This window comes from Ziziphus jujuba, chromosome 3, assembly GCF_031755915.1.
Source record: "Ziziphus jujuba cultivar Dongzao chromosome 3, ASM3175591v1".
NCBI classification, from domain to species: domain Eukaryota; kingdom Viridiplantae; phylum Streptophyta; class Magnoliopsida; order Rosales; family Rhamnaceae; genus Ziziphus; species Ziziphus jujuba.
The window spans coordinates 17,872,980-17,943,208 of NC_083381.1; the positions used below are offsets into that span (position 1 = coordinate 17,872,980).

Sequence of the window (70,229 nt, forward strand, 5' to 3'; positions counted from 1 at the left end):
TCGGGCTCCTACGTCGCTTCCTCGACTAAGTGGTTCCTTACCAACCAATCCATGCCCAAACTTACTTCAAGTCCGAATAGATCCAACAGGATCAGATCCGCTTCCATCACTTGATCTTCGATGCAGAAGAAACATTCCTTGATTAACTGGCTAGGCCACAAGGATTCTCCTACAGGAGTGGCTATTTCTAGCAGACATTCTAAAGGAGTAGGGGTCATACCGACCCGAACGACAGACTCTCTTGAGATGAACGAATGTGTTGCTCCCGGGTCTATAAGTACACATGTGTCATTACCAAAAATAGTCAAAGTACCTGTGAAATCGTCGGGCGTAGTCCTGGCTCCCTGCTGCGTCATAGCAAACACCCGGCCTTGACTTGTCTGCTGGGGTCTCCTTCCTCTACCTCGACTCGATCCTGCAGATGGCTGGACTGATCCCGAAGAAACTCCTACTGGCTGACTCCCCTAGGAACTCTGTCCTGGAAATACTCCCGTATGCTGTGTCCGTCGACCTGCTCCTAGCACACTGCCGCTACCATAAGGGCAATCCCTCCTTATGTGGCCTGGCTGCCCACACCGAAAGCATAAACCATCCATCTGACACTGCCCAGAATGATTCCCCCTACAAAGTGGACAAATCCGCGGAGAACCAATGCGTGACTGCTGGTACGAGCTTGTATCCACACTGATCGAATGGCGAGCTGGCTGGGGCATACGATAACTATCTCTCCTCTGGAATCTGCCTCGTGGGCTTAACCCATCATTGTCTGAGCCTGAACTATGGCTTCTTTTAGTTGCCCCCTGTTGAGGTACTCCGCTATACGAACCTTCGAAAGATCTGCGCCTTGAGGGTCTGCGTATCTCCTCCTGTCTCTCTAGTTCGAGCGCTGCATCCCTGGCGGACTGATAGGTGGGATGTACTGATCCAGAAAGGGTGTAGCCGATGCTCTCTTTCAATCCATCTATGAACCTCATCTTCTTCGTGTGATCGTCAGGAATCAGGTGCATGCAGAATTCTGATAGTTCCCGGAATCTCCTCTCGTACTCGGTCACTGTCATGTTCCCCTGTCGCAGTTCCTCGAACTCTCTCCTTCTTGCCTCACGATAGGCAGGAGGACAAAACTCAGTAGAGAAGGCAATCTTGAACTGATCCCACGTATGCCTTCTGCGGGTCTTCTCCATCTGCCACCACTTCCGGGCGTCTCCCTCTAACATGAACCCAGAAATCCTCACCATATCTTCATCGGGGCACTGCATCCCCTCTTCCAAGATTTTCTCCATGCTGGATAGCCACTTCAAGGCTGCTGCTGGGCCTTGGCTCCCATCGAACTCCACGGCTCCTAAACGTCGAGCTTGATCCACAGATCGATTACTAGAGCTTGAACCCCCTAAGGCTCTAGTTAGTTGAGAGACCAGATTTCTAAGGCTAGAACGACTTCCGGAACTCTCAGCAGAGCGTTCCCGAGTCCTACGTGTGTCCCGCCGACTCATCGTAGTAGATTCTGAGGAAACAAACATGAGTTTAGAAACAGGGAAACAGGGACACTTAAGCACGATTACGAAAGGAAGGAATTTACGGATGGGCTGTACAGCAATGCACAGTCCCTTAGGATTACAAGAACCTATGCTCTGATACCAACTGTCAGGACCCGTCCAGAATTCCTTCCCCGGAACCCTAGACAGCCCTGATCCCAGGGAAACCCTACCGGACCCTCCAAAGGAAAATCCGACAGAGCCTCCCCTAAGGGATTTACTTACCACAAATTACCTGCACTGAAAACACACTTCTAAAAAAACATCCCCTTATTCCTCCCACAAACTACAAACTGATTCCACAAATTCCAGCACTTCTCAAAGCAACAACAGTCCAGTGCATAAATAAAACAGAAGTATTCCAATAGTATACAGAGCTTTAAGAAGTGCTAAACAACAAAAATACAACAAGGCTGAAAAGAAATAATACACTGAAATGAAAGAGTACAAAGAAACTCCTCGAAACACAACAGCAGCGGAAAACTTGGTTCGCTCCGGAAGAACGTCTACCACCACTTGCACCTAAGGGAACGGAATTTAAGAGTGTGAGATGCTAATCATCTCCGTGAGTAACCCGAACTACTGAACACCTTTTGATAATAATAATAAAATAATAATAATTAAGGAGTGGAACAAATACCAACAATTAATAATAATTAATAATAACCTTTGGAAAATAATGATTTCCCTCAAAACTCTCACCAATCGCTCCGTTTGAAATGTTCCCTTTTTAAAACCTTTTCGCAAAACCCAATGTGCATACCTCCCAAAAACCAAGGGATTAAATAATTTAACAACAACGATTAAATAAATACATACCCCAAATATATAATAAAAATATAATAAATTATAATAAATAAATTTTGAACACCTTTGGGGTTTAAACCATTATTTGCAATTACACCGACAATTACACCTGACGCACCACACCATATACCGGTGATGCCCTCCGATACCCAGCGTCCCGAGCACCGACTGGCGGGAGGTTAAAGAGAGAAACCTGCAGTGGTCACTTCGGCGTCCCGACAGTACCAACTGCTAAAAACCATCACCCGGCCAAGGAGGGGGGCGGCTATGCGCAACAATAACCTTGCCTGCCCACGGTCCAATGGCAACTCACGGGTGAAGTAATAACCGCACGCTAAACCATATAATAACCGCGTGCTAAACCACGTGTCCATACACCATACACCAGAACACCAATACTGTATGAGTGCGTCTAAAAATAAACATAAACAACCAACCGTACCGTTTTTCCAAAAACCACCGTGGGAAGTATACCAAAATTTCACAAAACACCATCCCACATATTTTATCCAATAACCCGGTACGAAACAGCGATAATCAACAAACCACAATTTTCTCGAAATACGAAATGCAACCATAAAAATACCACGGGCATATTTTATAAAATATAACCAAATATTTTCGTAAAATATTTAACCCAATTATGCCCGAGAAATCACATTTGAAACCACGTAAAATTAATACCGAAACATACCTTGCTCATGCATAACAAATAATTTAAATTAAACCGCATTAAAATCATAATTAAACCACACCACATGAGCATAATTAAATACTAAATTAAATACCAATTAAATTTAATTAATTGCCCAAAATAATTTTTGAAGGTGGGTCACTCACCTGGAGAGCGCAAATCAACTAAGATCCTCCTCGGGATCCACTCCACTACTCGCGCGTGCACCTAAACAACCACAGTGCACAAACCAAAAATATTAATATTTTATTCGGGTAATTCCCAAATGGATACCCGGGGAGCGAACACCAAGCGACATCTAAGGGTTACGAGTTATATACCGAATCGAAGCTCTCGTGATGAGGATCACGGATTCGGTCTTACTTTCCGATGATCGTACCCGACGGGGTCGGAATCTCGCCGGAAAGCTTTTCGAGTTTCGGCTCCGCAATTCTCCCAAACCGTCGCGAATTGGTGGAAACGGAAGTCGGATTTGGGTTCAGGAGGTCGAACACTGCGGACTGGAGCTGGCCGGAATTTTCGGGTACTCGCCGGAACAGTAACTTCCGGCGGGCCGCCACGTCACCGGCAACCGTCACCGGAACAGTGTTTTCCGACGGTGGCCGTTTGCTGTGAAATTTTGCAGATTTGTAGATCGTGAGGAGAGCAATCCAACGGGACCGACGGTGAGCAAAACGGAGGTCGGACGGCGGAGAAATCACCGTTTGAAGATTTTCGACCCCTCGCCGGAAAACGCTCCGATCCCGGCGCGTCGGTGGTCCGATGGCCGTGATTTTTGGTGGGTAGGCCGGACTTGAGGAGAGGATCAAGGCTGTCAGGCGCGTGTGGCCGGAAAATGGCCGGAACAGTGCCGATTCGCGGTGGCCGGCGGTGGAGGGGAAAAATCGCCGCCAAACTTCGGACGTCCGATCCGGGCGCGTCCGGTGGCCGTTCGCCGTGAAATTTGGAGGTTTTGCCGGAAATGAGGTGGGCAAGCTTTCTGTCCGGCGCGTGTACAGTAACTCGGCCGGAACAGTGGCAAAATCCGGTGGCCGGCGGTGGTTCTCTCTCTCTCTTTCTCTCTCCTCTCTCTCTTTCTCTCTCTTCTCTCTCTTTCTCTCTCTTCCCCGAGAGTTTTTCAAAATTAAAACCCTGCATGACACTGTTCATGCCACGTGGACCACTCAGAAGCTGACACGTGGCATTTCACTGTTCACCGACCAAAAAAAAAAACATTAAAATAATACGGTATCCGGTAAACTTCAAACGTCCATAACTTTTTAACCGGATGTCCGTTTTGAGCGTGCCGCTAGTCTGTGAACTCGTATCGACAAGCACTTCACAACCATGCATGAGTCAAAGCTCAATTCCCCATAAAAAAAAAGTCAACTCCGGCACCCCTTGGACAGTTTGGACCGCAACTTGTTTCGTCCATAACTTTCAAACCGTAGCTCCGTTTTCGACGTGCTACCAGTCTACGAACTCGTGGCATCGTGCACTTCGCCACGGTACCCTAGTCAACTCGAAATTCCCATCGAGTCAAAAAGTCAACTTTTGACCCCTTCGGTCAACGGTCAACAGTCAACCTCGGTCAACGTGCACGGATTCCGGTGCGATTTGGGACGGGGTGTTACAGCCTTCCCCCCTTACAAAAATTTCGTCCTCGAAATTTCTGCGCGTCACTAGAACAGATAAGGGTTCTGATCACGCACTTGCGCTTCGGGCTCCTACGTCGCTTCCTCGACTAAGTGGTTCCTTACCAACCAATCCATGCCCAAACTTACTTCAAGTCCGAATAGATCCAACAGGATCAGATCCGCTTCCATCACTTGATCTTCGATGCAGAAGAAACATTCCTTGATTAACTGGCTAGGCCACAAGGATTCTCCTACAGGAGTGGCTATTTCTAGCAGACATTCTAAAGGAGTAGGGGTCATACCGACCCGAACGACAGACTCTCTTGAGATGAACGAATGTGTTGCTCCCGGGTCTATAAGTACACATGTGTCATTACCAAAAATAGTCAAAGTACCTGTGAAATCGTCGGGCGTAGTCCTGGCTCCCTGCTGCGTCATAGCAAACACCCGGCCTTGACTTGTCTGCTGGGGTCTCCTTCCTCTACCTCGACTCGATCCTGCAGATGGCTGGACTGATCCCGAAGAAACTCCTACTGGCTGACTCCCCTAGGAACTCTGTCCTGGAAATACTCCCGTATGCTGTGTCCGTCGACCTGCTCCTAGCACACTGCCGCTACCATAAGGGCAATCCCTCCTTATGTGGCCTGGCTGCCCACACCGAAAGCATAAACCATCCATCTGACACTGCCCAGAATGATTCCCCCTACAAAGTGGACAAATCCGCGGAGAACCAATGCGTGACTGCTGGTACGAGCTTGTATCCACACTGATCGAATGGCGAGCTGGCTGGGGCATACGATAACTATCTCTCCTCTGGAATCTGCCTCGTGGGCTTAACCCATCATTGTCTGAGCCTGAACTATGGCTTCTTTTAGTTGCCCCCTGTTGAGGTACTCCGCTATACGAACCTTCGAAAGATCTGCGCCTTGAGGGTCTGCGTATCTCCTCCTGTCTCTCTAGTTCGAGCGCTGCATCCCTGGCGGACTGATAGGTGGGATGTACTGATCCAGAAAGGGTGTAGCCGATGCTCTCTTTCAATCCATCTATGAACCTCATCTTCTTCGTGTGATCGTCAGGAATCAGGTGCATGCAGAATTCTGATAGTTCCCGGAATCTCCTCTCGTACTCGGTCACTGTCATGTTCCCCTGTCGCAGTTCCTCGAACTCTCTCCTTCTTGCCTCACGATAGGCAGGAGGACAAAACTCAGTAGAGAAGGCAATCTTGAACTGATCCCACGTATGCCTTCTGCGGGTCTTCTCCATCTGCCACCACTTCCGGGCGTCTCCCTCTAACATGAACCCAGAAATCCTCACCATATCTTCATCGGGGCACTGCATCCCCTCTTCCAAGATTTTCTCCATGCTGGATAGCCACTTCAAGGCTGCTGCTGGGCCTTGGCTCCCATCGAACTCCACGGCTCCTAAACGTCGAGCTTGATCCACAGATCGATTACTAGAGCTTGAACCCCCTAAGGCTCTAGTTAGTTGAGAGACCAGATTTCTAAGGCTAGAACGACTTCCGGAACTCTCAGCAGAGCGTTCCCGAGTCCTACGTGTGTCCCGCCGACTCATCGTAGTAGATTCTGAGGAAACAAACATGAGTTTAGAAACAGGGAAACAGGGACACTTAAGCACGATTACGAAAGGAAGGAATTTACGGATGGGCTGTACAGCAATGCACAGTCCCTTAGGATTACAAGAACCTATGCTCTGATACCAACTGTCAGGACCCGTCCAGAATTCCTTCCCCGGAACCCTAGACAGCCCTGATCCCAGGGAAACCCTACCGGACCCTCCAAAGGAAAATCCGACAGAGCCTCCCCTAAGGGATTTACTTACCACAAATTACCTGCACTGAAAACACACTTCTAAAAAAACATCCCCTTATTCCTCCCACAAACTACAAACTGATTCCACAAATTCCAGCACTTCTCAAAGCAACAACAGTCCAGTGCATAAATAAAACAGAAGTATTCCAATAGTATACAGAGCTTTAAGAAGTGCTAAACAACAAAAATACAACAAGGCTGAAAAGAAATAATACACTGAAATGAAAGAGTACAAAGAAACTCCTCGAAACACAACAGCAGCGGAAAACTTGGTTCGCTCCGGAAGAACGTCTACCACCACTTGCACCTAAGGGAACGGAATTTAAGAGTGTGAGATGCTAATCATCTCCGTGAGTAACCCGAACTACTGAACACCTTTTGATAATAATAATAAAATAATAATAATTAAGGAGTGGAACAAATACCAACAATTAATAATAATTAATAATAACCTTTGGAAAATAATGATTTCCCTCAAAACTCTCACCAATCGCTCCGTTTGAAATGTTCCCTTTTTAAAACCTTTTCGCAAAACCCAATGTGCATACCTCCCAAAAACCAAGGGATTAAATAATTTAACAACAACGATTAAATAAATACATACCCCAAATATATAATAAAAATATAATAAATTATAATAAATAAATTTTGAACACCTTTGGGGTTTAAACCATTATTTGCAATTACACCGACAATTACACCTGACGCACCACACCATATACCGGTGATGCCCTCCGATACCCAGCGTCCCGAGCACCGACTGGCGGGAGGTTAAAGAGAGAAACCTGCAGTGGTCACTTCGGCGTCCCGACAGTACCAACTGCTAAAAACCATCACCCGGCCAAGGAGGGGGGCGGCTATGCGCAACAATAACCTTGCCTGCCCACGGTCCAATGGCAACTCACGGGTGAAGTAATAACCGCACGCTAAACCATATAATAACCGCGTGCTAAACCACGTGTCCATACACCATACACCAGAACACCAATACTGTATGAGTGCGTCTAAAAATAAACATAAACAACCAACCGTACCGTTTTTCCAAAAACCACCGTGGGAAGTATACCAAAATTTCACAAAACACCATCCCACATATTTTATCCAATAACCCGGTACGAAACAGCGATAATCAACAAACCACAATTTTCTCGAAATACGAAATGCAACCATAAAAATACCACGGGCATATTTTATAAAATATAACCAAATATTTTCGTAAAATATTTAACCCAATTATGCCCGAGAAATCACATTTGAAACCACGTAAAATTAATACCGAAACATACCTTGCTCATGCATAACAAATAATTTAAATTAAACCGCATTAAAATCATAATTAAACCACACCACATGAGCATAATTAAATACTAAATTAAATACCAATTAAATTTAATTAATTGCCCAAAATAATTTTTGAAGGTGGGTCACTCACCTGGAGAGCGCAAATCAACTAAGATCCTCCTCGGGATCCACTCCACTACTCGCGCGTGCACCTAAACAACCACAGTGCACAAACCAAAAATATTAATATTTTATTCGGGTAATTCCCAAATGGATACCCGGGGAGCGAACACCAAGCGACATCTAAGGGTTACGAGTTATATACCGAATCGAAGCTCTCGTGATGAGGATCACGGATTCGGTCTTACTTTCCGATGATCGTACCCGACGGGGTCGGAATCTCGCCGGAAAGCTTTTCGAGTTTCGGCTCCGCAATTCTCCCAAACCGTCGCGAATTGGTGGAAACGGAAGTCGGATTTGGGTTCAGGAGGTCGAACACTGCGGACTGGAGCTGGCCGGAATTTTCGGGTACTCGCCGGAACAGTAACTTCCGGCGGGCCGCCACGTCACCGGCAACCGTCACCGGAACAGTGTTTTCCGACGGTGGCCGTTTGCTGTGAAATTTTGCAGATTTGTAGATCGTGAGGAGAGCAATCCAACGGGACCGACGGTGAGCAAAACGGAGGTCGGACGGCGGAGAAATCACCGTTTGAAGATTTTCGACCCCTCGCCGGAAAACGCTCCGATCCCGGCGCGTCGGTGGTCCGATGGCCGTGATTTTTGGTGGGTAGGCCGGACTTGAGGAGAGGATCAAGGCTGTCAGGCGCGTGTGGCCGGAAAATGGCCGGAACAGTGCCGATTCGCGGTGGCCGGCGGTGGAGGGGAAAAATCGCCGCCAAACTTCGGACGTCCGATCCGGGCGCGTCCGGTGGCCGTTCGCCGTGAAATTTGGAGGTTTTGCCGGAAATGAGGTGGGCAAGCTTTCTGTCCGGCGCGTGTACAGTAACTCGGCCGGAACAGTGGCAAAATCCGGTGGCCGGCGGTGGTTCTCTCTCTCTCTTTCTCTCTCCTCTCTCTCTTTCTCTCTCTTCTCTCTCTTTCTCTCTCTTCCCCGAGAGTTTTTCAAAATTAAAACCCTGCATGACACTGTTCATGCCACGTGGACCACTCAGAAGCTGACACGTGGCATTTCACTGTTCACCGACCAAAAAAAAAACATTAAAATAATACGGTATCCGGTAAACTTCAAACGTCCATAACTTTTTAACCGGATGTCCGTTTTGAGCGTGCCGCTAGTCTGTGAACTCGTATCGACAAGCACTTCACAACCATGCATGAGTCAAAGCTCAATTCCCCATAAAAAAAAAGTCAACTCCGGCACCCCTTGGACAGTTTGGACCGCAACTTGTTTCGTCCATAACTTTCAAACCGTAGCTCCGTTTTCGACGTGCTACCAGTCTACGAACTCGTGGCATCGTGCACTTCGCCACGGTACCCTAGTCAACTCGAAATTCCCATCGAGTCAAAAAGTCAACTTTTGACCCCTTCGGTCAACGGTCAACAGTCAACCTCGGTCAACGTGCACGGATTCCGGTGCGATTTGGGACGGGGTGTTACAGCCTTCCCCCCTTACAAAAATTTCGTCCTCGAAATTTCCGCGCGTCACTAGAACAGATAAGGGTTCTGATCACGCACTTGCGCTTCGGGCTCCTACGTCGCTTCCTCGACTAAGTGGTTCCTTACCAACCAATCCATGCCCAAACTTACTTCAAGTCCGAATAGATCCAACAGGATCAGATCCGCTTCCATCACTTGATCTTCGATGCAGAAGAAACATTCCTTGATTAACTGGCTAGGCCACAAGGATTCTCCTACAGGAGTGGCTATTTCTAGCAGACATTCTAAAGGAGTAGGGGTCATACCGACCCGAACGACAGACTCTCTTAAGATGAACGAATGTGTTGCTCCCGGGTCTATAAGTACACATGTGTCATTACCAAAAATAGTCAAAGTACCTGTGAAATCGTCGGGCGTAGTCCTGGCTCCCTGCTGCGTCATAGCAAACACCCGGCCTTGACTTGTCTGCTGGGGTCTCCTTCCTCTACCTCGACTCGATCCTGCAGATGGCTGGACTGATCCCGAAGAAACTCCTACTGGCTGACTCCCCTGGGAACTCTGTCCTGGAAATACTCCCGTATGCTGTGTCCGTCGACCTGCTCCTAGCACACTGCCGCTACCATAAGGGCAATCCCTCCTTATGTGGCCTGGCTGCCCACACCGAAAGCATAAACCATCCATCTGACACTGCCCAGAATGATTCCCCCTACAAAGTGGACAAATCCGCGGAGAACCAATGCGTGACTGCTGGTACGAGCTTGTATCCACACTGATCGAATGGCGAGCTGGCTGGGGCATACGATAACTATCTCTCCTCTGGAATCTGCCTCGTGGGCTTAACCCATCATTGTCTGAGCCTGAACTATGGCTTCTTTTAGTTGCCCCCTGTTGAGGTACTCCGCTATACGAACCTTCGAAAGATCTGTGCCTTGAGGGTCTGCGTATCTCCTCCTGTCTCTCTAGTTCGAGCGCTGCATCCCTGGCGGACTGATAGGTGGGATGTACTGATCCAGAAAGGGTGTAGCCGATGCTCTCTTTCAATCCATCTATGAACCTCATCTTCTTCGTGTGATCGTCAGGAATCAGGTGCATGCAGAATTCTGATAGTTCCCGGAATCTCCTCTCGTACTCGGTCACTGTCATGTTCCCCTGTCGCAGTTCCTCGAACTCTCTCCTTCTTGCCTCACGATAGGCAGGAGGACAAAACTCAGTAGAGAAGGCAATCTTGAACTGATCCCACGTATGCCTTCTGCGGGTCTTCTCCATCTGCCACCACTTCCGGGCGTCTCCCTCTAACATGAACCCAGAAATCCTCACCATATCTTCATCGGGGCACTGCATCCCCTCTTCCAAGATTTTCTCCATGCTGGATAGCCACTTCAAGGCTGCTGCTGGGCCTTGGCTCCCATCGAACTCCACGGCTCCTAAACGTCGAGCTTGATCCACAGATCGATTACTAGAGCTTGAACCCCCTAAGGCTCTAGTTAGTTGAGAGACCAGATTTCTAAGGCTAGAACGACTTCCGGAACTCTCAGCAGAGCGTTCCCGAGTCCTACGTGTGTCCCGCCGACTCATCGTAGTAGATTCTGAGGAAACAAACATGAGTTTAGAAACAGGGAAACAGGGACACTTAAGCACGATTACGAAAGGAAGGAATTTACGGATGGGCTGTACAGCAATGCACAGTCCCTTAGGATTACAAGAACCTATGCTCTGATACCAACTGTCAGGACCCGTCCAGAATTCCTTCCCCGGAACCCTAGACAGCCCTGATCCCAGGGAAACCCTACCGGACCCTCCAAAGGAAAATCCGACAGAGCCTCCCCTAAGGGATTTACTTACCACAAATTACCTGCACTGAAAACACACTTCTAAAAAAACATCCCCTTATTCCTCCCACAAACTACAAACTGATTCCACAAATTCCAGCACTTCTCAAAGCAACAACAGTCCAGTGCATAAATAAAACAGAAGTATTCCAATAGTATACAGAGCTTTAAGAAGTGCTAAACAACAAAAATACAACAAGGCTGAAAAGAAATAATACACTGAAATGAAAGAGTACAAAGAAACTCCTCGAAACACAACAGCAGCGGAAAACTTGGTTCGCTCCGGAAGAACGTCTACCACCACTTGCACCTAAGGGAACGGAATTTAAGAGTGTGAGATGCTAATCATCTCCGTGAGTAACCCGAACTACTGAACACCTTTTGATAATAATAATAAAATAATAATAATTAAGGAGTGGAACAAATACCAACAATTAATAATAATTAATAATAACCTTTGGAAAATAATGATTTCCCTCAAAACTCTCACCAATCGCTCCGTTTGAAATGTTCCCTTTTTAAAACCTTTTCGCAAAACCCAATGTGCATACCTCCCAAAAACCAAGGGATTAAATAATTTAACAACAACGATTAAATAAATACATACCCCAAATATATAATAAAAATATAATAAATTATAATAAATAAATTTTGAACACCTTTGGGGTTTAAACCATTATTTGCAATTACACCGACAATTACACCTGACGCACCACACCATATACCGGTGATGCCCTCCGATACCCAGCGTCCCGAGCACCGACTGGCGGGAGGTTAAAGAGAGAAACCTGCAGTGGTCACTTCGGCGTCCCGACAGTACCAACTGCTAAAAACCATCACCCGGCCAAGGAGGGGGGCGGCTATGCGCAACAATAACCTTGCCTGCCCACGGTCCAATGGCAACTCACGGGTGAAGTAATAACCGCACGCTAAACCATATAATAACCGCGTGCTAAACCACGTGTCCATACACCATACACCAGAACACCAATACTGTATGAGTGCGTCTAAAAATAAACATAAACAACCAACCGTACCGTTTTTCCAAAAACCACCGTGGGAAGTATACCAAAATTTCACAAAACACCATCCCACATATTTTATCCAATAACCCGGTACGAAACAGCGATAATCAACAAACCACAATTTTCTCGAAATACGAAATGCAACCATAAAAATACCACGGGCATATTTTATAAAATATAACCAAATATTTTCGTAAAATATTTAACCCAATTATGCCCGAGAAATCACATTTGAAACCACGTAAAATTAATACCGAAACATACCTTGCTCATGCATAACAAATAATTTAAATTAAACCGCATTAAAATCATAATTAAACCACACCACATGAGCATAATTAAATACTAAATTAAATACCAATTAAATTTAATTAATTGCCCAAAATAATTTTTGAAGGTGGGTCACTCACCTGGAGAGCGCAAATCAACTAAGATCCTCCTCGGGATCCACTCCACTACTCGCGCGTGCACCTAAACAACCACAGTGCACAAACCAAAAATATTAATATTTTATTCGGGTAATTCCCAAATGGATACCCGGGGAGCGAACACCAAGCGACATCTAAGGGTTACGAGTTATATACCGAATCGAAGCTCTCGTGATGAGGATCACGGATTCGGTCTTACTTTCCGATGATCGTACCCGACGGGGTCGGAATCTCGCCGGAAAGCTTTTCGAGTTTCGGCTCCGCAATTCTCCCAAACCGTCGCGAATTGGTGGAAACGGAAGTCGGATTTGGGTTCAGGAGGTCGAACACTGCGGACTGGAGCTGGCCGGAATTTTCGGGTACTCGCCGGAACAGTAACTTCCGGCGGGCCGCCACGTCACCGGCAACCGTCACCGGAACAGTGTTTTCCGACGGTGGCCGTTTGCTGTGAAATTTTGCAGATTTGTAGATCGTGAGGAGAGCAATCCAACGGGACCGACGGTGAGCAAAACGGAGGTCGGACGGCGGAGAAATCACCGTTTGAAGATTTTCGACCCCTCGCCGGAAAACGCTCCGATCCCGGCGCGTCGGTGGTCCGATGGCCGTGATTTTTGGTGGGTAGGCCGGACTTGAGGAGAGGATCAAGGCTGTCAGGCGCGTGTGGCCGGAAAATGGCCGGAACAGTGCCGATTCGCGGTGGCCGGCGGTGGAGGGGAAAAATCGCCGCCAAACTTCGGACGTCCGATCCGGGCGCGTCCGGTGGCCGTTCGCCGTGAAATTTGGAGGTTTTGCCGGAAATGAGGTGGGCAAGCTTTCTGTCCGGCGCGTGTACAGTAACTCGGCCGGAACAGTGGCAAAATCCGGTGGCCGGCGGTGGTTCTCTCTCTCTCTTTCTCTCTCCTCTCTCTCTTTCTCTCTCTTCTCTCTCTTTCTCTCTCTTCCCCGAGAGTTTTTCAAAATTAAAACCCTGCATGACACTGTTCATGCCACGTGGACCACTCAGAAGCTGACACGTGGCATTTCACTGTTCACCGACCAAAAAAAAAACATTAAAATAATACGGTATCCGGTAAACTTCAAACGTCCATAACTTTTTAACCGGATGTCCGTTTTGAGCGTGCCGCTAGTCTGTGAACTCGTATCGACAAGCACTTCACAACCATGCATGAGTCAAAGCTCAATTCCCCATAAAAAAAAAGTCAACTCCGGCACCCCTTGGACAGTTTGGACCGCAACTTGTTTCGTCCATAACTTTCAAACCGTAGCTCCGTTTTCGACGTGCTACCAGTCTACGAACTCGTGGCATCGTGCACTTCGCCACGGTACCCTAGTCAACTCGAAATTCCCATCGAGTCAAAAAGTCAACTTTTGACCCCTTCGGTCAACGGTCAACAGTCAACCTCGGTCAACGTGCACGGATTCCGGTGCGATTTGGGACGGGGTGTTACAGCCTTCCCCCCTTACAAAAATTTCGTCCTCGAAATTTCCGCGCGTCACTAGAACAGATAAGGGTTCTGATCACGCACTTGCGCTTCGGGCTCCTACGTCGCTTCCTCGACTAAGTGGTTCCTTACCAACCAATCCATGCCCAAACTTACTTCAAGTCCGAATAGATCCAACAGGATCAGATCCGCTTCCATCACTTGATCTTCGATGCAGAAGAAACATTCCTTGATTAACTGGCTAGGCCACAAGGATTCTCCTACAGGAGTGGCTATTTCTAGCAGACATTCTAAAGGAGTAGGGGTCATACCGACCCGAACGACAGACTCTCTTAAGATGAACGAATGTGTTGCTCCCGGGTCTATAAGTACACATGTGTCATTACCAAAAATAGTCAAAGTACCTGTGAAATCGTCGGGCGTAGTCCTGGCTCCCTGCTGCGTCATAGCAAACACCCGGCCTTGACTTGTCTGCTGGGGTCTCCTTCCTCTACCTCGACTCGATCCTGCAGATGGCTGGACTGATCCCGAAGAAACTCCTACTGGCTGACTCCCCTGGGAACTCTGTCCTGGAAATACTCCCGTATGCTGTGTCCGTCGACCTGCTCCTAGCACACTGCCGCTACCATAAGGGCAATCCCTCCTTATGTGGCCTGGCTGCCCACACCGAAAGCATAAACCATCCATCTGACACTGCCCAGAATGATTCCCCCTACAAAGTGGACAAATCCGCGGAGAACCAATGCGTGACTGCTGGTACGAGCTTGTATCCACACTGATCGAATGGCGAGCTGGCTGGGGCATACGATAACTATCTCTCCTCTGGAATCTGCCTCGTGGGCTTAACCCATCATTGTCTGAGCCTGAACTATGGCTTCTTTTAGTTGCCCCCTGTTGAGGTACTCCGCTATACGAACCTTCGAAAGATCTGTGCCTTGAGGGTCTGCGTATCTCCTCCTGTCTCTCTAGTTCGAGCGCTGCATCCCTGGCGGACTGATAGGTGGGATGTACTGATCCAGAAAGGGTGTAGCCGATGCTCTCTTTCAATCCATCTATGAACCTCATCTTCTTCGTGTGATCGTCAGGAATCAGGTGCATGCAGAATTCTGATAGTTCCCGGAATCTCCTCTCGTACTCGGTCACTGTCATGTTCCCCTGTCGCAGTTCCTCGAACTCTCTCCTTCTTGCCTCACGATAGGCAGGAGGACAAAACTCAGTAGAGAAGGCAATCTTGAACTGATCCCACGTATGCCTTCTGCGGGTCTTCTCCATCTGCCACCACTTCCGGGCGTCTCCCTCTAACATGAACCCAGAAATCCTCACCATATCTTCATCGGGGCACTGCATCCCCTCTTCCAAGATTTTCTCCATGCTGGATAGCCACTTCAAGGCTGCTGCTGGGCCTTGGCTCCCATCGAACTCCACGGCTCCTAAACGTCGAGCTTGATCCACAGATCGATTACTAGAGCTTGAACCCCCTAAGGCTCTAGTTAGTTGAGAGACCAGATTTCTAAGGCTAGAACGACTTCCGGAACTCTCAGCAGAGCGTTCCCGAGTCCTACGTGTGTCCCGCCGACTCATCGTAGTAGATTCTGAGGAAACAAACATGAGTTTAGAAACAGGGAAACAGGGACACTTAAGCACGATTACGAAAGGAAGGAATTTACGGATGGGCTGTACAGCAATGCACAGTCCCTTAGGATTACAAGAACCTATGCTCTGATACCAACTGTCAGGACCCGTCCAGAATTCCTTCCCCGGAACCCTAGACAGCCCTGATCCCAGGGAAACCCTACCGGACCCTCCAAAGGAAAATCCGACAGAGCCTCCCCTAAGGGATTTACTTACCACAAATTACCTGCACTGAAAACACACTTCTAAAAAAACATCCCCTTATTCCTCCCACAAACTACAAACTGATTCCACAAATTCCAGCACTTCTCAAAGCAACAACAGTCCAGTGCATAAATAAAACAGAAGTATTCCAATAGTATACAGAGCTTTAAGAAGTGCTAAACAACAAAAATACAACAAGGCTGAAAAGAAATAATACACTGAAATGAAAGAGTACAAAGAAACTCCTCGAAACACAACAGCAGCGGAAAACTTGGTTCGCTCCGGAAGAACGTCTACCACCACTTGCACCTAAGGGAACGGAATTTAAGAGTGTGAGATGCTAATCATCTCCGTGAGTAACCCGAACTACTGAACACCTTTTGATAATAATAATAAAATAATAATAATTAAGGAGTGGAACAAATACCAACAATTAATAATAATTAATAATAACCTTTGGAAAATAATGATTTCCCTCAAAACTCTCACCAATCGCTCCGTTTGAAATGTTCCCTTTTTAAAACCTTTTCGCAAAACCCAATGTGCATACCTCCCAAAAACCAAGGGATTAAATAATTTAACAACAACGATTAAATAAATACATACCCCAAATATATAATAAAAATATAATAAATTATAATAAATAAATTTTGAACACCTTTGGGGTTTAAACCATTATTTGCAATTACACCGACAATTACACCTGACGCACCACACCATATACCGGTGATGCCCTCCGATACCCAGCGTCCCGAGCACCGACTGGCGGGAGGTTAAAGAGAGAAACCTGCAGTGGTCACTTCGGCGTCCCGACAGTACCAACTGCTAAAAACCATCACCCGGCCAAGGAGGGGGGCGGCTATGCGCAACAATAACCTTGCCTGCCCACGGTCCAATGGCAACTCACGGGTGAAGTAATAACCGCACGCTAAACCATATAATAACCGCGTGCTAAACCACGTGTCCATACACCATACACCAGAACACCAATACTGTATGAGTGCGTCTAAAAATAAACATAAACAACCAACCGTACCGTTTTTCCAAAAACCACCGTGGGAAGTATACCAAAATTTCACAAAACACCATCCCACATATTTTATCCAATAACCCGGTACGAAACAGCGATAATCAACAAACCACAATTTTCTCGAAATACGAAATGCAACCATAAAAATACCACGGGCATATTTTATAAAATATAACCAAATATTTTCGTAAAATATTTAACCCAATTATGCCCGAGAAATCACATTTGAAACCACGTAAAATTAATACCGAAACATACCTTGCTCATGCATAACAAATAATTTAAATTAAACCGCATTAAAATCATAATTAAACCACACCACATGAGCATAATTAAATACTAAATTAAATACCAATTAAATTTAATTAATTGCCCAAAATAATTTTTGAAGGTGGGTCACTCACCTGGAGAGCGCAAATCAACTAAGATCCTCCTCGGGATCCACTCCACTACTCGCGCGTGCACCTAAACAACCACAGTGCACAAACCAAAAATATTAATATTTTATTCGGGTAATTCCCAAATGGATACCCGGGGAGCGAACACCAAGCGACATCTAAGGGTTACGAGTTATATACCGAATCGAAGCTCTCGTGATGAGGATCACGGATTCGGTCTTACTTTCCGATGATCGTACCCGACGGGGTCGGAATCTCGCCGGAAAGCTTTTCGAGTTTCGGCTCCGCAATTCTCCCAAACCGTCGCGAATTGGTGGAAACGGAAGTCGGATTTGGGTTCAGGAGGTCGAACACTGCGGACTGGAGCTGGCCGGAATTTTCGGGTACTCGCCGGAACAGTAACTTCCGGCGGGCCGCCACGTCACCGGCAACCGTCACCGGAACAGTGTTTTCCGACGGTGGCCGTTTGCTGTGAAATTTTGCAGATTTGTAGATCGTGAGGAGAGCAATCCAACGGGACCGACGGTGAGCAAAACGGAGGTCGGACGGCGGAGAAATCACCGTTTGAAGATTTTCGACCCCTCGCCGGAAAACGCTCCGATCCCGGCGCGTCGGTGGTCCGATGGCCGTGATTTTTGGTGGGTAGGCCGGACTTGAGGAGAGGATCAAGGCTGTCAGGCGCGTGTGGCCGGAAAATGGCCGGAACAGTGCCGATTCGCGGTGGCCGGCGGTGGAGGGGAAAAATCGCCGCCAAACTTCGGACGTCCGATCCGGGCGCGTCCGGTGGCCGTTCGCCGTGAAATTTGGAGGTTTTGCCGGAAATGAGGTGGGCAAGCTTTCTGTCCGGCGCGTGTACAGTAACTCGGCCGGAACAGTGGCAAAATCCGGTGGCCGGCGGTGGTTCTCTCTCTCTCTTTCTCTCTCCTCTCTCTCTTTCTCTCTCTTCTCTCTCTTTCTCTCTCTTCCCCGAGAGTTTTTCAAAATTAAAACCCTGCATGACACTGTTCATGCCACGTGGACCACTCAGAAGCTGACACGTGGCATTTCACTGTTCACCGACCAAAAAAAAAAACATTAAAATAATACGGTATCCGGTAAACTTCAAACGTCCATAACTTTTTAACCGGATGTCCGTTTTGAGCGTGCCGCTAGTCTGTGAACTCGTATCGACAAGCACTTCACAACCATGCATGAGTCAAAGCTCAATTCCCCATAAAAAAAAAGTCAACTCCGGCACCCCTTGGACAGTTTGGACCGCAACTTGTTTCGTCCATAACTTTCAAACCGTAGCTCCGTTTTCGACGTGCTACCAGTCTACGAACTCGTGGCATCGTGCACTTCGCCACGGTACCCTAGTCAACTCGAAATTCCCATCGAGTCAAAAAGTCAACTTTTGACCCCTTCGATCAACGGTCAACAGTCAACCTCGGTCAACGTGCACGGATTCCGGTGCGATTTGGGACGGGGTGTTACAATTAGCTTATTTAATTAATTAATTATCAAATTGACTATTAAAATTATAAAAATATTGAATGGATATTATATTTTTCTTAATCAATCGATTGATAATAAGCATTAATAGTTAAAATTGTACTATTATTAATAAAAATGCAAAAAAAATCCATATAAAATAGAATTATTTATTAGTTAAAATATATAGAATAATTATTATAATTACGTTATATTTTATAAATGTTATTTCAATACTCTAAAGAATTTCTAGGTGATTGAAAAATGTATGTATCTTCCTCATTCTAATTTTAAAATATAAAATATAAGAAATAATTATTAAAAGATATATCTCCTTGATAATTTTACATATAATTATTAAAATATCATCAATATAAATATTTGAGAGTTAAGTTTCCATCAATATCATTGATACTGAAATTTTAAATTTTGATTTATAGAAAATATATTTCCTGTATATCTTCTAATTTTTGTTCATGTCTAAATTTATCTACTTTATATTATTTATACAAATATTAAATTATTATTGAAAAATAATAATAACATGAAGGTAAACTTATAACTTACAATATTAGTTTTCTCTAAGAATATGAAAGACAAACTTGTCTAATGTAGTTTTGGATATTATTTATTAAATATGAATTTTTTTTTTATTTTTATTTGCCTAATTATTAGAAGACAATTAAAAGGTAAAAAACTATCAATAATATTAATTTGGAAAAATTTTTTATTAAACATCAATAATATTTATAAAAATTTTTGATAAAAAAATTTAACAAAAAAAATACATATATTTAAATTTTTTTTATGGAAATTTCATGATAATTTTAGAAATTTTCATGAAAATTATGGATTTTTAAACAAAATTTTAAAGACTTTGATGTGAATATCATGATAAAAATTTTCATAGAAATTATAAAGAAATATAAAAAATTTTAATGAATATTATGAAAATTATATCTGTTTCTATTTGAAAAATAAATTTATTTTTGATATGTTTAAAAAATAAAATTTTGGCAGAAAATTTTGATATTTTAATTCGTGCTTATAAGTCCTAACTTTTCTATTTCTTACTAAATATAACAAAAGAAAAATTGATTCATAGCAAACTAATTCCTAAAAGATGAAATTTGGCAAATCAATTTTCTTCTAAACTTTAAACATTTTTTAAATGGTCCTAATCCTAAGTCTATTTTTTATAATAATTTTCGTCGACATATTTTCCTCCTATGGTGTTTTTTATAATAATTTTCATTGACATATTTTCCCCCTATGATGTGATTAAGAAATAAGATGAATTATTATTGTAATTAAGCATATTTTCGTGTAACCATGGTAACTGATGGTTTAGCTAATGTTAGCTATAGTTTGAATTGGGTTTCCATTTATAATTATTTGATGTAATTCCTAAAGAGTTTGCTCACTTGATAGGTTTAGACCATATGGGAACGCTGTCTTTTCGTGACGTTTTGATATTATCTGCTTGTTTCTTTTCCCATTTAATATATGAATATATGTTTTTTCCTTTTGCACCGGCCAAGAAAAATTCCGTACACGCAAAATTTATTAGATAATCAAAGGCAATTCTAATGAGTTTAATCTATTTCAAGTTCATGATCAGGATCCCAACTATTTGCTAAAAATGGATACCGACAACCAAGTTGGAGTAGTCAAAAATAACTTAATAAATAACTTAGGTTGTTCAATTAATTATAAAAAAAAATAAAAAATACAAAGGTTTACCACCATCTAATTTTAAAAAGTTATGCAATTTACTTTCTACTTGAAATCCACCAAATTAGGCTTCTAATTTTGAATTTTTTGCATATTGATTCAATTGGATATCATATTTAGCATGCGATCACTAACTTCTATCTATCGCACGTGTCTGGCCTGCCTCTATTTTACCTCTAAAACTTTTTTTTTTCTTTATTAAATAAACATTTAAAAGAAGGCATCTTCAATCTCTTCCATGGCATCCAAGGCCCTAAAAGGCAGAACTCTCTCCCTGATAGACTAAGACTCAGTCCCCATCGCCAAGCTCTCTCAGTTCAAAATGTAGGTGAGGCAATTATTTTTCCAAAATAGACTTTGAAGATTGAATTCCAACCATTTTTATACACACCTTAAAGGAACGCAGGACAGGAGTGACTTCATGCCATAAAACTTCTCTAAAATGCCATCGTAAACATGTGCAATTCATTTAAAGTTTTTTTTGACTTTGTACTTTTTGTTTGGTTCAACTGTCAATCAGTTGCATGCCTTCTAGCTCTTAGCTGAGGAAACTAACTGAGAAGGGAACACTACAGAGAAACCCCCATTTTTTTACATTTTTTTACAATTTCTTAAACATCCACATTGCTGACAATAACAAAATTGCTCTGATTTAAATAATAATAATAAAAAGTGCAAATCTTCTAAGGGCAAGAGTGTATTGGAGATATCATCTTCTTCTTCACGTACACTCCACCCTCTTTTTTGACTGAGCAAATTTACCCATCACTTCCCTTTTGCCTCAACCACCGCGTTTCACATTAAATGCCAGCCTCAATAATTTTGCGTGCGAAAGCACTCGATGCAGACCCTTATTGTCACCAATAATTGTTGACAAGGTATGTCAAAATTGAGGGCTTGATAAATTTTCTGCATGAAATCAAAAAGTGAGTGCTAATACAGTGGATTTTCAAACATAGGAGTAAAGTGCAATAAATCTAAAATAAAATTATAGACTAATGTTCCTGAACAAATAAATCTAAAATAGTATCTATGAAATATCAATGATTACAATAAAACATTAAGAATAATAATTAGAAAAAAAAGGTTGCTCATTTAGTTATCCAGAAATATATATTTAATATTTAAATTTTAAAAATTCTAAAAGTCTTAGAAAAATGATGGTAAATATTGTTTTACAATAGTGCTTATTATATTTATTTCATATATTAATTGTAAATTTACTATTTAAATATTACTTTGTATAGTGATGCATGATTATCAATTATTTTTAGTATTTCTAAAATGCTTTAGTCTTGAAATCTACAACGTTAACAAAGTATTTGCAGATTTCATAATATCTCTTTTGAGTCAGCATGCCCATGTTGACATTTCCTTCAGTATTTATACAACATGTTACCTTTCAGCATTTCGTGGACGTTGATATTTCTATTGCTGCTGCTGAATACGTGGATATGTACGTAACCACACAACTTTTCCAATGATGTAACTACAAAGCTATCCGATCAATTAAGTGGGTTTTCGTGTTGTACGATCACCTCAATATATGGACTATTGAACACCACTCATCTATCCGATCATTTTCAAACTCTCTCTTATTTTCTAAATCTATCTATGCCTTTAAAATTTGATATTAATAGATATATTAAAAATTTAAAATATAAAATTTCGATAAAAATTTATAAAAAATAATAAAATTTTAGTTAAAAAATTATTTTTTTAATTAAAATTTTAAAATTAATTTGTTTAATTAATTAAATATTAATTATATATATTTTAAAAATCTTAAATATATATTATATTTTATAAATATTATTTTAATATTATAAAGAGTTTTTACATAGTTAAAATTATTTGTATTTTTTTCATTTTTATTTTAAAATATGAAATATAAAAAATCATTATTAAAAAATATATTTTTTTAATAATTTTGCATATAATTATTAATATGTCATCGATACGAATATCTAATAGTTAATTTTGTAGAAAATATATTCTCCACATATTTTTTAATTTTTATCTATGTTTTAATTTTTATCTATTTTATAATATGTGTATAAATATTAAATTTATCAATGAAAAAAAAAATAATGGACAGGTAAACTTGTAACTTATAACACTAATTTTCTATAAGAATATGATAAAAAAACTTGTTTAATGTAATTTTGGACATTAATTGTTAAATATGAAATTTTATTTTATTTGTTTAATTATTGAAAGATCAATTAAAAGGTACAAAAAAAAAATCAATAATGTTATTTGATTAAAAAAAAAAGTTTACAAAAAAACCACAAATATTTCTAAAATTTCTATGAAAATTTCATAAAAATTTGAAAAATATTCATGGAAATTAAGAATTTTTTAACGAATTTGTAAAGGATTTATTATGGATATTATAATGGAAATTTCTATAAAACTTTTGAATAAATATGAAAATTTTTGACAAATATTATGAAAATTATATCCTATTTCAACTTCAGAGCTAAACTATCTTTCTATATGTTTAAAAAATAAAAATTTGTTGAAAATTACATGAAAAATTTTGATATTTTAAACTATGATCCCAACCTACCGTAATAAATTCTTTTTAGCCTACTTAATTAAGTACCCAACTCTCCGAAATATGAAAAGGAAAGATAATATTTGATCAAATACGAAACTAGCTAAGGAAATATAATATATTGATCAAATACAAAACTAACTAATTTAGAAAAAAGAAGAATAAATACAAAACTAATTAAGATATATATATACATACATATATATATATATATATATACATATGTTACTGTTATCAATTTGCCAAAAAATTTTGAGCAATATCATTTTGTTTATTGAATATATAGATATAATGATGTGCATAAATATTTACAATTTTCTCAGAGCAAAATAATAATAATAATAATAATAAATAAATAAATATTTACAATTTTCAAATGTCTATCCATCTTTGAATGTATCAAATAAAAAATTAAGATGATTTGTAAAATATTTTGGTACATTAAATGTTCTTTATGTATATAGTCATGCTCATGTCTACAATTTTATTTTTATTTTTATTTTTATTTTTTTTTCTTTTTTGATAAACGCTCATATTAAATTGATCTGTTTTAGCATTAAGGTCACTTTTCATATATAGAATGATTATTTCCGATAAAATAAGAATATCTATTTATAGGTATTAAAAAGGTGAAAAGAAATATTTATTGTTATTGATATATTTGATTATTATCTTAAATTAAGTTTAACATTTAGTCTTTATAATGATTTTTTTTCTTTCAAAAATAGCAAGTTTGATAAAAATTAATTAAAAGTAAAATTTTATAGTTATTTATGTACTTTTAGTCTATGATAATCAATATTTATTTTTTTGGTAATAGATAATCAATATTTATTTGAATATGTTTTAAACATAATAAAAATATTTGTCCTTCGAATCAAAGAATAATAATTCTGAATTTTTTGAAAGGATCAACTATTCGTTAAAGAAAAAAGTTATTTATCATCACTAGTGAACGATCACTAATAAAACTTATATGTCAAATAGCAATCTAAATTATTATTATTAGAGAGTTCACTTTTTATAATTTTAGTATTAAAAATAATAAAATTAAATGATTTTATTAAAATTAATCACATAAGCTAATGATAAATTATAAGACTTTTCCTTGAAACGAGAAAATAAATATTTTTATAGAATAAATATTTTTAAAATTTAAAAACTACCAAATATAATAATAATTAATCATAAAAAATAACTATTTTATTCTTACATTTACAACAACTAAATATGTCCTAAGTTTACTTTTATTAGTCATTAAATTACTTAAAAACTTAGAACTTGAAAATCAGTTAATGATCTAAGATAAATTTAATGAATATGAACCATTAATGCTTTTTAAAATCTTACCATTTAAAAAAAGAAAAAATCAAAAACTGACAAAAATCTGATAGAAAACTCTAAGGTAAAGCCATCAAATTAAATAGGAGCTGGGTTATATGTACAATTATGTTGTTTTAATTGCATTTTTATATGTGGTAATTAATTAATAATGTCTTTGATTTGTCATAAAATATCCATTTAGGGTAGGTATTGCATATAAATAAAGGCCCGGTCCCTACCTGTTCACCGGTCCCTACCTGTTCAAGAAAAAGATAAGAAAGCAAGTCCTCTTCCCTCGGCCAAAGAAAAATTGTCCACCTTTTTTTTTCTTTTTTTTTTTTGTTTTTTTTTTTAAAATCAAAAGTTGATATTTAAAATTATATTTATTAATTATCGAATTTCAATTAAATTTATTTTTTTAAATAGAATTTTAATATGCCATTAAATTGAATGAGTATGTCATTAAACCTTATATGATCATTTTTTAAACTTTAAATCTTAATCTCTGATATAATTCAATAACTATGACAAATAAATTTTAATTTAATAAAATAAAATATATCTTACGTGAAACTAAGTGAGATATATACTTATGCAGATTTATGCAGATAATGTATATAAGAGTTGCTTTTAGTCCGAAGTGAAACCTAGCAAAAAGCAAAAGCAAAGAGGCAATTTCACTTTATTTAAGTTTATGAAATAGAAGTGAGTACAAACCAATCTAAACTGACCAAATTTATCTAACCATTTTGGTTTCAATTTGATTTGGCTCAACTTTTTATTTATGACTTAATTCATTTTGATTTGGTTAATTTTTACTAACTTAACTAAACAATATATATATATATATATATATATAATTTTTTAAATATTTTATTACAATTAATTATATTTTTATATTTTTAAAATATTTAGTTTAAAATTAACAACATTAAATTCAAATTACTAAAAATTAGATAGCATATTTTTTAAAAATAAATATTTTAATTAAAAAATAATAAAATAATATTACATTGTGCTAAAGTCTAAACCAACCAAATCAAACCAAATCAATCATTTAATCAAACTAAATCGATTTGGTATGGTTTCTCCCTATAGTTGGTTCAACTTGATTTAAAAAAAAAAAAAAAAATCACAAACAAAAAATTGGCTGAACCGAGCTGTTGCCTGCACATATTATGAGGTGGACAATATTATTTATTTATGGGTCAACTATGATTTTAGTGTCTCAATTTTGTGGCTAGTTTAAATTGGTACTCTATTTTCAAGTGTTTCAATTGCCTCTATTTTAGTTTTGGTTTCAATATGGGAACTATACTTTCAATTTTTTTCAATTAAAGCAATTAATTTTTATCTTTCATTCCAAATGTGGGCTATAACAAAATTAAATTATCAAAATCTTAAACCTGAGGCAAAACAAAGGCTCCAAAAATACAATTAAACCAACAAAAGTAAAAGAAAATAAATGAGGTAAATTATAGTATAATGGTTACTTATGAAATACTAAATTGAAATCTAAATAAATATAATCTACTTAAGAATTTAGAAAATAAGATAAGAAATGAGACCTACTACAGGCTATATGAAAGTTAACTATATAAGCGTCCACAATGAAATCAAAATTAAAATTAAGGGTTTTAATTTAAAAAAAAAAAAAGGGTTAAAACTAAAGAAACCAAAACTAAAATAGACAACTGAAAATAAAAATTAAAAGTTGAGGTACCAATTTGAAACTAGCTAGAAGCAAATTAGAGACACTAATTTTTTTTTTTTTTGGGTGAATAGCATCAAAATTATGGTTAACCCTTTATTTTTTTAAGGGTTTTTTGCTCCTTTGAACTTTTAATGGTTTTTAAAATTTTTCTTTTTATACTTCGTGTTTCGCATTTATTGCTCTGCTTGGCAGGATATTTTTTTACTTAAAACCTCTATTGGAAGGTTAAAAGTTCTTTTATAAAAAAATAAAAGTGTTTGCTAAAAGTAAAGAAGTACTTATTGATAAAAAAAAAAAGAAGAAGCTTTTTAAAGCTATTTTAGAGAAGTCCAAATTTTGAGCTTCTCTAAAAAAACTCTTTTCTTTTACCTTATATGGAAATTTAATATAGTTTTTTTTATTTACAACCAAACATTTATTAGTTTTTTAATAAAAGTTCTTTTTCAAAAAAACTTATTATACAAATCTCTACACATTAAAACTCTACTTTTTTTATCTGTTAAGACATTAACTCAATATATTTTTATCTATTAAATATCAGATGATGTGCATGTGATCCACTTTTTTTATGATTTAAAGGGGTATAATCGGTAACCATGAAAAAAAAGAAAAAAAGAAAAAACAATTTTCTATCCATGAAATGAGAGCGAACTTGTGTATGATCCGGCAAACCTTGATGCTAGCAGTGGACCATTCAATCACCAAGGCTCACCGATGAAATCACGGCCAGACCACGCCTCTTCATGTGGTAGAGTCGCTGCCTTCTTCTGGGTTCCGCGTCCAAGCATGTATCAAGTCTCATCCCAATATCTACATACCCCCTCCAAGGATGAAGAGGGATTCCGAGCCAGAGGCTGTGATTAAAGAGCTTTTGAAGAACAAAGATGGATAGATTTTCCACTTTTATATTAATTTTTTTGGATAGATTTTCCCATTTTTATATTAAATTTTTGTTTTGTTTTGTTTTTTTGTTGTTTTGTTTTGTTTTGTTTTTTATTTTTTTTCTTTTCTTCTAAATTTGATAGATTTGGGTCTGTGAAAGACTGAAGGTGTGGGATTAAGATTTATGGTTTTTTTTTTTTAATACTTTTGGGCTATTTATGTAACAGCCAAGACCACCAGCATGCGATATTGTTCTTTTTGGGTCTGGAAAATTTTCTTACAATCGAGCCTTCAAGATTTTAAAAAACCTCGTAAGAGAAGAGTATTGATACCCACTTTCAAGGTTTTAAAAGGCCTCGTAAAGGAAAGATCAAGATTTTAAAAGGTTTCATAAGGGAAAGATATCCATACCCACTTATAAGGAGTGTTTCGTTCTCCTTTCCAACCAATGTGGAACTTCACAATCTTTCTTCTTTAGGGCCCAGCGTCCTCGTTGGCTCATCGATCCGGGTACTGGCTCTGATACCAACTGTAATAGCCTAGACCATCGCAGGAGTGTTTCGTTCTCCTTTCCAACCGATGTGGAACTTCACAATCCTCCTTTTTTAGGGCAACTGTAACAGCCTAGACCATCCGCTTGCGATATTGTCCTCTTTGGGTTTGAAAAATCCTCTTATAACTCAGTTCTTAAGGTTTTAAAAGGCCTCGTAAGGAAAAGGTATCCACACCCACTTATAAGAAGTGTTTCCTTTCTATTTCCAACTGATGTGAGACTTCAAAGTTTAGGATTTTGAATATGGAAGCTTTTTTTCTTGTGTTCTGGGTGGTGATAAAATTTTGTGTTTTGGGGATTAATTTGTGTGAATTTCTCATAATGTGAGTGTAGGATTTGTTTGTGTTTTTCGTTTCAAATATGCTCTTTAGATAAAAACACTTACTTGAATATGAAAATATGATTTTGGCTCATGTGTGTTAGGAATTGTAGCAGGAATTTAATTTGTAAAATTGAAGATTTGCCTTTTAACTTTTCAATCAAATAGCTTTGATGCTGGTAATGGTATTGTTTTCATTTTTGTGGTTCAAAAAGGTGGAAGACAATTCTAGTCTAAGAAGGGAAATTTGTAGAGCTAAAGATGGGCCACAGGGATTCAAAGTTGCTATTTGGGTTGCTAGCAGAGGCATTAACCACCCTCTTGCAATACTAATGAAAATCAATCCACTGGGAATTTTCTGCAAAAATTGTAACCCACATTTGAAAATCAAGAAGATAAAAGAAGAAGAAGATAGAGGAAACACCCATTGTACCCTTGAAATTATAAAAAAAAGACTGGTCATGTGGAATGCACATGCTATTTAACAGCAAAAACCAACAGTGTTAAAGCTTTGGATTGGAGTTATCAAAAGTTGTTAAGTTTAAACATGAAATATAAGATGGAATTTGTAAATCTACAAAAAATTTAAGAGGTATAATGTTAAAAATCCATTTTTAGTAAGATAAAATCTAATCACCGTAGATAAATATCACTCAAACACCACCTAACATAGGATTAAGATCTTATGCATGGAGGGCATAGATAGTAATACTTAACCACTAAAATTATTTCACTTTGTTTTTAATAGAATAAGTGGAAAGTATAAAAATCACCAATATTGTTAAACATTAATTTATTATACCAAAAAATGATAAATTTACGGTTAAATTAGATTTCCAAAATTTTGTAAACCAATTTGGTAGGGTAGCGTAACTCTTGCTAATTTGTCATATCGGACTTTAATTTGTTCAGCGTTATATCTAGATAGACTATGACAAGTTTGCATCAGCTACATTCGTAAATTATTTTATTATATTTATTTTTGTAATAAAGTTGTCTCCACCGACAATTCTATTTTAGTTTCATTCCAAAATTGCAAATGGGCAATCTATATGCTTTTATTTTTGCAGTTCCACAAATATAATCTAATTTAAATTAAGGTGTCGGTGACGCTTAAATTTCTATTTTTTTCTAATTAAAAACCTGTTAAGTACCTAATCAATCCATACTTAGGGACCTAAGTAGTCTTAGAGCATCTTCAATTGTACTTTGTCCATTTAAAATTGGTTTGCCACATCAGCTAAATATATAAGGTTTTAAAAAAATCTTTTCCAATAATTCTGTGCGTTAGTTCTGTTAAACTGATATGGGGACAAAAGAAATAGAAATTGTAAATGATACTATCTACTTTTAGAAGTTTTGTTAGACATGCTAAGTCAGCATTTTATTTATTTTTATTGATTTTTGATAAAAGAAAAAAAACTCTTCTGTGAGTTTTTGATTTTTTTTAATTAGATATAATTTTAAAATACAAAATTACACATTAGCATTTTAGGACATTTTAAACAGAACCCATTAAAAATAAATTGTCTAAAATATTATTTATTAAATAGAAAAAATGCAATATAAGAATGAACACTTTTCAAAATCAATACCACATAAATTAAAATAAAAACAGTCATTGGAGATGCCCTTATATAGTTGTATATCCATCAAAACTGATAAACATCCAAATTATAAATTTTCCTTATCGTCTGCAATTTCTTAGGTAAAACTAGCTAGTGAATATATATATATATATATATAGAAACTTATCTTATATCCTCGTCTATTTTACAGTCATTGCTCAAGGATGAAATATTAGCTTTTACCATTAGATTGTATAATAAGATATTAAAAAAAAATACAATTTTGAAGAAAAAATGTATTATTTTTTAAAAGATATATATCAAGATGTGCTCTAATAGGATGTAGATTTTTTATTTCATTTGTTTTGTCCATATTCTATTCTACTAATAATACAATATCATTTCATTTATAAGAAAAAATAACAAAGAGAAAACAAAAAAAATAAATAAGTAGATAAAGAATAATTGTTTTTTAAATAAGATAAGATTATATTAAGCCAACAGGAATTAACTAGTAAAAATTGAACAAAATATCCCCATATGAGATAAAATAACACAACATAATTATAATTTTATGTATAAGCATCTTTATGGGGACAGACAATAATAAAAATCACTATTTTCTCAAATATTTATTTGAGTTCAAAATTTTCAGACATAACGATGAAAAAAAAGGAATAGGAAAAAACTGCATGGATGTAGTTGCCGGTTGGCCTCAATCTTAATAACTTTATTTTTTATTTTTTATTTCACCAATTATTATATATTTTAAATAAAGAAGAGAGGATTTTTGTTAGAGCTAGTTGAAATTAAAATCTAAAAGTACTCCAAATGATTTCATCGTTGAGTCAACCCAACAAATACCACTTCATTTTTATTTGGTAGGCCATTTTAATGGGTAATTTTCTTGGTGTCAAATAAAAGTTATTGAAAGAACTTGGCAGCGAAATTTATAGCTATAAGAGAACAGTTGGAGTTGTTTTTTTGTTTTTTTGTTTCTTTTGTTCTGTTTTTTTTTTTTTTTCTGTATTATATGATTTGATGGGATGTTTATAAAAAAAAAATATTAAATCAAGAATCAATTTTTTGAGATTTATTTTTTAAATAATTAATTGTTTTAGAATTTTTTTATAGTGTTTGATTAATTATAGAAGAAGATAGTATTTATGTATTAAATAAAATTATATTTAAAAAATATTTAAAATTAATTTTATAGAAAATTTTAGAATGATATTTTTTTAAGAAAATCTATTTTTTCTATCAGTTTTTCATATTATGAGATTTATTTTCTATTGAAATTTGTAAATTTTTTTTTAAAAAAATTATTTAAGTAAAAAAAAATTTAACTTTTCTAAAAAATTTTAAATTTCTACTAACTTTACCATTATCCAAATACTCAATTAAAAAAAAAAAATTTATCCAGAACTAATAGAAATTAGACTCTGATGGTATTATCTTCAGTGGTTTGGCCGCTGAACCAAATCTACAAATACCACCTCATTTTAGCTTGGTATGCCATTTTTAAGGGTAGATTTCCCTTTAATTTACTTGGTGCCCAATAAAAATTATTCATAGAATTTGGCAGTGATAAGTTTTAGCTATAAGAGAACAGTTGGATTTTATTTTATTTTTTAATCAAAAGTTAAGAATTATTACACAAAGAGGTCAACCCTTTTTTTTTTTTTTTTGTTTTTTTGGCTAGAAGTTAAGATTTATTACGGAAAAGGAGACGTTTGGGAAACTTGCCTACTTCCTGTCTTTTCATGAAGAGAACTGTCTACATTATATGACATACATAGGACATATGATAAAATTATGAAATCAATCGGTTGGCTAATAATTTTCTCTTTTTAATTTAATTTAATTTTTTTATTTTGTAGCCTTCTATTCTGTTTGTTTGGACGAAAAGCTGACTCCACTGTTTATTTCTCAAGTCTTCTATTGTTATATTTTCTCATCTGTGCCAAAAATCATGTTTTCAAATATTTATTATATATTTATTACAATTTGTTGAACATTTAAGCTTTCTGCACTATTTTTCTTTATAAGTGGTCCCACACGTTCGCTCCATTCCTAAGATAGGGCCCGTATTGAAACTGGACGCATGTTCAGAATATTTCCAAGTGTTTTCCCACGGTGAGGTTTCCATAGGACGGCTCTGCATTTTTATTTAAAATTACTGAAAGCCCCTTTTGTTTTTGTTATACCTTTTTCATTCTGAATTCTTTGTCCAATTTTTTAGATAATCTATAAAAAAAAAAGTATTAAATTAAATTAAATATATATATTTATATAAATATCTTGTTTTTAACATGAAAAATGTTGAAATCAAGATTAAAAAACCACCCGACTATTATGCTTATTGCTATATATACCAATAGACTCTTTAGGCGTGGGCCATAATATTCTATTTAAAAAAAAAAAAATGCGGGGAAACAGGTTCCCAACTTTTACTATTAGTAGATTTGGATAATAATTTATTATTAGCTATTTAAATTGTCATTTCAATATATATTAATGATTATTTATCAACAGTGATAAACATATTTTTCATGTGTATATATATATATATAATTGGCAACCCTCCCTTTTTTCGACTGGTAAGGAATTACAATCAAAATTTTCAAAATTCACCCATGAAATTATTACTCTTTTAACATATCACAATTTCTTCTTTGGCCAGTGCTTGTATTTTTATGAATTATTCATACTTGTACAACATATATGGTCATGCCACTTCAAAGAAAGACGAAACAAAAAATTAAAACTTCAGAAGGAAATATATATATATATATATATGTACATATACATTCTCTTTTTTCTGCTGGTAAGAATTACAATCAAAATTTTCAAAATAAAGCCATTGAAATTATTACTCTTTTAACATATCGCAATTTTTTCTCTGGACAATGCTTGTAGTTTTATGAATCATTCATACTTTTACAGCGTATGTATTTATGAAACAGACGACTTCAAAGAAAGAGGAAACAGAAAACCAAAAAATTCAGAAGAAAAAAAAAAAATATCCTCCCTTTGTTTAGACCGGTAAGAATTACAATCAAAATTTTCAAAATTCACCCAATTAAATTATTACTCTTTTAACATATCACAATTTTTTTCTCTGGACAATGCTTGTATTTTTATGAATTATTCACACTTGTACAGCATATATAGTTATGAAACAGACGACTTCGAAGAGAGAGGAAACAAAAAATTAAAAGAAAAAAATTCAGAAATTCGGAAGGAAAAAAAAAAAATATATATATATATATATATGTATACATACATACATATATATATATATATATATAAGCAAAGGGTATTTTAGTAGTTTTAAATTTTAATGCACTGAAGATAGACTTTTTAAGTTTGAAAAGAAGTAAGCAAATACAACTCACCACCGACTGGTTGGGGAACCAATTTGAATTTTCAGACTTAGCCGCTATATGTTTACTATTATGGGTCAAATGTTTACTACCATTATCTGTAGTGTAGAAAGAAGAAGTTTGATCTGGACATTTGTGTACACTATTTTACCCTTTCTTAAACATATGTTCAGAGCTGGTGGAGCGATTGGAAAAAAATCTAGGATATTTCCTGGGAGTCCCAGAAACATGTTCCTATGACTATTATATTAACAATAAATTATGAAAGTCAAGCATGGTGAACAAGGTACTCTAAGCTAGCTCTATATATAGTGGAGGTCTCAACATGAAGTGATCGAAGCACACACATATACACATACGTAACCTATGATAACCATTTCTACTTGCGTAGGAGATGGTTGAAGAGGTATAGGATCTCAAAAACATCAAAATTCTGATTCATTTTCGCATTTTTCATTCACTAGTTTGTGCTGCTGATTAAAATGAGATCCTCTCTCAACTAATATTTAACTAACTAGCTAGGTACTACTACTCCTCAAATCGAGTTAATTATCTTTTAAAGGTAGGCATATATATCATTCTCACTAGGTACATATATAAATATAGATATATACATATATTTATGCCTATATTGTATACATGATTTTTGTGCAGGAAGTTGAAGATATTATAGAAATCGTCAGAGAATGTGGAAGATAAAGTTTGGAGGGAGTGCAGAGGAGCCATACTTGTTCAGCACGAACACCTTTCATGGCAGGCAGACATGGGAGTATGATGCTGATGCTGGAACCCCAGAAGAGAGAGCTCAAGTTGAAAAGGCTCGCCAACATTTTTACCAAAACCGGTTCAACGTTAAGCCCTGCAGCGACCACCTCTGTCGCTTCCAGGTATAAATGACTATATATATAAATTTTTGCTTTTATCTAGGATTCATATGGGATAATATTAATATAATATTTTGTTGTTAGTAAGAGAAAAGAAAAACCTCACTCTATACGAGTATCTTTAATGACAAATGTTATTATCTATTTGTGTTTTTAAAATTTGATATTAGTATACCATTTTTATTTGCTAAATTTTTGCATTGATTCTTTTATACTATATGGTTAAAAAATAATATTATCAAATTATAAATATTATTAATTTGATGGAATCCATTTTTATCTATAAAAATATAGTATATTACATTCTACATCTTTAAAGTTTTTTTTTTATTACAATCGGACATCCTCATATTTATATTTTTATAATTTTATAAAAATATTTTGTTGTAATTAAAATTTTTTTTAAGAATATACAATGTAATATACTCTTATATAAAATTATAATAATTTAAAATATTAAATCGTTGTGCACTCTATAAAATTTATTATAGTGGGGCCTACAACAAAATTTGACAATTGCATTTTTATTTTAAATTTGGTATAAAAAATGCTATCAAAATTTTACTTCGTAACATTGAAAAGGTAAAAAGCATAATTTATGTCAAAATTTGACACTACAATGGCCAAAGGCAATGTTATTTAATTTTTTTTTCAATTTCGAATGAATTTTATTTAATTTTTAAAGCAATCTTTAAGATTTGAAAAAAATAATGATAATAATAAATGATGGGGAAGAGATTGGACCAAGGTTTTCAAAACCCTGCAGATATTAGCAAAATAGGTGTGGATGCTCGATAGGTTTGTAGGAAACAAATCCTAAGGATTTTGCCGTCTGTTGTTGGTAATTAGTGTAAGGCTGTCGTTAAATCACTCCTGATTGTACGCAATCGTTGTCAAATTACTTGCAAGCTGTCGACACCAAACATTGAGCAATGTCGGTAACCATAACATTTGGGAAATTTGTATAAATTATATATTGCTTGAACTTTTTTCTTTTTCTTATTGTTTTTAGCTTAAAATGTCTAATTTAAATCCTTTAGGGAATCAACGAAATCAAATCTAGATTTTTTTTTTTTGGTTGCTACCCTAATATATATATTTTTTCCTGATCAAATATATATATATATAAAAATTACTGTATTGTCTGTTCCCATGTGAATCCGTATTAAAATTAATTTTTTGTAAAAAACAATGTAAATTCTATGTGAATGGATTGTACTGTAACTTCTCTTAAAAGTCCAAAAAACATAATAAAAAAAAATATATAAAAAATCATATTTTATATTCGTGTTGATTTAGAAATGTCTGTTGACTTGAACACGTGGAAATAATTATTAACTCAATTTGGTATTTGTACTAGAAACGGCCAATAATGTATACCCACCATAACAACGAGGAGAAAGAGGTTGTTAGTCGTTAGGTGTTTTTCTATTTATCATCTCTGATCATAATCACCATTTTTACACGGTAACTTATAATTGAAATATTTATATTTTTTGTGTTAAAATTTTAAAAATAAATATTTTATAATGGTTATATATGTAAACATTTATATATAAAAAAATATTTAAATTGTTATTTGAGGTGCAGATTTTATTTATGATCTTCAATCAGTTATGGAAAATAAATTTTAAAACTTTTTTAGAAAATAAAAAGTTAATATATGGTATAATTAATTGTTTCAGCTTCTAAGAGAGAAGGAATTCAAACAAAGTATTCCTCAAGAGAAGGTTGAAGATGGTGATGAGAAAATTAGTTATAAGACTGCTGATGCAACAATGAGGAGGGCAATCAACTTCTGGTCTGCCTTGCAAAGTCCCCACGGCCATTGGCCTGCTCTGAATGCTGGTGTTATGTTCTACGTCCCTCCCTTTGTCAGTACACTTTTAACTCTCTCTCTCACTCTCTCTCTTTCGGCCAAATTTTCAGTTTTCTTCTAAGCATTGTTCCATTGTCTCATAAGCCAGTAGGACCCATGTCAGGACCCGTCCAGAATTCCTTCCCCGGAACCCTAGACAGCCCTGATCCCAGGGAAATACCACCGAACCTTCCAACGGAAAATCCGGCAGCACCTCCCCTAAGGGATTTACTTACCACAAATTTACCTGCACTGAAAACACACTTCAAAAATATCCCCTTATTCCTCCCACAAACTACAAATTGGTTCCACAAATTGCAGTACTTAAAAAAAATAAATACAGTAATCCAGTGCAAAATAAATACAACAAGAGTGAAAGAAATATTACAACTGCAATAAAAGAATAACAGGGTACTGCCGAACTAAAACAGCGAGGAAGATCAAGTCCGCTCCGAGTGAACACCGACAACCTGGTACCTAGAGGAACGGAATTTAAGAGTGTGAGATGCTAATCATCTCAGTGAGCGACCCTACTACTATACCATATATTATCACAGTAATAAGTATAAATAATAATTATTTGGAAATAATAATATTTTCTCTCAAAACCCTTACAATTCTCTCAGTTGGAAAGGTTCCCCTTTTAAAACAATTTCACAAAAACCCTTTATCCATATGCCCCGAAAACCAAGACATCAATTAAATACCAGAAGCGGTAACAATTATATTTTTAATTCCAATTCAGTTTCCAAACATTTTATTTTTAAAACACAGTTCTGAAAATCATTTGATGCACCCACTATATACCAGTGGCGCCAACAGTACCCAGCGTCCCAAGGTACCGCCAGACAGGAGGTTATAGAAAGAAACCGGCATACGGTCGCGTGGCGTCCCACTGCGCCGCTGCTAACCTGGTGTCCCGGCCAAAGGGGGGTGGCCGCCCTCTCCGATGGCATCCACAGGACACCCTCATAATATCAACCGCGCGCTACTCACACCCACCTGCGCGCTAATCACAACCGTGTGCACACTAACCATATCACATATACCATATCACATAATCAGAACACCAGTACGTGCACGGTGCATCTAAAAATCATAAAATCCATAAATTTAAATCATAAAACAAATTTCACATTTTTCATAAGCATAGCGGGCATAATCCATCCGCTTGTACCGGGAAATTCTCCACAATTTCCTTATAATCCATACCATAAATTCCATGATTTTCAAATCCACCAACTTCCAAATCCATCAATTCAAATATCCACATTTTTTCCAAGCATAAATAATTTCTCGAAATATCATAATCAAATCCCATAATATTTTATGGGCATATTTCATAAAAATTGAAATCACCAACATAACCAAATATTTTCCTTGAAATATTTGAAAATCGAATCGTGCCCAATTTACCATTAAAACCACACCAATTTCAAAATCCTCAAAACCATAAAATAATTCCACATGGCATAAATTGATGAAATACACATTTTCTTAAATCCGATAAATTCACAAATAATTCCACAATAATTCAAATAAATATTTGGCACATAGAAATTAAATTCCAAATATTTAAATCACACATTATATATTCACCAATTAAATTCCCAAAATTAATTTGAAGGTGGGTCACTCACCTTGTGCACGTATCTCAATCAAGATCCTCCGTAGGATTGACTCCGCTACTTGCACGTGCACCTAAAACATCCACAGTACCAAAACCACAAATATTAATATTTTATTCGGGTAATCCCTAAATGGGTACCCGGGGAGCGAACACCAAACGATAACTAAAATTTACGAATTATATACCGAATCGAAGCTCGAGTGATGCTAATCACAGATCCGGTCTTAATTTCCGATGATCGTACCCGACGGGGTCGGAATTTTATCGGGAAGCTTTTCGGGTTTCGGCTCCGCAATTCTCCCAAACCGTCGCGAATTGGTGGAAACGGAAGTCGGATTTGGGTTCAGGAGGTCGAACACTGCGGACTGGAGCTGGCCGGAATTTTCGGGGTACTCGCCGGAACAGTGATTTCCGGCGGCCGCCACGTCACCGGCAACCGTCGCCGGAACAGTAATTTCCGACGGTGGCCGTTTGCTGTGAAATTTTGCAGATTTGTAGATCGTGAGGAGAGCAATCCAACGGGACCGACGGTGAGCAAAACGGAGGTCGGACGGCGGAGAAATCACCGTTTGAAGATTTTCGACCCCTCGCCGGAAAACGCTCCGATCCCGGCGCGTCGGTGGTCCGATGGCCGTGATTTTTGGTGGGTAGGCCGGACTTGAGGAGAGGATGCTGGGTGTATGGCGCGTGTACTGTACATCGGCCGGAATAGTGCCGATTCGCGGTGGCCGGCGGTGGAGGGGAAAAATCGCCGCCAAACTTCGGACGTCCGATCCGGGCGCGTCCGGCGGCCGTTCGCCGTGAAATTTGGAGGTTTTGCCGGAAATGAGGTGGGCAATCTGGCTGGCCGGCGCGTGTACAGTAACTAGGCCGGAAAAACGTGAAAATGGCCGGCGGCCGGCGGGTCCTCTCTCTCTCTTTCTCTCTCCTCTCTCTCTTTCTCTCTCTTCTCTCTCTTTCTCTCTCTTCCCCGAGAGTTTTTCAAAATTAAAACCCTGCGTGACACTGTTCATGCCACGTGGACCAATCAGAAACTGACACGTGGCGTTTCACTGTTCACCGACCCAAAAAAAATATTAAAATAATACGGTATCCGGTAAACTTCAAACGTCCATAACTTTTTAACCGGATGTCCGTTTTGAGCGTGCCGCTAGTCTGTGAACTCGTATCGACGAGCACTTCACAACCATGCATGAGTCAAAGCTCAATTCCCCATAAAAAAAAAGTCAACTCCGGCACCCCTTGGACAGTTTGGACCGCAACTTGTTTCGTCCATAACTTTCAAACCGTAGCTCCGTTTTCGACGTGCTACCAGTCTACGAACTCGTGGCATCGTGCACTTCGCCACGGTGCCCTAGTCATCTTGAAATTCCCACCGAGTCTAAAAGTCAACTTTTGACCCTCTTCGGTCAACGGTCAACGGTCAACCTCGATCAACGTGCACGGATTCCGGTGCGATTTGGGACGGGGTGTTACAGCCTTCCCCCCTTACAAAAATTTCGTCCTCGAAATTTCCACGCGTCACTGGAACAAACAAGGGTTCTGATCACGCACCTGCGCTTCGGGCTCCCATGTCGCTTCCTCGACTAAGTAGTTCCTTGCCAACTAATCCATGCCCAACACTACTTCAAGTCCGGATAGATCCAACAGGATCAGGTCTGCTTCCATCACTTGATCTGTGAAATCGTCGGGCGTAGTCCTGGCTCCCTGCTGCGTCATAGCAAACACCCGACCTTGACTTGTCTGTTGGGGTCTCCTTCCTCTACCTCGACTCGATCCTGCAGACGGCTGGACTGATCCCGAAGAAACTTCTACTGGCTGACTCCCCTGGGAACTCTGTCCTGGAAATATCCCCGTATGCTGTGTCCGTCGACCTGCTTCTAGCACACTGCTGCTACCATAAGGGCAATCCCTCCTTATGTGGCCTGGCTGCCCACACCGAAAGCATAAACCATCCATCTGACACTGCCCAGAATGATTCCCCCTACAAAGTGGACAAATCCGCGGAGAACTAATGCGTGACTGCTGATACGAGCTTGTATCCACACTGATCGAATGGCGAGCTGGCTGGGGCATACGATAACTATCTCTCCTCTGGAATCTGCCTCGTGGGCTTAACCCATCACTGTCTGAGCCTGAGCTATGGCCTTTCTTAGCTGCCCCCTGTCGAGGTACTCCGCTATACGAACCTTCGAAAGATCTGCGCCTTGAGGGTCTGTGTATCTCCTCCTGTCTCTCTAGCTCGAGCGCTGCATCCCTGGCGGACTGATAGGTGGGATGTACTGATCCGGAAAGGGTGTAGCCGATGCTCTCTTTCAATCCGTCTATGAACCTCACCTTCTTCGTGTGATCGTCGGGAATCAGGTGCATGCAGAATTCTGATAGTTCTCGGAATCTCCTCTCGTACTCGATCACTGTCATGTTCCTCTGTCGCAGTTCCTCGAACTCTCTCCTTCTTGCTTCACGGTAGGCAGGAGGACAAAACTCTATCAATGGCAGTTGTTCATCCCAGCTACCACGAAACTGCATAATGCAAGACCTTAGCAGGTCTTCTAAACTTCTCTCTTTATACCAATCCACCAATAATACTTAACAAGCGTCCGGTACATCTTGGTACTCCCAGGATGCATCGCATACATCGAGCTGTGCGCCTCCTCTAAAATCTCCTTCTTGAGTCCTGGGATATCCGGAACGCAAAGTCGTCCTTTATACACGAGGGCTCCATCCCTCCTTATGGAAAATTCCGGATCAAGACCTTCTTGTACCTTGCCCTTAATTGTCCTCAACTTAGGATCTTCCATTTGGGTCTCTACTATACGATCCACCAACACCGGTCGTACCTGGAAGCTAGCCATAAGAACTCCTGAAGGGTGCATATGCATTAACACCCCCATCTTCTTCAACTCCACCATGAGAGGTAGTTGGATGACTTGGATGTGAGCAAGGGATCCAGTAGCCTTCCTACTCAAAGCATCTGCCACTACATTCGCCTAATAGTGACTTTAACTTCCCTCTTGTGCAACTTTCCTTCTCATGCCCACTAATTAAGGATAGTCAAATTGGTCCACGAGAACACGATCTACAAGTCTTGGTCATAGTCGAACGCTAACCATAAGGTGCTTCTAAAGTATGCATCCTTAAACCAACAACCAACTCTCGTGACTCGATCAGCACTTTAAAAGGTTAGATTAGAACTTAAGTCTAATTTCCTCAAATACTGGTATCACCAAGTTAAGGTTGAGATTAATTCACTTATCTTCGATTACCCTCCTAGTACTTACAATTATAAAACCCTTGCTCCTCATTGATTAACCAATAGTCTTAACCTCGACAAACATCAATCTTTCTTTTAACTAAATTCATCAAGGTCATGAATAAAATTCTCAACATCCAAATATCATTCTTGAAAACCCTAAGTTTCCCTTATTTCAAATAAATTCCATGAATCCACACCTCAAGCAATAAGAAATTTAAATCCTAATTCTAGCATCACCACCAAGACTATGAACAAATCACTAGATCCTTAACCCAATAAAGTATTCCACACTTCTCAAATTCTAACTACGTCCCAAAAATCATACTCCTGATCATTGTAAATTATCACCAACAATATCAACCACCTTGAATCGATAAAGCACCACCAATACGAACCTTAAATCTCCAAGGAAATAAGATATCAAGATCTTAGCTTCTAGAATGAAAAATAACCATGCTTAAACATCCAACCATGCCTAAGGAATCATCCTCATCTCATTAACCTCATCAACCACCAAGTAGAACTTTAGTCGCTATCCGGAGCTTGCTTGATTCTCTAAACGCTGTCGTACCTTCTCTTTGTGAATGATAGTTTAAGCACGAAATCCATATTTACATCTCCCTACTTTTACTTATCGGTGACCTAAGTACCTTTATTCGGATCTTGCAACTTCCTTTATCGTGCCAAACCACCATGTCATCCAGTGAGCATTCCATACGTCTTGGTACCCTTGGGGTGTATCGCATACCTTGAATCGCGTGCTTCCTTTAGGATCTCCTTTTTGAACTCAACGATATCCTACTTTGGATTCTCAATTGGCGATACTTAACCTTAAGTCGCTTTTGGAAAAACCATAACATAAAACAAATAATAAAATATATTTTTCAACTATACCTAACTTGCATAGGCAATTGTTAAAACTCCACATTGAAATTCATATCTTAAAATTCATAGCATAAAATAAAATATGCACGCTTGTAATGGAGGTACGTACGACACCTTCTACATGTTACGTAATCCATGATTCCAACTGTCACCGACACTCTGCTACCAATACAAACCAGGGTGGTTGCCTATATTGGCCGTCCAATTCCCCGGGCTCGTAGGCAACATGATCATGGGGCTAGCTCTACATGGACCACATTGGTTCGCCGCCTCCATATGGTGCAGTATAATATCAACAATAGAACATACAGATACATGTACGAACAAAAACCAAAAATACTTGAATAAAACACCTTTAATTTCAAATACCACTTTGAAAAGCATTTAAATTTTGATAATCGATCGGGAAAATATTTTGACGCCTTGAAATCGATCGACACACATCCTTAGGCAATCATCCTTCTTCTCCATGAACGAAACGGATACCATTCACGATGATAAGCTTGACCTTCGAAAAGAAAAGGCATCCTCGACCATCGACTAGGCCATAGGAATTTCCCGTTAGGATAGATGATCCTAATTGACACCCTCGAAGATTAGAGTTATTCAAACTCGGGCAACGAATTTACTTCGAGACAAACAGAAAGAACGCTTTCACACGGGTAAAACGAGAGATTAAACACGGATAGGATGCACAACAATGCACAGTCCCTTAGGAATACTAGAACCTAGAGCTCTGATACCAACTGTCAGGACCCGTCCAGAATTCCTTCCCCGGAACCCTAGACAGCCCTGATCCCAGGGAAATACCACCGAACCTTCCAACGGAAAATCCGGCAGCACCTCCCCTAAGGGATTTACTTACCACAAATTTACCTGCACTGAAAACACACTTCAAAAATATCCCCTTATTCCTCCCACAAACTACAAATTGGTTCCACAAATTGCAGTACTTAAAAAAAATAAATACAGTAATCCAGTGCAAAATAAATACAACAAGAGTGAAAGAAATATTACAACTGCAATAAAAGAATAACAGGGTACTGCCGAACTAAAACAGCGAGGAAGATCAAGTCCGCTCCGAGTGAACACCGACAACCTGGTACCTAGAGGAACGGAATTTAAGAGTGTGAGATGCTAATCATCTCAGTGAGCGACCCTACTACTATACCATATATTATCACAGTAATAAGTATAAATAATAATTATTTGGAAATAATAATATTTTCTCTCAAAACCCTTACAATTCTCTCAGTTGGAAAGGTTCCCCTTTTAAAACAATTTCACAAAAACCCTTTATCCATATGCCCCGAAAACCAAGACATCAATTAAATACCAGAAGCGGTAACAATTATATTTTTAATTCCAATTCAGTTTCCAAACATTTTATTTTTAAAACACAGTTCTGAAAATCATTTGATGCACCCACTATATACCAGTGGCGCCAACAGTACCCAGCGTCCCAAGGTACCGCCAGACAGGAGGTTATAGAAAGAAACCGGCATACGGTCGCGTGGCGTCCCACTGCGCCGCTGCTAACCTGGTGTCCCGGCCAAAGGGGGGTGGCCGCCCTCTCCGATGGCATCCACAGGACACCCTCATAATATCAACCGCGCGCTACTCACACCCACCTGCGCGCTAATCACAACCGTGTGCACACTAACCATATCACATATACCATATCACATAATCAGAACACCAGTACGTGCACGGTGCATCTAAAAATCATAAAATCCATAAATTTAAATCATAAAACAAATTTCACATTTTTCATAAGCATAGCGGGCATAATCCATCCGCTTGTACCGGGAAATTCTCCACAATTTCCTTATAATCCATACCATAAATTCCATGATTTTCAAATCCACCAACTTCCAAATCCATCAATTCAAATATCCACATTTTTTCCAAGCATAAATAATTTCTCGAAATATCATAATCAAATCCCATAATATTTTATGGGCATATTTCATAAAAATTGAAATCACCAACATAACCAAATATTTTCCTTGAAATATTTGAAAATCGAATCGTGCCCAATTTACCATTAAAACCACACCAATTTCAAAATCCTCAAAACCATAAAATAATTCCACATGGCATAAATTGATGAAATACACATTTTCTTAAATCCGATAAATTCACAAATAATTCCACAATAATTCAAATAAATATTTGGCACATAGAAATTAAATTCCAAATATTTAAATCACACATTATATATTCACCAATTAAATTCCCAAAATTAATTTGAAGGTGGGTCACTCACCTTGTGCACGTATCTCAATCAAGATCCTCCGTAGGATTGACTCCGCTACTTGCACGTGCACCTAAAACATCCACAGTACCAAAACCACAAATATTAATATTTTATTCGGGTAATCCCTAAATGGGTACCCGGGGAGCGAACACCAAACGATAACTAAAATTTACGAATTATATACCGAATCGAAGCTCGAGTGATGCTAATCACAGATCCGGTCTTAATTTCCGATGATCGTACCCGACGGGGTCGGAATTTTATCGGGAAGCTTTTCGGGTTTCGGCTCCGCAATTCTCCCAAACCGTCGCGAATTGGTGGAAACGGAAGTCGGATTTGGGTTCAGGAGGTCGAACACTGCGGACTGGAGCTGGCCGGAATTTTCGGGGTACTCGCCGGAACAGTGATTTCCGGCGGCCGCCACGTCACCGGCAACCGTCGCCGGAACAGTAATTTCCGACGGTGGCCGTTTGCTGTGAAATTTTGCAGATTTGTAGATCGTGAGGAGAGCAATCCAACGGGACCGACGGTGAGCAAAACGGAGGTCGGACGGCGGAGAAATCACCGTTTGAAGATTTTCGACCCCTCGCCGGAAAACGCTCCGATCCCGGCGCGTCGGTGGTCCGATGGCCGTGATTTTTGGTGGGTAGGCCGGACTTGAGGAGAGGATGCTGGGTGTATGGCGCGTGTACTGTACATCGGCCGGAATAGTGCCGATTCGCGGTGGCCGGCGGTGGAGGGGAAAAATCGCCGCCAAACTTCGGACGTCCGATCCGGGCGCGTCCGGCGGCCGTTCGCCGTGAAATTTGGAGGTTTTGCCGGAAATGAGGTGGGCAATCTGGCTGGCCGGCGCGTGTACAGTAACTAGGCCGGAAAAACGTGAAAATGGCCGGCGGCCGGCGGGTCCTCTCTCTCTCTTTCTCTCTCCTCTCTCTCTTTCTCTCTCTTCTCTCTCTTTCTCTCTCTTCCCCGAGAGTTTTTCAAAATTAAAACCCTGCGTGACACTGTTCATGCCACGTGGACCAATCAGAAACTGACACGTGGCGTTTCACTGTTCACCGACCCAAAAAAAATATTAAAATAATACGGTATCCGGTAAACTTCAAACGTCCATAACTTTTTAACCGGATGTCCGTTTTGAGCGTGCCGCTAGTCTGTGAACTCGTATCGACGAGCACTTCACAACCATGCATGAGTCAAAGCTCAATTCCCCATAAAAAAAAAGTCAACTCCGGCACCCCTTGGACAGTTTGGACCGCAACTTGTTTCGTCCATAACTTTCAAACCGTAGCTCCGTTTTCGACGTGCTACCAGTCTACGAACTCGTGGCATCGTGCACTTCGCCACGGTGCCCTAGTCATCTTGAAATTCCCACCGAGTCTAAAAGTCAACTTTTGACCCTCTTCGGTCAACGGTCAACGGTCAACCTCGATCAACGTGCACGGATTCCGGTGCGATTTGGGACGGGGTGTTACAACCCATATGGGACCCACACGTCTGAGAGGGTCCACTGGTTTGTGAGAGAACGGAAACAGTGTTTCAAAAAGCACTTAGAAAAATTTTCGTCGTATTGTTTCTTGCTGGAAATTTTAAATTACTCCATAGCCTCATCAAGTAAAAAAATATATATATATATATATTTTAATTTCCTAACCAAAAATAAATAAAAATTCAGGTGTTTTGTATGTATATTACCGGGACACTTCATACCGTATTCAATGAACATCATCGAAGGGAAATGCTGTGGTATATGTACTGCCATCAGGTAATTAAACTAATTAGTTATTAGAAAAAAATTAAATATTATCGGTCGGAAAATTAATTACTTTTGCCAAAAAAAAGAAAATTATCAATTAATTATAAATTGCAGAACGAAGATGGTGGATGGGGATTGCACATTGAAGGGCCAAGTATGATGATGTGTACGGTTCTCAACTATCTGGCCATGAGGATACTCGGAGAAGGTCCGGATGGCGGCCTGAACAATGCGTGTAGCAGAGCCAGAAAGTGGATTCTTGATCATGGTGGCGCCATGTACTCTGGATCTTGGGGAAAGACTTGGATGGCTGTATGGATAATATGAATATTCATTTCATGATTAATATCTCAATTCCAGAATAATAATTACATAAAACTTGTTGCACATATAATTAATTGCAGATTCTGGGTGTGTATGATTGGGAAGGAAGCAACCCAATGCCACCAGAGTTTTGGTTCCATCAAACTTTAGTCCCTTTGCATCCATGTAAGCTTCAATTTTTACTTTTACTATACTTAATCATAACTAGTCCACCAATTATACATATACATATACATATATATATATATATATATATATATATATATATATATATATATATATATAAAATATAATGTGGCTTCTATCATATCGATGCTATGTTAAAACTATTAGAATTTTTTTTTTAAATATTAAATTATTTTAAAATCAAATTTAAATTTTATTTATAATTTTTTGATGTCTATAATTCATATTCTTTGAATAATTTTTTAAATATAAAATTTGATGTGAGTTCGACTCTTTATATATATATATATAGTAAAACTCAAATCCTATACATAATTTAATTTGTAATTTATATAAATATGCAGCCAAGATGTTCTGCTATTGTCGTTTGACGTTCATGCCCATGTCATATTTTTATGGAAAGAGGTTTGTCGGGTCCATAACACCACTCATTCAACAGCTTAGAGAAGAAATCTACAACCAACCTTACAATCAAATCAAATGGCCCAGAGTCCGCCATTTTTGTGCAAAGGTGAAACATATTTAATTATTTTAAAAATTCATAAAAAAATTGAATGTGCTATGTGTACATTATAACTGACTGTTCTAGGTTGATTAATGTATGTAATTGTTAATTGTTGCAGGAGGATAATTATTACCCACATGGTCGATTACAACGCTTGATGTGGGATGGTTTTTACTATGTGGCGGAGCCCCTTCTGAATAGCAGGTTCTTTAGAAGGATAAGAGAGTATGCTGTCCAAAAAGCAATCGACTATATCCATTATGAAGATGAGAACAGTCGGTATATTACTATTGGATGCGTAGAAAAGGTAATAAACAAATATTAACTCGGTAAGAGAGATTAATATTCTAGTACAAAATGCATTCAGTAAGTCTCTCTATTACTCCATATGACAGCCATTGATGATGCTTGCTTGCTGGGCGGATGATCCCAATGGTGAATATTTTAAGAAGCATATTCCAAGGGTTGCTGATTACTTGTGGATTTCAGAAGATGGATTGACCACGCAAGTTAGTATATTAGTTTTTATTTATTATCAATTTGTAAGAAAAACATGCGCTTGAAAGCAATATATATATATATATATTGATTGGGAATTTCGGATATTTCGCAGAGCTTTGGGAGTCAGACATGGGATGCTAGTCTTTCAGTTCAAGCTCTACTTGCTGCCAATATTAGTAACGAAATTGGACCTATACTGAAGAAAGCACATGAATTTTTGAAGATGTCACAGGTTTGTATTAAATCCATGACACATTTTCTTCAGTAATAACTTGATGGAATCTTTCTCCTTGTTCTTTTTTTCATTTCATTTTTTTATTTTTTATTTTTTATGGTTCACTATTGACATACAGTTGTAATTAATTGTACAATATCAATATTTGATAAGGTGAGGGTAAATCCTTCTGGTGACTACTTAGCCCATTTTCGCCACACTTCTAAAGGAGCATGGACTTTCTCTGATAGAGATCATGGTTGGCAAGTTTCTGATTGCACTGCAGAAGCTCTCAAGGTATTTTGCACACATATTCACATCTTAAGTTTCAACGAAGGGTGTGAATATGTATATATATATATATATATATATATATATATATATATATATATATGTTGCCTTAGTTGCCACCACAGAACACAAATATGATGCCTTAGTTGCCACCACAGAACACAAATATGAATATTTGTTATCATATATTTCAGTGTTGCTTAATGTTCAAAACCATGTCACCGGAACTTGTGGGGGAGCCAATGGAACCGGAGTGTTTTTACGATGCAGTTAATGTCATACTTACGCTGCAGGTAATTTGCGGAGAAGTACTAAAGTTTGCATTTACATTTCTTATTTTCATTTTGAAGTGCAAATGATAAAAAGATGTTTTGTGGCTTGAAATCAGAGTGAAAATGGTGGTGTCTCAGCTTGGGAGCCAACTGGAGCGCCAAAATGGTTGGAGGTAAAGTAAATGTCATTACCATATGAACATAATAAAAGTATCTTAAATTTAATCCCCCTTCACAAGCTTCTTAAATACTTGTTAACCGCAAATTATTTTCCTTTCTTCAGTGGCTGAATCCTGTGGAATTCCTTGAGGACCTTGTGATTGAATATGAGTAATTAATTAATCCTTTCCATTAACTTGTGGTTTAATATGTATTATTCAGTTTTTAATTGTTAATTCTTTTTGTAAACTAATTTTGAGAGTTATGATGAAATATAAATCAGGTACGTAGAATGCACTTGCTCTTCAATTCAGGCCTTGGTTTTATTTAAGAAGTTATTCCCCGGGCATAGGAAGAAAGAGATTAATAACTTTATCACCAAGGCTGTGGAATACCTCGAGCAAATTCAAATGCCAGATGGCTCATGGTACTTCATAAATTTTTGCTAAAATATACACCAGACACCACCATAAAAAACATGCTTCATATCTGGCAACATGTTGACGCTTTCATCTCGCAACATGTTGTTGTTTATGTGAAGTGCATACTTTATGTATATATATATTTATGATATTAAAGACAGCGCTTATCAAAACTGTTAAAGTGATTAGAAAGAAAACATCCAAGAAATTGAGTATTTGATTTTGATTTGCAGGTACGGGAATTGGGGAATATGCTTTGTATATGGGACATGGTTCGCAATCAGAGGGCTGGAGGCTGCTGGGAAGAACTATTATAATTGTGAGGCTGTGCGCAGAGGTGTTGAGTTTTTACTTAATACACAGAGAGAGGATGGTGGTTGGGCTGAGAGCTACACATCATGTACTAACAAGGTCTTTCCTTTTTCTGTTCTCCTATGAATATTAGTATTTGTCAATCTTGGATTATGTAATTTTTCAAACTTTATTATTCAAAAGCTTATGTTTAATTCTCAGATTAATTTAAACACATGTTGGTGTTTGAATACTGGTTTGCAGGTATATACACCATTTGAAGGAGCCCACTCGAATCTGGTGCAAACTGCAATAGGATTGATGGGTTTAATCCATGGTCAACAGGTATTAATTAATTACTTAATTGTTAATTTCTACTTTTAATTTATTATATATATACAAACATTGTAATTAATTTTAATTTGTAATGTGATAAGGCTGATAGAGACCCAACTCCTATACATCGAGCTGCAAAGCTTTTGATAAATTCCCAATTGGAAGATGGGGATTTCCCACAACAGGTTTGTAGCAAACAGGTTAAATTATAATTTATCAATTATATTATTATTTTTATTATTACAACAATTTCTTAATCTAAAAAGGAGGATGCGTGTTTGAAACACACGACCTTATGAGTATAGATATGGAAGGAATATACCAATTGAACCAATCTAATTTGGCAAAAATTAAATTATATTAATTTGAGTAATAGATTTGTGATTTGTTAATGGCAGGAACTTATGGGAGTTTTCATGAGGAACTGCATGCTGCACTATGCAGCTTATAGGAACATTTTTCCAGTGTGGGCTCTCGCTGAGTACCGGAATTTGGTTCCACTTCCTTCTAATTAAACGAACAGTGAATCGTTGGAGCAAAAAGTGCAGAGGCAGTCTTGCCCATAAGCTTGAAAAATTATATATACTTACTAAATCTACGCGAATGTTAACGAGTTATCATAGTTAAATTTATATTAGCCATCGACTAATCAAATATGATATATATATATATATATATATATATAGATAAGAAAAGATTTACAGCTTATGTTTTTTGGTTGTCGTGTTATTACATATGATTTTGGATGAAATATTAAATGGATTACATGTAATATCGCATTAGACAAACAATATAAAAAGCTCAATGTCCCCAGTAAAAAAAAAAAAAAAAAAGAATAAATTCTCTATTGTAATACTTTATATGTAATTATAAAAAAAAGGGGTCTGAACTTGGGCCTAGATACGAATAAAACTTCATATTGTAATAAGTTATGATTTTCTACATCCTATTTCAAGAAACTTGCCTCTATGTATTGAAAAATTATATGTATATTGCGAAAAAAAAAATTTATATTATTTAAAGATTTAAGATGAAATCAACATATTTATCTAAAGTTATTTGAGACAAAGTATTTATAGAATTTAGATTGAGAGAAAAAACATTAAAGAAAATGCATAATTTTAGACTTTTTTAATATGTCTTTACACACTTGCAATACTACATTTGATATACATGTAGCAGTTTTTTTTATAATTTTAAGAGTATTTATACTTTGGATTTGACATTAATTAATTATTAATATAATGTATATTTTACCTCTATATAACTTGCACCAAAGATAACTAAGTTAAAACAATAATTTTCGTAGCCATAGTCTATAATCCACTAAATTATAACCTCTTCATAATTAGTTTTACTTTTACATCAAAATTGTAGTAAAAATTATTATTTTTCTTTTATTTTTTCCGAATCATAGACATTTTCTTTATGTATGTGGATGAACTGGATCGTCATAAATGCTAGGTACACATAGAGATAAACTCGAGAAGAAAGTGGTAAAACACGTAATTTACGTTGCTGTGAAACACCTCATATGCAAATATTTTTAAAACAAATATTCGTTTCACTTTCCTGTTGTTCCGTAATGTTTATGTTTATTTTTGGTTTTCTTCTTTTTTTTTTTTTTTTTTTTTTTTTTTTTTAAGTTTTGCTAAGTTGTATAATTAACTTATGTTTTATTTGATATATTTTATTTTTTGATAAAATGTTTTTTTATGATAGTTAAACTTTTCATTTCTATATAGGCTTAAAAAAAATTAAAAACCATTTCAAAATGTTTACAAAATGAAACTGATTTTGATATAGTGTATCTTTTTCATTATAAATAACAATCACAGTAATCTAAATAATTGAATCTACTTATCTCAACTTAAAAAGTTAATGTTATTATTGGAATCTCCTTGTATATATATATATATATATGTATATACACAACTCGTCTATGTGGGGGTAGATGAATTAACCCATGTATCCAATAAACGATATGCATTAGGCGCTTACCAAGTGGTGAGCACCTTTTGTCACTATAGCAATCTTATATACATATATATATATATATATATATATATATATATATATATTTAAGCTCTGAAAAATTTTAAAAAAAATTAAGTAGAAACTATTAAAAGTGTTAAGAGGGTCCATAAAAACAGTTTATTTTTATGCTTTATAAAAAATAATTAAAAAAAAAATTCCGTATATATAGAGGGGATGAAGCTTAGGTTAAGACAACTTGATTTTTTAAAATCAGATCCTAAATATTATCCTTTAATTACGTGGGATATCCTATATGGCAAGTTATGTCCTCTATGTTGTTTCCATGTTGGTTGCCACATAGGAAATTAAATTATCAATCATTTAAAAAAAAACTAATTAACTTTTTATAACAATTTTCAATTTGTCTGCAGCAAATTTGACAGGTTTGTTACTTCTTGTTTTAAGTTTTATTAAAAAATTCAAAATATATTTAAATAATATAGCATATATAGATGATGTGGCTTGCCATTTATATCTCCATAGCTCTTTTTTTTTTTGTTTTTTTTTGTTTTTAAAGAAAGCAACAAACAAATAAATAAGTTAAATAAATAGTCAATTATTAAGTAAGGTTAGCTCAGTTAGTAAGCTATTCACATAATTCAGAGGTCAGTTTCAAGATTGGGGATTATTCTAAATAATTAAAGAAAAAAAACTAAATAGTCAACCGAATTTGTACTTTGGCTAAAGTTGTACTTTGTAGCATTGTTAAAAAATAAATAGTTGACTTATTTAAAAAAAAAAAAAACTTTTTGGTGGTTTTTGAGATATTTAATTTAAGGTATTGTAACATATATTGGAAGGTTTAAGTAACAAGCAAAGATGCTTAGTTCCTTGAAGATATTGAAGAATTCTCTTATAGGCAAACTAATGCACTGTATTGGATTTGTGCAATACTGACTGAGCTTGTTTACCATAAATGATATCTCAAGTTTATAGTTACTGTAAGATACTGTAACATACCAATGGTGCTATGGTAAGTGAAGATGTCAGGGAAGGAGCGAGTGACAGTGGCACCAAGCTCTAGAGATGTAATTGTGGGAAAGGGATTTTGTTTGCAGTCAAGCATCTTCGTGCAATTAAGAAGCTCAGTAATGTAAGCTGTTTGATAAAGATGCATACCAAATTGCAATCAATGTACCTCAATCCCTAGAAAATAATTGAGTGAGCCTTGATCCTTCAAGAGAAACTGTTATCCAATTTGAGAACAAACCCATCAATGAGACTCTTTTTGTTTCCTATAATAAGGATGTCATTTATATGGACTAAGACCCATATTACACCATAAGAGTAGTAGAGTAGAAATAACGAGGAGTCCCTCTTAGAGTTAACAAAACACCAGGTACACAGTGTAGTATCTGATCATAACAATGTAACACCCCGTCCCAAATCGCACCGGAATCCGTGCACGTTGACCGAGGTTGACCGTTGACCAAGGGGTCAAAAGTTGACTTTTTGACTCGGTGGGAATTTCGAGTTGACCAGGGTACCGTGGCGAAGTGCACGATGCCCCGAGTTCGTAGACTGGTAGCACGTCGAAAATGGAGCTACGGTTTGGAAGTTGTGGACGAAACAAGTTGCGGTCCAAACTGTCCAGGGGGTGCCGGAGTTGACTTTATGTTTATGGGGAAATGAGCTTTGACTCGTGCATGGTTGTGAAGTGCTCGTCGATACGAGTTCACAGACTAGCGGCACGCTCGAAACGGACATTCGGTTAAAAAGTTATGGACGTTTGAAGTTTACCGGATACCGTATTATTTTAATGTTTTTGGGTCGATGAACAGTGAAATGCCACGTGTCAGCTTCTGATTGGTCCACGTGGCATGAACAGTGTCACACAAGGGTTTTTATTTGTTAAAACTCTCGGGGAAGAGAGAGAAAGAGAGAGAGAGGGGACCGCCGGCCACCGGAATTTTTCAAACTTTCCGGCCAAGTTACTGTACACGCACCAGCCAGCAACGTTGCCCTCCTCATTTCCGGCAAAACCTCCACCGCCGCCGGACGCGCCCGGATCAGACCTCCGAAGATCGGCGGCGAGTTTTTCCCCTCCACCGCCGGCCACTGCAAATCGACCCTTTTTCGGCCATTTTCTGGCCACACGCGCCAGCTAGCCTTCATCCTCTCCTCAAGTCCGGCCGACCCACCAAAAATCACGGCCATCGGACCACCGACGCGCCGGAAAGTACTGTTCCGGCGAGTACCCGAATTTCCGGCTAGCTCTAGTCCGCTGTGTTCGACCTCCTGAACCCGAATCCGGCTTCCGTTTCTGCCAATTCGAGACGGTTTGGGAGAATTGCGGAGCCGAAACCCGAAAAGCTTTCCGGCGAGATTCCGACCCCGTCGGGTCCGATCATCGGAAAGTAAGACCGAATCCGTGATCCTCATCACGCTAGCTTCGATTCGGTATATAACTCGTAACCCTTTAGATGTCGCTTGGTGTTCACTCCCCGGGTACCCTTTTGGGGTTTACCCGAATAAAATATTAATATTTTTGGTTTGTGCACTGTGGTTGTTTAGGTGCACGTGCGAGTAGCGGAGTTGATCCCGAGGAGGATCTTAGTTGATTTGCGTGCTCCAGGTGAGTGACCCACCTTCAAAAATTATTTTGGGCAATTAATTATATTTAATTGGTATTTAATTTGGTATTTAAATTATGCTCATGTGGTGTGGTTTAATTATGGTTTTAATGCGGTTTAATTTAATTTATTTGTTATGCATGAGCAAGGTATGTTTCGGTATTAATTTTACGTGGTTTCAAATGTGATTTCTCGGGCATAATTGGGTGAAATATTTTACGAAAATATTTGTTTAAATTTTATAAATTATGCCCGTGGTATTTTTATGGTTGCATCTCGTACTTCGAAAAAATTTGTGGTTTGTTGGTTATCAATGTTTCGTACCGGGTTATCGAATAAAAATATGTGGGATGGTGTTTTGTGAAAATATGGTATACTTCCCACGGTGGTTTTTGGAAAAACGGTACGGTTGGTTGTTATTGTTTATTTTTAGACGCACTCATACAATATTGGTGTTCTGGTGTATGGTGTATGGACATGTGGTAGTGCGCGGTTATTATCTGGTTTAGCGCACGGTTTTTACTTCACCCGTGAGTTGCCATTGGACCGTGGGCAGGCATGTAACACCCCGTCCCGAATCGCACCGGAATCCGTGCACGTTGACCGTTGACCGTTGACCAAAAGGGGTCAAAAGTTGACTTTTTGACTCGGTAAGAATTTTGAGTTGACTAGGGTACCGTGGCGAAGTGCATGACGCCCTGAGTTCGTAGACTAGTAGCACGTCGAAAACGGAGCTACGGTTTGAAAGTTATGGGCAAAACAAGTTGAAGTGTAAACTGTCTAAAAGGTGCCGGGAGTTGACTTTTTCTTGTGATGTAATTGTGAGTTGACTCTTGTATGGTTGTAAAGTACTCGTCGATACGAGTTCATAGACTAGCGGCACGCTTAAAACGGACATCCGGTTAAAAAGTTATGGACGTTTGAAGTTTACCGGATACCGTATTATTTTAATATTTTTTTTGGGTCGGTGAACAGTGAAACGCCACGTGTCAGTTTCTGATTGGTCCACGTGGCATGAACAGTGTCACGCAGGGTTTTAATTTTGAAAAACTCTCGGGGAAGAGAGAGAAAGAGAGAGAAGAGAGAGAAAGAGAGAGAGGAGAGAGAAAGAGAGAGAGAGGACCCGCCGGCCGCCGGCCATTTTCACGTTTTTCCGGCCTAGTTACTGTACACGCGCCGGCCAGCCAGATTGCCCACCTCATTTCCGGCAAAACCTCCAAATTTCACGGCGAACGGCCGCCGGACGCGCCCGGATCGGACGTCCGAAGTTTGGCGGCGATTTTTCCCCTCCACCGCCGGCCACCGCGAATCGGCACTATTCCGGCCGATGTACAGTACACGCGCCATACACCCAGCATCCTCTCCTCAAGTCCGGCCTACCCACCAAAAATCACGGCCATCGGACCACCGACGCGCCGGGATCGGAGCGTTTTCCGGCGAGGGGTCGAAAATCTTCAAACGGTGATTTCTCCGCCGTCCGACCTCCGTTTTGCTCACCGTCGGTCCCGTTGGATTGCTCTCCTCACGATCTACAAATCTGCAAAATTTCACAGCAAACGGCCACCGTCGGAAATTACTGTTCCGGCGACGGTTGCCGGTGACGTGGCGGCCCGCCGGAAGTTACTGTTCCGGCGAGTACCCGAAAATTCCGGCCAGCTCCAGTCCGCAGTGTTCGACCTCCTGAACCCAAATCCGACTTCCGTTTCCACCAATTCGCGACGGTTTGGGAGAATTGCGGAGCCGAAACCCGAAAAGCTTCCCGACGAAATTCAAACCCCGTCGGGTACGATCATCGGAAATTAAGACCGGATCTGTGATTAGCATCACTCGAGCTTCGATTCGGTATATGATTCGTAAATTTTAGTTATCGTTTGTGTTTTGACCCTCCGGGTACCGGGTATTATTTACCCGAATAAAATATTAATTTATTTGACTGTCTGTGAATTTTGTTCTAGGAGCACCGGTGAGTCGTAGAATTGATCCCGTAGTGGATCATGGGTTAATTGCGTGCTCCAGGTGAGTGACCCACCTTCAAATTAATTTTGGGGAATTTAATTGATGAATATATTATGTGTGAATTAAATATTTGGAATTTAATATCTATGTGCCAAATATTTATTGGATTTATTGTAGAATTATTTATGAATTTATTGGATTTAAGAAAATGCGAATTCTACAAATTTGTGCCATGTGGAATTATTTTATGGTTTTGAGGATTTTGAAATTGGTGTGGTTTTAATGGTAAATTGGGCATGATTTGATTTTCAAATATTTCAAAGAAAATATTTGGTTATATTGGTGATTTCAATTTTTATGAAATATGCCCATAAAATATTATGGGATTTGATTATGATATTTCGAGAAATTATTTATGCTTGGAAAAAATGTGGATATTTGAATTGATGGATTTGGGAGTTGGTGGATTTGAAAATCATGGAATTTATGGCATTGATTACAAAGAAATTGTGGGAAAATTCCCGGTTCAAGCGGATGGATTATGCCCGCTACGCTTATGAAAAATGTGAAATTTGTTTTATAATTTAAATTGTGGATTTTATGATTTTTAGATGCACCGTGCACGTACTGGTGTTCTGATTATGTGATATGGTATATGTGATATGGTTAGTGTGCACACGGTTGTGATTAGCGCGCAGGTGGGTGTGATTAGCGCGCAGGTGATGTGATTAGCGCGCAGGTGGGTGTGAGTAGCGCGCGGTTGATATTATGAGGGTGTCCTGTGGATGCCATCGGAGAGGGCGGCCACCCCCCTTTGGCCGGGACACCAGGTTAGCAGCGGCGCAGTGGGACGCCACGCGACCGTATGCCGGTTTCTTTCTATAACCTCCTGTCTGGCGGTACCTTGGGACGCTGGGTACTGTTGGCGCCACTGGTATATAGTGGGTGCATCAAATTATTTTCAGAACTGTGTTTTAAAAATAAAATGTTAATGAAAAATATAATTGTTACCGCTTCTGGTATTTAATTGATGTCTTGGTTTTCGGGGAATATGGATAAAGGGTTTTGTGAAATTGTTTTAAAAAGGGGAACCTTTCCAACTGAGCGAATTGTAAGGGTTTTGAGAGAAAATATTATTATTTCCAAATAATTATTATTTATACTTATTACTGTGATAATATATGGTATAGTAGTAGGGTCGCTCACTGAGATGATTAGCATCTCACACTCTTAAATTCCGTTCCTCTAGGTACCAGGTTGTCGGTGTTCACTCGGAGCGGACTTGATCTTCCTCGCTGTTTTAGTTCGGCAGTACCCTGTTATTCTTTTATTGCAGTTGTAATATTTCCTTCACTCTTGTTGTATTTATTTTGCACTGGATTACTGTATTTATTTTTTTTAAGTACTGCAATTTGTGGAACCAATTTGTAGTTTGTGGGAGGAATAAGGGGATATTTTTGAAGTGTGTTTTCAGTGCAGGTAAATTTGTGGTAAGTAAATCCCTTAGGGGAGGTGCTGCCGGATTTTCCGTTGGAAGGTTCGGTGGTATTTCCCTGGGATCAGGGCTGTCTAGGGTTCCGGGGAAGGAATTCTGGACGGGTCCTGACAGTTGGTATCAGAGCTCTAGGTTCTAGTATTCCTAAGGGACTGTGCATTGTTGTGCATCCTATCCGTGTTTAATCTCTCGTTTTACCCGTGTGAAAGCATTCTTTCTGTTTGTCTCGAAGTAAATTCGTTGCCCGAGTTTGAATAACTCTAATCTTCGAGGGTGTCAATGAGGATCATCTAGCCTAACGGGAAATTCCTATGGCCTAGTCGATGGTCGAGGATGCCTTTTCTTTTTGAAGGTCAAGCTTATCATCGTGAATGGTATCCGTTTCGTTCATGGAGAAGAATGATGATTGTCTAAGGATGTGTGTCGATCGATCGATTTCAAGGCGTCAAAATATTTTCCCGATCGATTATCAAAATTAAATACTTTTCAAAGTGGTATTTGAAATTAAAGGTGTTTTATTCAAGTATTTTTGGTTTGTGTTCGTACATGTATTTGTATGTTATAACGTTTGATACTATACTGCACCATATGGAGGCGGCGAACCAATGTGGTCCATGTAGAGCTAGCCCCATGATCATGTTGCCTACGAGTCCAGGGGATTGGACGGCCAATATAGGCAACCACCCTGGTTTGTATTGGTAGCAGAGTGTCGGCGACAGTTGGAATCATGGATTACGTAACATGTAGAAGGTGTTGTACGTACCTCCATTACAAGCGTGCATATTTTATTTTATGCTATGGATTTTAAGATATGAATTTCAATGTGGAGTTTTAACAATTGCCTATGCAAGTTAGGTATATTTGAAAAATATATTTTATTATTTGTTTTATGTTATGGTTTTTCCAAGAGCGACTTAAGGGTTAAGTATCGCCAGTCGAGAATCCAAAGCAGGGTATCGTTGAGTTCAAAAAGGAGATCTTAAAGGAAGCACGCGATTCAAAGTATGCGATACACCCCAAGGGTACCAAGACGTATGGAATGCTCACTGGATGACATGGTGGTTTGGCACGATAAAGGAAGTTGCAAGATCCGAATAAAGGTACTTAGGTCACCGATAAGTAAAAGTAGGGAGATGTAAATATGGATTTCGTGCTTAAACTATCATTCACAAAGAGAAGGTACGACAGCGTTTAGAGAATCAAGCAAGCTCCGGACAGCGACTAAAGTTCTACTTGGTGGTTGATGAGGTTAATGAGATGAGGATGATTCCTTAGGCATGGTTGGATGTTTAAGCATGGTTATTTTTCATTCTAGAAGCTAAGATCTTGATATCTTATTTCCTTGGAGATTTAAGGTTCGTATTGATGGTGCTTCATCGATTCAAGGTGGTTGATATTGTTGGTGATAATTTACAATGATAAGGAGTATGATTTTTGGGACGGAGTTAGAATTTGAGAAGTGTGGAATACTTTATTGGGTTAAGGATCTAGTGATTTGTTCATAGTCTTGGTGGTGATGCTAGAATTAGGATTTAAATTTCTTATTGCTTGAGGTGTGGATTCATGGAATTTATTTGAAATAAGGGAAACTTAGGGTTTTCAAGAATGATATTTGGATGTTGAGAATTTTATTCATGACCTTGATGAATTTAGTTAAAAGAAAGATTGATGTTTGTCGAGGTTAAGACTATTGGTTAATCAATGAGGAGCAAGGGTTTTATAATTGTAAGTACTAGGAGGGTAATCGAAGATAAGTGAATTAATCTCAACCTTAACTTGGTGATACCAGTATTTGAGGAAATTAGACTTAAGTTCTAATCTAACCTTTTAAAGTGCTGATCGAGTCACGAGAGTTGGTTGTTGGTTTAAGGATGCATACTTTAGAAGCACCTTATGGTTAGCGTTCGACTATGACCAAGACTTGTAGATCGTGTTCTCGTGGACCAATTTGACTATCCTTAATTAGTGGGCATGAGAAGGAAAGTTGCACAAGAGGGAAGTTAAAGTCACTATTAGGCGAATGTAGTGGCAGATGCTTTGAGTAGGAAGGCTACTGGATCCCTTGCTCACATCCAAGTCATCCAACTACCTCTCATGGTGGAGTTGAAGAAGATGGGGGTGTTAATGCATATGCATCCTTCAGGAGTTCTTATGGCTAGCTTCCAGGTACGACCGGTGTTGGTGGATCGTATAGTAGAGACCCAAATGGAAGATCCTAAGTTGAGGACAATTAAGGGCAAGGTACAAGAAGGTCTTGATCCGGAATTTTCCATAAGGAGGGATGGAGCCCTCGTGTATAAAGGACGACTTTGCGTTCCGGATATCCCAGGACTCAAGAAGGAGATTTTAGAGGAGGCGCACAGCTCGATGTATGCGATGCATCCTGGGAGTACCAAGATGTAACGGACGCTTGTTAAGTATTATTGGTGGATTGGTATGAAGAGAGAAGTGGCAGACTTCGTATCAAAGTGTTTGATTTGTCAACAAGTGAAAGCAGAACGACAGAAGCCTTCGGGACTACTCCAACCTTTACCGATTCCCGTGTGGAAGTGGGAAGAACTCAACATGGACTTCGTATTCAAGCTTCCTTCCACACCTAGAAGGTACGACGGCATTTGGGTAATCATTGATCGTCTCACCAAGTCGGGACACTTCCTACCGGTACGAGAACGTTTTTCGCCCTAGAAGTTAGCCCAGTTGTTCGTGCAAGGCATACGTGGGATCAGTTCAAGATGGCCTTCTCTACTGAGTTTTGTCCTCCTGCCTACCGTGAAGCAAGAAGGAGAGAGTTCGAGGAACTACGACAGGGGAACATGACGGTGACAGAGTACGAGAGGAGATTCCGAGAACTATCAGGATTCTGCATGCACCTGATTCCCGACGATCACACGAAGAAGGTGAGGTTCATAGACGGATTGAAAGAGAGCATCGGCTACACCCTTTCTGGATCAGTACATCCCACCTATCAGTCCGCCAGGGATGCAGCGCTCGAGCTAGAGAGACAGGAGGAGATACACAGACCCTCGAGGCGCAGATCATTCGAAGGTTCGTATAGCGAAGTACCTCGACAGGGGGCAGCTAAGAAGAGCCATAGCTCAGGCTCAGACAGTGATGGGTTAAGCCCACGAGGCAGATTCCAGAGGAGAGATAGTTATCGCATGCCCCAGCCAGCTCGCCATTCGATCAGTGTGGATGCAAGCTCGTATCAGCAGTCACGCATTGGTTCTCCGCGGGTTTGTCCACTTTGTAGGGGGAATCATTCTGGGCAGTGTCAGATGGATGGTTTATGCTTTCGGTGTGGGCAGCCAGGCCACATAAGGAGGGATTGCCCTTATGGTAGCAGCAGTGTGCTAGAAGCAGGTTGACGGACACAGCGTACGGGGATATTTCCAGGACAGAGTTCCCAGGGGAGTCAGCCAGTAGGAGTTTCTTCGGGATCAGTACAGCCGTCTGCAGGATCGAGTCGAGGTAGAGGAAGGAGAACCCAGCAGACAAGTCAAGGCCGGGTGTTTGCTATGACGCAGCAGGGAGCCAGGACTACGCCCGACGATTTCACAGATCAAGGGATGGAAGCAGACCTGATCCTGTTGGATCTATCCGGACTTGAAGTAGTGTTGGGCATGGATTGGTTGGCAAGGAACTACTTAGTCGAGGAAGCAACGTGGGAACCCGAAGCACAGATGCGTGAGCAGTACCCGTATCTGTTCCAGTGACGTGCGGAAATTTCGAGGACGAAATTTTTGTAAGGGGGGAAGGCTGTAACACCCCGTCCCGAATCGCACCGGAATCCGTGCACGTTGACCGTTGACCGTTGACCAAAAGGGGTCAAAAGTTGACTTTTTGACTCGGTAAGAATTTTGAGTTGACTAGGGTACCGTGGCGAAGTGCATGACGCCCTGAGTTCGTAGACTAGTAGCACGTCGAAAACGGAGCTACGGTTTGAAAGTTATGGGCAAAACAAGTTGAAGTGTAAACTGTCTAAAAGGTGCCGGGAGTTGACTTTTTCTTGTGATGTAATTGTGAGTTGACTCTTGTATGGTTGTAAAGTACTCGTCGATACGAGTTCATAGACTAGCGGCACGCTTAAAACGGACATCCGGTTAAAAAGTTATGGACGTTTGAAGTTTACCGGATACCGTATTATTTTAATATTTTTTTTGGGTCGGTGAACAGTGAAACGCCACGTGTCAGTTTCTGATTGGTCCACGTGGCATGAACAGTGTCACGCAGGGTTTTAATTTTGAAAAACTCTCGGGGAAGAGAGAGAAAGAGAGAGAAGAGAGAGAAAGAGAGAGAGGAGAGAGAAAGAGAGAGAGAGGACCCGCCGGCCGCCGGCCATTTTCACGTTTTTCCGGCCTAGTTACTGTACACGCGCCGGCCAGCCAGATTGCCCACCTCATTTCCGGCAAAACCTCCAAATTTCACGGCGAACGGCCGCCGGACGCGCCCGGATCGGACGTCCGAAGTTTGGCGGCGATTTTTCCCCTCCACCGCCGGCCACCGCGAATCGGCACTATTCCGGCCGATGTACAGTACACGCGCCATACACCCAGCATCCTCTCCTCAAGTCCGGCCTACCCACCAAAAATCACGGCCATCGGACCACCGACGCGCCGGGATCGGAGCGTTTTCCGGCGAGGGGTCGAAAATCTTCAAACGGTGATTTCTCCGCCGTCCGACCTCCGTTTTGCTCACCGTCGGTCCCGTTGGATTGCTCTCCTCACGATCTACAAATCTGCAAAATTTCACAGCAAACGGCCACCGTCGGAAATTACTGTTCCGGCGACGGTTGCCGGTGACGTGGCGGCCCGCCGGAAGTTACTGTTCCGGCGAGTACCCGAAAATTCCGGCCAGCTCCAGTCCGCAGTGTTCGACCTCCTGAACCCAAATCCGACTTCCGTTTCCACCAATTCGCGACGGTTTGGGAGAATTGCGGAGCCGAAACCCGAAAAGCTTCCCGACGAAATTCAAACCCCGTCGGGTACGATCATCGGAAATTAAGACCGGATCTGTGATTAGCATCACTCGAGCTTCGATTCGGTATATGATTCGTAAATTTTAGTTATCGTTTGTGTTTTGACCCTCCGGGTACCGGGTATTATTTACCCGAATAAAATATTAATTTATTTGACTGTCTGTGAATTTTGTTCTAGGAGCACCGGTGAGTCGTAGAATTGATCCCGTAGTGGATCATGGGTTAATTGCGTGCTCCAGGTGAGTGACCCACCTTCAAATTAATTTTGGGGAATTTAATTGATGAATATATTATGTGTGAATTAAATATTTGGAATTTAATATCTATGTGCCAAATATTTATTGGATTTATTGTAGAATTATTTATGAATTTATTGGATTTAAGAAAATGCGAATTCTACAAATTTGTGCCATGTGGAATTATTTTATGGTTTTGAGGATTTTGAAATTGGTGTGGTTTTAATGGTAAATTGGGCATGATTTGATTTTCAAATATTTCAAAGAAAATATTTGGTTATATTGGTGATTTCAATTTTTATGAAATATGCCCATAAAATATTATGGGATTTGATTATGATATTTCGAGAAATTATTTATGCTTGGAAAAAATGTGGATATTTGAATTGATGGATTTGGGAGTTGGTGGATTTGAAAATCATGGAATTTATGGCATTGATTACAAAGAAATTGTGGGAAAATTCCCGGTTCAAGCGGATGGATTATGCCCGCTACGCTTATGAAAAATGTGAAATTTGTTTTATAATTTAAATTGTGGATTTTATGATTTTTAGATGCACCGTGCACGTACTGGTGTTCTGATTATGTGATATGGTATATGTGATATGGTTAGTGTGCACACGGTTGTGATTAGCGCGCAGGTGGGTGTGATTAGCGCGCAGGTGATGTGATTAGCGCGCAGGTGGGTGTGAGTAGCGCGCGGTTGATATTATGAGGGTGTCCTGTGGATGCCATCGGAGAGGGCGGCCACCCCCCTTTGGCCGGGACACCAGGTTAGCAGCGGCGCAGTGGGACGCCACGCGACCGTATGCCGGTTTCTTTCTATAACCTCCTGTCTGGCGGTACCTTGGGACGCTGGGTACTGTTGGCGCCACTGGTATATAGTGGGTGCATCAAATTATTTTCAGAACTGTGTTTTAAAAATAAAATGTTAATGAAAAATATAATTGTTACCGCTTCTGGTATTTAATTGATGTCTTGGTTTTCGGGGAATATGGATAAAGGGTTTTGTGAAATTGTTTTAAAAAGGGGAACCTTTCCAACTGAGCGAATTGTAAGGGTTTTGAGAGAAAATATTATTATTTCCAAATAATTATTATTTATACTTATTACTGTGATAATATATGGTATAGTAGTAGGGTCGCTCACTGAGATGATTAGCATCTCACACTCTTAAATTCCGTTCCTCTAGGTACCAGGTTGTCGGTGTTCACTCGGAGCGGACTTGATCTTCCTCGCTGTTTTAGTTCGGCAGTACCCTGTTATTCTTTTATTGCAGTTGTAATATTTCCTTCACTCTTGTTGTATTTATTTTGCACTGGATTACTGTATTTATTTTTTTTAAGTACTGCAATTTGTGGAACCAATTTGTAGTTTGTGGGAGGAATAAGGGGATATTTTTGAAGTGTGTTTTCAGTGCAGGTAAATTTGTGGTAAGTAAATCCCTTAGGGGAGGTGCTGCCGGATTTTCCGTTGGAAGGTTCGGTGGTATTTCCCTGGGATCAGGGCTGTCTAGGGTTCCGGGGAAGGAATTCTGGACGGGTCCTGACAAGGCAAGTTGTTATTGGCCACAGCCGCCCCCCTCCTTGGCCGGGTGATGGTTTTTAGCAATCGGTACTGTCGCGACGCCGAAGTGACCACTGCAGGTTTCTCTCTTTAACCCCCCGCCAGTCGGTGCTCGGGACGCTGGGTATCGGAGGGCATCACCGGTATATGGTGTGGTGCGTCAGGTGTAATTGTCGGTGTAAATTGCAAAGAATGGTTTAAACCCCAAAGGTGTTCAAAATTTATTTACTATAATTTATTATATTTTTATTATATATTTGGGGTATGTTTTCTATTTATTTATTATGTATCAACTGGTTTAATCCCTTGGTTTTTGGGAGGTATGTACATTGGCTTTTGCGAGAAGGTTTTAAAAAGGGAACATTTCAAACGGAGCGATTGGTGAGAGTTTTGAGGGAAATTATTATTTTCCAACCGTTAATATTATTTATTTATTTATTAATTGTTGGTATTTGTTCTATTCCTTAATTGCTATTACTATTATTTTTATTATCACAAAAGGTGTTTAGTAGTTCGGGTTACTCACGGAGATGATTAGCATCTCACACTCTTAAATTCCGTTCCCTTAGGTGCAAGTGGTGGTAGACGTTCTTCCGGAGCGAACCAAGTTTTCCGCTGCTGTTGTGTTTCGAGAAGTATCTTTGTACTCTTTCATTTCAGTGTATTATTTCTTTCAGCCTTGTTGTATTTCTGTTGTTTAGCACTTCTTAAAGCTCTGTATACTATTGGGATACTTCTGTTTTATTTATGCACTGGACTGTTGTTGTTTTTGAGAAGTGCTGGAATTTGTGGAATCAGTTTGTAGTTTGTGGGAGGAATAAGGGGATGTTTTTAGAAGTGTGTTTTCAGTGCAGGTAATTTGTGGTAAGTAAATCCCTTAGGGGAGGCTCTGCCGGATTTTCCGTTGGAGGGTTCGGTAGGGTTTACCTGGGCTGGGATCAGGGCTGTCTAGGGTTCCGGGGAAGGAATTCTGGATGGGTCCTGACAACAAGCCCTTGAGGCTTGGCGAAGACCATTTAACAAACGGTGTAGCTTACATACGGCCTGAGATTGATTTTGATCGATGAAACCTTTTGTTTTCCTCATAAACACTTTTTATGCGATTACTCCATTTAAGAACACATTATTTACGTTAATTTAACATACATCCCAGTTTCTGGAGATGGGCAAGTCAACTACTATTGATTAGATTTTTAAAAGAAAAACTCATATTAATTTAGAAGTCAAGACATCATTGTTAATTTCCAATGATAATGTAGATACTGAGAGATAACGAACAAAGTCTTCAAGTATTGAATTCAATGATATTGATATTAGTATTTTGGAGCAGAATCCATATGGAATTATCCTATTAATCGGCAAGATGATATTCAATGAGCATATATTAAGGCAGGACTATACCAGCATATGCTTTAATTTCAAATATCTCACTTCTACATCAGAAAATCATCTTTGAAGCTTTTAATATTGATGGTTCAAGTTATTTCTTTCATGGTTAGAATATTCTCCAAGCAAAGATGCTGCTTTTTGTCTACCATATTTTCTTTTAATAAGATATTTGGATAGTCTGCACAAAATAATTCTACTGTTGATGAATTTTGAAATTGGAAGAAAGTTAGATATGAAAAAAATTGTTCTTTCTCGATTCATGTAGGAAAAGATCCCAATTTGCCGTATAAAATTGCCAAGAAATCAAATGAAGACTCGATGAATCAACCTTAGCATATAGAAAAAGTGCTCAATAATTAACCTCTCAGCAAATTGGGGAAAATTGGTTTTGATCGCTTGCATTCCAAGTTTGTGCTTTTAGAGGTAATGATGAGAGCCAAAACTCAATCAACTATGGAAATTTTCTTTAAATATTAGATTTATTGGCTTCATATAATAAAAAAGTTGTAGAATTTGTATCAGATAAAGCTCTAAAAAATGCAATTTACACATCGCCAAATATCCACAAAGAATTTTTACATGTTTTATCTGTTAGAGTGAAGAAGGCCATTTATGAAGAAATTGAAGATGCAAAATTTTGCATAATTGCTGGTGAATCTTGTGATAAGTTAAGAAGGGAGCAAATGGTTATAGTTTTGAGATTTGTTGATAACGATGGTTTTATTCGAGAATTTTTTTTTTTTTTTTTGGTCTTGTTCATGTCTTTTATATTGCAGCATCAACTTTAAAGGAAGGAATATATTCTGTATTGTCTCAACATAATTTGGATATTCAAAATATTCGTGGCCAAGGATACGATGATGCAAGTAATGTGCGACGTGAGTGGAAGGGCTTACAAGCTTTAATTTTAAAAGATTGTCCATAAACTTACTATATTCATTGTTTAGCACGTCGCGTACAATTGGCATTAGATGGAGCTTAAAAAAAAGTTATTACTATTCATCATTCTTTTACTAAATTGTCATCTATTATCTATATTGTTGGAGTTTAATGCAAGCATAATGATGAACTTAAACTTGCTCAAGTTGCTGAATTGAGCATATGTTTGCAATTGATGAGATGTGGAATACTTTGAATACATGATCTCATGAGTATAAGTGTGAGGGTCATACCAACTAAATCAAACCTTGCTAATTGGCATATTTATAAAATTATATTAATTTAAGTTATAGATGTGTGATTCGATGATGGCAGGAAATAATGGGAGTTTTCATGAGGAACTGCACGTTGCACTATGCAGCTTGCAGGAACATTTTTCCATTGTGGGTTCTCTCTGAATACCAGAATTTGGTTCCATTTCCTTCTAATTAAGTGAAACAGCAAATCCTGAAGCAACTTTCTGACAAATGCAGAGGCCCTCTTCCTCAAAAGCATGAAATGTTATATGTATTTACTAAATCCACATAATTTTTAATGAATATAATAGCTAAATTAAATTTAGCTATTAGCTAATCAAATATGATATGCATGTAGAAGAATTTTCTATTGGACGATATTGAACAATTTATATTGTTTGATCATATATAATTTGAAATAAAATATCTTGTGGATTAAATGTAATCCAACAGTAGTCAAACAATATAAAAAATCTAATGTCGTCTAGTAAAAAACAACTATTTATATAGTAAGACTCCCCTATAGTAATACTTTATATAAGAACAATTTACAAAGAGTTATAAAAAAATTTGGATCCGAACTTGTGTCAATTGTAAATAATAATAAACTTCACATTGCAGTATGTAATAATTTTTTGTTTTAACAAATTTGCCTTTATATAATAATAATTATGTGTATATTGTAAATATTACATTAAAAGTTGAAGATGAAATAAAATATTTATCAATAATTGTTTGAAACAATATATATTTAAAAAAAAATTATATTGAGAGAAAACCATTAAAGAGAATGTAAAATTGTAAACTTTTAAAATATCTTTGCACAAGTAAAACTGGACTCGGCCAGACAGAGGATCTGCTTTGTGCTTTACCATAAAGCAAAAACAAACAAAAAAAAAAAAAAAAAAAAAAACTTTTATATGTTTCTATATATCTGTTTTGGCACATTTTTTTGAAAGAAAGGAACAAATAAATAAAAAAGTCAAATAAACAGTAAGCTAAAATTGCACAGCCGTTTTTGTTTAAAAAATAAATAAATAAGTTAAAAAAAACACTTTTTGGTTGTCTTTGAGGTTGTAGCTGGGCGCTGCCCGTGCAAATTATAATTAAAACAAAAAAAAAAAAAAAAATTAAACCAAACTATCACTATCAGTACCAAAATAAATAAATAAATCAACCAAACAAGCTATAACTTTTTTTTTTTTTTTGGGGAACAAGCTATAACTTTTGTTTTTTTTTTTTTTTTTTTTTTTTGGGGAAATAAAACCAACTATAACTATTATATACTTTTACCCAACTACTACTACTACTACTACTACTAATAATAATAATAATAATAATAATAATAATAATAATAATAATAATAATAATAATAATAATAATAATAATAATAATAATAATAATAACGACAATTATACTCACTCCCACTTTTTCTTTATTTTGTTTATTGCCTTTTTTTTTTTTTTTTTTGTGTGTTGAAATTAAATATACAAAAATTCCATTTGTTGGGTGGAAACGCCAACACCAGTAGTTGATGACCCAAACGCACGTTCAGCAAATATTTCCAAGTGTTTTCACAGTGGGTTTGTTTTCATAGGACGACCAGTGAGGTTGTTTTCATAGGACGACTCTGCATTTTTATTTAAAATTACTAAAAGCCCCTTTTGTAGTTATTATACTTTTTTCATTCTGAATTCTTTGTCCAAGTTTTTAGCTAATCTATAAAAAAAATAATTAAATTAAATATATATTTATATAAAATGTTGAAAACAAGATTTAAACCACCCAACTATTGTCCTTATGCTATACAACTATTATCCTTATTACTATTTACCAATAGACTCTTTAGGCATGTGCCATAATATTCTATTTAAAAAAAAGAAGAAAAAAACCATGTGGGGGAAACAGATCCCCAACTTTTACTATTCTATTTAAAATTTCCAAAATTCACCCAATTAAATTATTACTCTTTTAACATATCACAATTTTTTTTCTTTGGACAATGCTTGTATTTTAATGGATTCTTTACATTTGTACAGCATATATAGTTATGAAACAGACGACTTCCAAGAGAGGAAACAAAAAATTAAAAGCACTGAAGATAGACTTTTTAAGTTGGAAAGAAAGAAAATACAACACGCTACCTACTGCTTGGGGGCCCAATTTGCATTGACAGACTCAGCCGCCATATGTTTACTAAATACAACTCACTATCGACGGACTCAGCCGCTACATGTTTACTATTATGGTTCAAATTTTTTCTACTATTATCTGTAGTATAGGGAGAAGACTTTTGATCTGGATCTTTGTGTTGCCTTTTTTACCCTTAAACATATGTTCAGAACTTGTGGAGCGATTGGAAAAAACCTACGATATTTCCCGGGAGTCTCAGAAACCTGTTCCTATGAGTATAATATTGTCAATAAATTATGAAAGTCAAACATGGTGAACATGGTACTCTAAGCTAGCTCTATATATAGTGGAGGTCTCAACGTGAAGTGATCGAAGCATACATATATACATATACATAACCTATGATAACCATTTCTACGTGCGTAGGAGATAGTTGAAGAGGTATAGGATCTCAAAAACATCAAAATTCTGATTCATTTTCGCATTTTTCATTCACTAGTTTGTGCAACTGATTAGAATGAGATCCTCTCTCAACTAATATTTAACTAGCTAGCTAGGTACTGCTACTCCTCAAATCGAATTAATTATCTTTTACAGGCAGGCATATATATACATATATATATATATATATATATTTTACTAAAATAAGTACATATATATATATACATATATATATATATAGATACATATAGATACATATATATATTTTTTTTACTGAAATACGTACATATATATATATACATATATATATATATATAGATACATATATTTATGCACGTATTGTATACAGTGTGCAGGAAGTTGAAGATAATATAGAAATCATCAGAAAATGTGGAAGATTAAGTTTGGAGGGAGTGCAGAGGAGCCATACTTGTTCAGCACGAACAACTTTCATGGGAGGCAGACATGGGAGTATGATGCTGATGCTGGAACCCCAGAAGCGAGAGCTCAAGTTGAAAAGGCTCGCCAATATTTTTACCAAAACCGGTACAACGTTAAGCCGTGCAGTGACCACCTCTGTCGCTTCCAGGTGTAAATGATTATATATATATATATACACAGTTATTATCCAGTTAAAATATTTTAATTTTACAAAGTTGAGATATAATTTAAATGATAAATTGATTATTTTTGTTTGATTATATTTTTATTATATTCCAATTTTATAAAATTTAGATATTCTGACTATATAATTATTCTGTATAAATATATATATAATTTTGCTTTTATCAATGATTTATCTGGGAAAATATTAATATAACATCTTCTTGTTAGTAATAGAAAAGAAAAACCTCACTCTGGGCATCTTTAATGATAAATATCATTATCTATTTGCATTTTTAAAATTTGGTATTGGTATGCCCAGTCCGTCTATGGTGCGGACGGTCCTCATGCGGACCACAGTATTGGTGATGGTTTTTCATAGTATTAGTGATGATTTTCTAAAAAACCGTCATTAATACTATGAAAAACCGTCACTAATACTACGGTCCTCATGCGGACCGTCCTCACCATAGAATTTCCATTGGTATGCCAATTTTGTTGCTATATTTTTGCATTGGTTTCTGTATACTATATGTTAAAAAATAATATTGTCAAGTTATAAATATTATTAATAATAATGGGATCCATTTTTATCAATAAAAATATAAAGTTATAATAATTTAAAATATTAAATGGTTGTGGACTTTACAAAAATTATTATAGTGGGGCCTACAACAAAATTTGACAGTTGCATTTTCATTCTAAGTTTGGCACAAAAAATGCTACCAAATTTTATCATGGACCATT

The 70,229-nt window shown here is 38.0% G+C and overlaps 2 protein-coding genes and 1 long non-coding RNA gene across 6 annotated transcripts in view; 2 read left to right on the plus strand and 1 right to left on the minus strand.

Moving 5' to 3' along the window:
- Positions 1–21,032: 21,032 nt before the first annotated feature.
- Positions 21,033–28,412, minus strand: LOC107422609 (uncharacterized). The gene is made up of 2 exons (XR_001581896.4): positions 26,838–28,412; positions 21,033–21,477 (listed from the first exon to the last, which is right to left on the minus strand). It is a non-coding gene; the product is annotated as an uncharacterized LOC107422609 (long non-coding RNA).
- Positions 28,413–33,003: 4,591 nt separating this feature from the next.
- Positions 33,004–49,584, plus strand: LOC107422619 (lupeol synthase). Of its 4 annotated transcripts, none has more exons than XM_048477166.2 (19): positions 33,004–33,159; positions 33,528–33,760; positions 35,443–35,631; positions 45,322–45,411; positions 45,517–45,714; positions 45,807–45,891; positions 46,257–46,423; positions 46,536–46,724; positions 46,813–46,926; positions 47,031–47,150; positions 47,307–47,429; positions 47,618–47,716; positions 47,812–47,868; positions 47,979–48,025; positions 48,138–48,281; positions 48,510–48,687; positions 48,832–48,912; positions 49,005–49,088; positions 49,302–49,584. In XM_048477166.2, exons 2-19 carry the CDS (start codon positions 33,560–33,562, stop codon positions 49,416–49,418), a joined length of 2,283 nt encoding a protein of 760 aa, XP_048333123.2. In that variant the 5' UTR covers positions 33,004–33,159; positions 33,528–33,559; the 3' UTR covers positions 49,419–49,584. The 4 variants fall into 4 exon arrangements, with proteins under 4 accessions (XP_048333123.2, XP_048333121.2, XP_048333120.2 ...); XM_048477164.2 differs by having other exon boundaries at positions 33,123–33,279; XM_048477163.2 differs by lacking the exon at positions 33,004–33,159 and adding an exon at positions 33,195–33,435.
- Positions 49,585–68,755: 19,171 nt separating this feature from the next.
- The window catches only part of LOC132803244 (beta-amyrin synthase 1-like), a 7,099-nt gene continuing 5,625 nt past the window's right edge, over positions 68,756–70,229 (plus strand). The window contains exons 1-2 of the mRNA XM_060815739.1: positions 68,756–68,995; positions 69,229–69,468. Coding sequence (XP_060671722.1) covers positions 69,268–69,468 — 201 coding nt within the window. The 5' untranslated portion in view covers positions 68,756–68,995; positions 69,229–69,267. The remainder of the gene's footprint in view (positions 68,996–69,228; positions 69,469–70,229) is intronic.

What these genes read in the sequence shown, in the direction of transcription:
- LOC107422619 (XM_048477166.2), top strand. Translation starts at nt 33,560, where the DNA reads ATGTGGAAGATAAAGTTTGGAGGGAGTGCAGAGGAGCCATACTTGTTC. An exon ending in ACCACCTCTGTCGCTTCCAG is followed by an intron (nt 33,761 to 35,442) that starts GTATAAATGACT and finishes TAATTGTTTCAG; the next exon opens with CTTCTAAGAGAGAAGGAATT. An exon ending in AAGATGGATTGACCACGCAA is followed by an intron (nt 46,927 to 47,030) that starts GTTAGTATATTA and finishes GATATTTCGCAG; the next exon opens with AGCTTTGGGAGTCAGACATG.